The sequence below is a fragment of the Triticum urartu genome, chromosome 2A (genome assembly GCF_056163025.1).
Source record: "Triticum urartu cultivar PI428250 chromosome 2A, HENAU_Tu73, whole genome shotgun sequence".
NCBI classification, from domain to species: domain Eukaryota; kingdom Viridiplantae; phylum Streptophyta; class Magnoliopsida; order Poales; family Poaceae; genus Triticum; species Triticum urartu.
The window spans coordinates 632,242,045-632,314,133 of NC_141874.1; the positions used below are offsets into that span (position 1 = coordinate 632,242,045).

Genomic DNA, 72,089 nt, shown 5'->3' on the forward strand with positions numbered 1-72,089 from the left:
TATCGGGATACCAACGATCGAATCTCGGGCAAGTACTATACCGGTAGACAAAGGGAATTGTATACGGGATTGACTGAATCCTTGACATCGTGGTTCATCCGATGAGATCATCGTGGAACATGCGGGAGCCAACATGGGTATCTAGATCCCGCTGTTGGTTATTGACCAGAGAGATGTCTCGGTCATGTCTGCATTATTCCCGAGCCCGTAGGGTCTACACACTTAAGGTTCGATAACGCTAGGGTTATAGGGAAAGTATGTATGCGGTTACCGAATGTTGTTCGGAGTCCCGGATGAGATCCCGGACATCACGAGGAGTTCCGGAATGGTCCGGAGTTGAAGATTGATATATTGGACGAAGGGTTTTGGAGTCCAGAAATGTTCCGGAGGTACCGGGTGATGGCCAGCATGATCGAAAGGTGTTTCGGGAGCCCCGACAAGTGTTGGGGGGCTTCATGGGCCAAGGAAAGGGGGTAAACCAGCCCACTAAGGGGCTGTGCGCCCCCCTCACCTATTCCCACGTGACCAGGGGGTTTGGGGCACCCCATCTAGGGTTCCCACCTCCTGGCTTGGGGGCCAAGTCACCCAAGGGGGAGATCCCATCTGCCCTGGCCGCCCCCCCTAGGGGAAACCCTAGGGCGCCTCCCCTTGCCCTTGCCCCTATATATAGTGGAGGTTTTGGGGCTGCACAACACACGAGTCTCTCTCTCCCAAGGCGCAGCCCTACCTCTCTCCCTCCTGTCTCTCGTAGTGCTTGGCGAAGCCCTGCTGGAGTACCACGCTCCTCCACCACCACCACGCCGTCGTGCTGCTGCTGGACGGAGTCTTGCCCAACCTCTCTCTCTCTCTCTCCTTGCTGGATCAAGGCATGGGAGACATCACCGGGCTGCACGTGTGTTGAACGCGGAGGCGCCGTTGTTCGGCACTTAGATCGGAATCGATCGCGATCTGAATCGCTACGAGTACGACTGCCTCATCCGCGTTCTAGTAACGCTTCTGCTTAGCGATCTACAAGGGTATGTAGATGCACTCCCCTTCCCCTCGTTGCTAGATTACTCCATAGATAGATCTTGGTGATGCGTAGTAAATTTTAAATTTCTGCTATGATCCCCAACAGATGTTGGCCGAGCGGGCGCGCCGGTCGAGCGGGGTCTCCGTTGCGGGCTTGGCCTTGAGGCCGAACACCGCCGGAGAGCCGAAGGAGTGGGAAGAGGAGCGGGACGAGGACGACGAGCCGGCGACAAACCTCCTGGGTATCCATTGCCCGGTGCCGCGGCGGGGGGCCGGGGCGGCGGCCGGTATGTGAGCAGCGGGTTGTTGCCACCCTCAAGGTACGCGAGAACCTCGTGAAGCGTCCAGCCGGGGGCGTCCCACCATAGGCGCCGCCCCTTGCTGTTCCCCCAGCCCCCACCGCCAGCGCCCCGTTGGTGGAGGCGAGGCACTGCTCCTGACGGCACTGAAAGTACGCTGCCCACGCCTCGTGGTTGTCGGCGGCGTACTGCGGGAAGGCGCGCTGCTCCTCGGCCAGCGATGACCGAACGCGGTCGACCTCGCCGGCGAATTAGTCGGGGCGCGCGACGACGTCCGACAGTGGGGGAACGGGGATGCCTCTGGCGCTGCGCCTCCATCCCGTCGGCCCAACACGCATGTCTGGAGGCGCCGGGATGTGGGCTTTCGTAAAGCAGGTGTGCCGGGATGTTGGCTTTCGTAAAGCAGGTGCGCCGGGATGTTGGCTTTCGTAAAGCAGGTGTGCCTCCCCCGCGTGCAGCGAGCGGCGGCCGAAGCCGTTGGCCGCCGCTCTTTCACCGAGGAACCGCTCGCACATCGTCGCGACTGGGCTGGGGAGAGATGAGAGGTTCGTCGGCAGCGGAGAGAGAGAGAGGCAGAGAGCACGACGTCTGTGGCCAGCGGGGGGGGGCTTTTTATAGCCGCCGGGGAGACGTGTGTACGCGTGGCGGGGAGTGAGGCATCGCCGCGCCGCCCGTGAGGGGTCGTCCCGTGGTGAGGAATCAATGGAAGGCTGACCGACGGTAGCCTTGGCATTGATTCACCGCGGGAAGCCAAGGCGTTCTGAGGACGCCGAGGTGAGTGTCGCTGACTCGACGGGCCCGCGGCTCTTTCGCGCCAAAACCGTTTTGCCCGGCACCCCCGAGTGCCCCCTAGCGCGCCAGTTTCGGCTTGGGTGCGCCGGCGCCAAATTCGGCCCAAGCCGGCGAAAATTGGGCTTCTGGGGTGCGGCTGGGCTGATTTTTATGCGCCGGCACGAAAAAATCGTCTGGGGAGGGCGTGTTGGGGCGTGGCTGGAGATGCTCTTATGTTCAGTTTTTCTCTCAGAAAACGGAAGGTTATATTACGCGGGCCCTCGGTATCATAATATGGATATGGCCAAAGATTAAACTCCTTTGAGGGACCAATAGCCACTTCCTCATCTAGAAATGTGATTTTGTAGATTAGTGTCAGCACCATTCACGCAGAGGCCTCACCTGGCAATAGGATCTACGTTAGGGCCAACACGTGCTCTGGCCCGCCCAGCGCAGTAGGATTTTCTTCATTGTACACTTAGTTTCGGATGTGCAACGACAATCAAAGGGTAATCTCTATAGATTAGCCAGCTTGGCCCGCCCAACCTTTTGCCTCAAGCTCCGCCACTGCCTGGCAACAAGGTCAAACCTCGCGGTGCACGGCTGCACCGTGCACCAGCGCGTACCGGGTGCTACCACGAGCCAGAATGGTTGAACCAAGCCAGCTAGATGCGGAGGATAATTAACCTGCATGGTCCGGGGGACGGGGGCATCCAGAGGATCACGGCAAGCCTTACGGCTACTACTCTCTCCTTCCTCCTTTTTTTTCCTTCGCAAGAACAACTACCAGTTCTTGTAATTTGTCTATAATAAGCTAACTACTTCTCAGAGATAGATGAAGAACTACTTCTTCTTCTTCCAACACTACTCTATTTGGTATCATAGACCACTCCAGCCCTCCTTCCCTCGCATCGATTTCGCGCAGTTCATCGAGACCAGGAGCTTGCGTCACGCGCACGCTCATCTCATGGCCTTGGTTCCAGCCATCGAGACCTTCCTCGAGAAGCTGGATACCATCCTTGTGGCCAACACCGCGGCGATCCAAGCTTCCTTTGCCAAAATCGTCGATCTCCTCGCCCGGCGACCAAATTTGGAGCGGCGCATCGCAGAACTCGGTGATGCGGTGGCGGCGCTCCAACTTGAGCAGCCCCCGCCCACGTCTTCGAGGGGTGAGGACGGCAAGGCGAGCGCATCATCAGGCCCGCAGCCAGTGACATACAGTGCCCATCTCGGCGTTGTGGCCGGCATGGCAAGCCTACCTCAGGGGTCTACGGACCATGACGTCTTCAACTTATCACGAGGGTCACCGGCGGACGTCACCGCCGCTCCCAGCAATCGGTCGGTCTAATGCCATGTTCTCTCCTCCTGCATCGTCGTCTTTTGCACACACCAGCCAACTCCTCACAGGTCTAGGGCAGGCGAACCCATACATCTTGTTTCCCCAGTTTTCGAGTGAGTGTTGGGAAACATAGCATGCAATTTCAACAAATTTTCCTACGCTCACGCAAGATCTATCTAGGAGATGCATAGCAACGAGAGGGAGAGATCATCTTCATACCCTTGAAGATAGCAAAGCGGAAGTGTTTATCAACGCGGTTGATGTAGTCGTACACCTTCACGATCCATCCCGATCAAGTACCAAACGTATGCCAGCTCCGCTTTCAGCACACGTTCAGCTCGATGACGTCCTCTCCTTCTTGATCCAGCAAGACATGCAAAGTAGTAGATGAGTTTCGACAGAACGACGGTGTGGTGATGGTTGGTGATGAAGAACAATCTCCGCATGCCTTCGCCAAGCACAACAGAAACTAGATAGAGGATAAACTAGAGGGGACGGGGTTGCCGGCACATGGCTTCGTGAATCTTGATGTGTCTTGGGTGCTAGCCCTGCCCCTCTATTTATATGTTGAGCCTTGGGGTCGAAACTTGGAGTAAAAGCCTCCTCAAAGTTGGTTTTGCCCGAAAGGTAAGAGTCCTTCTTGGACTCCAGGGCTAGACGCCAGGGTTCCTGGCGTCTACCCCCTAGACGCCAGGGTTCCTGGCGTCTAGCCTCTGGTCTCCGCAAAATTCCCTTTTGCACTTTACAAAAGCCTCGTGGGCTTTCCCCTTTGGCCCAAATAAAGTGTTCTCGTACCCAAACATTCCAGGAAACATCCAGAACCCCTTCCGGAGACCAACCACTATTATCCTATTTATCAATCTTTACCTTCGGAGCATTCCAGAGCTCCTCGTCATGTCTGTGATCTCATCCGGGACTCCGAACAACATTCGGTCACCAACATACATAACTCATATAAAACTATATCGTTAACGAGCGTTAAGCGTGCGGACTCTACGGTTTCAAGAACTATGTAGACATGACCGAGACACCTCTCCGGTCAATAACCAATAGCGGAACCTGGATGTCCATTTTGGCTCTTACATATTCTATGAAGATCTTTATCGGTCGAACCTTATGACAACATACGTAATTTCCTTTGTCCATGGGTATGTTACTTGCTCGAGATTCGGTCGTCGGTATCTTCGTACCTAGTTCAATCTCGTCACTGGCAAGTCTCTTTACTCATTCTGTAATACATCACCTTCTGACTAACTCATTAGTCACTTTGCTTGCAAGGCTTCTTATGATGTGCATTACCGAGAGGGCCCAGAGATACCTCTCCGATACTCGAAGTGACAAATCCTAATCTCGATCTATACCAACTCAACAAACACCTTCGGAGATACCTATAGAGCATCTTTATAATCACCCAGTTATGTTGTGACGTTTGATAGCACACAAGGTAGGCCTCTGGTATCCGGGAGTTGCATAATCTCATAGTCGAAGGAATATGTATTTGACATGAAGAAAGCAATAGCAATAAAACTAAACGATCACAATGCTATGCGAACTGATGGGTCTTCTCCATCACATCATTCTTCTAATGATGTGATCCCGTTCATCAAATGACAACATATGTCTATGGTTAGGAAACTTAACCATCTTTGATTAACGAGCTAGTCTAGTAGAGGCTTAATAGGGACACGGTGTTTTGCCTATGTATCCACACATGTATCAAATTTCCGGTTAATAAAATTCTAGCATGAATAATAAACATTTACCATGATATAAGTAAATATAAAATAACAACTTTATGATTGCCTCTAGGAGAGGCGGTTGTGTCAGTACATGAAGAGAATCCACACCCGCGCAAAGAACGACCCATCGGCACAGATTTTGCCTGCTGGGAGGATGCTCAAAATGCGAATGCACTAAACAAATTAATTCCGCCCTGCATAGTACCGTACAAAACATATGCCATCACGAAATACGTACAAAAGGTCTAGTAGACAGTACAACAAAACGAGACGCAGCACACGACCATCTTCACTTGCAGACTGCAACCAACGTCAGTGTATAGTAACCTCACGCTGCGCTCGCGCCACCCACTGGTGCCTAGTCTACAGGAATCTATCGGCGATCATCATTGCAAGTACTGCCACAGCCATCATGGTCGCACGCAGGAAAAACTCATACTTCTCAACCTTATTCTTGAGAGCTACTTTCTCTTGAGCCACGGCAAACATTTCCTGCTCGCTCCGTGCAATGATCTGACGTTTCTCCTCATCCATGGCGCTCCGTGCAAGTGGATCAGTAGCGAGTCGTCGCCGACGACCATTGTTGTGGTTATTTATAGCTAGCAGCTGGCTAGGGAATTGGAGATTTTACAATTCACCCTGTAAAGTGCGGGAAGCCTTCCCTAGAGCATGTGAAGACTAAGAGAAGCACGCAACCCGACAACCGTATGCGGTGTCACGCGTTATCACACACGTGTTAACATAAAGAAACGTATGTGTAACTTACTAATCATTGCACACTAGTACTCGCACCACTCATCGTGTGCGATACTCCTAGGCATCACAAACAACTTTTTTGCATTTTTCAAAGTTTTTTCTACACACATAACCGCACATGAATGAACTGTAGTAACCATTTGTGTTATATTTTCTCATCGCAAACAGTTCATCCGAGTGGCCTGTTTGTCGCGTATCACACACATCTTGTTTACACGGATCATTTGTGTTTTTTTGGCTCATCGCAAACAATTCATCTATGTGAACTGTATGCCGCATATCACACATATCTTCTTAAATTGAATCATTTATATTGTGTTGTCTAATCAAAAACAGTTCATCCGAGTGAACTGTATGCCCTATATCGCACACATCTTAATCTGGTTGACCGTTTCTGTTGCGTTCCCTAATCGCAAATAGTTTATCCGAGTGAATTGTATGTCGTATATCGCACACACCTTGATATGGCTGCCGTTTCTATTGTTCTGACTCATCGCAAACAGTTCTTATGGATTAACCGTATGCCATGCATCGCACACGCAACTATAATATGAATCGTGTTTGATATCTCCGCCATCACAAACGTTTCGTATCATTTTTGACGGGTTTTTTACATCACCATTTGTGATTAATGCATCACACACAGTTTCGTCGAAGGGTCTCTGATTATAGTGTCGCGTTAGCAGCAGTTTGTAGTAGTGATAGTAGTAGTAGTATATGCAGTTGGATTATACAGTCGACTTGTCACGGACGTAATGCCTATATTTGATCATGCCACGAAGAATCATCGTAACTTTGCGTTATTCTATCAATTGCCCAATAGTAATTTGTTTACCCATCGCTACTATGCTCATGAGAGAGATGCCTCTAGTGAACTTATGGCTCCCGGGTCCATTTTTCATATTTACTAAAACCCTAAATTTACTCGTTGTTTTTATTTTATGTTATGAACTTTCCCTTATTGAACCATATGACTCTTAAATTTGCACTCTATTTGTTAATAGTTAGGATGAACTGACATTTGTTTCCTAGTTAAGATTGAGACGATATAGAAATTATGTGTGATAGGGTTACCACTGGTTTTTTAAAAGGAGAATCACCCCGGCCTCTGCATTAGGTCTGTGGTATGGTACAAGCTCACAAGGGGAGCCGAAGTAAATTAAAGACAAAAGTTGCCACAACCGGCGAAAAGCAAACCAAGATGACTAAACACCTAGCCTATTATTGGACCGTCATCCAAACCAGTTGTAGGTATCCCGTGCTACCATCTCCCAACGGTTGCACCCAATAGCCATATGGTGCTTGGCTACCGCGTGACTGAGTGATGACCACATACGGATCCAAATAGTAGCTGTGTATATGACTTGCAAGAAATATATAAGAGTTTTTTTTGAAAGATCATGTCATTTCTATTGTTCCATATAGCTCAAAGTAATGCACATACTCCTATTCGAATATGTCCCGCAATATTTGACTCCACTCCATTTAGTCACGTCCCAAATAACGTGTTAATACTATTTGAAGGGTTGATGTTAAAGGCTACATCTACCGTATAGCATAATAGCTTGGCAAGAGGATATTTGCGAAAGTGATGTTGTCTTGATCACAAAAACAACATCATTTACTACCCTCCTATCTTCGCTTTGCCAAGTTATCCTTAGTCAGAATCACTTCCTTACGTACAAACTACATGAAGATTCTGATTCTTAAAGGTACTTTGATATTCCTAATATGAATTGATTTCAGGATTGGACCAGAGCCTACCAAATCTACATACATAGATTTCACGGAGAATACCTCATTCACGAATAGTTTCCAGTGAATCGTATCAGAGTCATCGGAGAGGTTAACGTCCATCAACCTCCACACGAGATGCAGCCAGCTAGTCCCCAGTGAGAAGTGATGATCGTATCTTATGCCGTTCGCAACCAAACAACGTGTAGTTCATCTATCCAGTGTGACGCAGACAACCAAACAGCATGGTAAAAATTGCTTCTCTGATGCAGCCAGCCAAACAATATGCAGATGATGGTTTTTGGCGTGTTTGGTCTCAACCATGCTTAACTAAGATGCAAAACGACAAAAAAGATGCAAGTAACCAAACGCGTCCCTAGAGTTGCTCTTACACAATGGGATGTACCACAAGGAATTTATGTGACCATGCAAGATGCTTTTTCTGAAAGCTCCCCCACACCTGCCGGCGCCTTCAAATCGCTCACGAGCATCGTTGCCATCGTATCCCACTCGTAGACGTACGCTACGCGGGCAGCTGGCCCTCTGGCCTAAACAGAATACAGCTCAGTACGTGCTGGTATCTCGCGGAAAAGACGAGGCGTCTACCGTCACGTGGTGCGTCACCGGCGAGCTCGCGGCCGGCCGGCCGCGACGACAGCTGAGTTTCTGGCCGAGGGGTAGCACAGCATGCGGTCCGCAGTGTCCGGTGCATGATGGCGCCAAGACGGCCCTCTGATCACTTTCTGCAAAGCAAACGACGACGACCCCTGCGTGCCCGCACTTTTATGGCGCAGAGCCCTCCAGGCCTGCATGCCGCTGCCGGGCACCAGGGGTTCAGGCATCAGAGGTCGCCAGCGGCGTACTACCCAGTATTCTACGGGTACGCACGTGTCGACCCCCCATTGCCACTGGGATACACGGCGCCATACGTGGCCGGGGGGACGAGGACCTGCCTCGTGGAAGTCCTGTCGCCCTTGCTTCTGAGAATGTAAAAAAAGCAAGAGAGAAAAGATCCGCACTGTTATCAGGGAATCTTAGGACGCCGGCCGGCCCCTACATTGTAAGTAGTACGTACTTCACATTACAGTGCTGTACTTTGTACCCCAAGTAGAAGATCGATGTGGATATATATACTTCCTCCGTCCGGAAATAAGTGAGCAGATATATATAGAGAATATATATATAGTGTTGTCTTGGTCGTATGGAGCAAACTTAATCCTGCTTGTCTGATCACCATCACAAGTCAAATGTTATTCTAACTTGTTGCCCCGAAAAAGGGGCCCCCTATCGGCACTTGGCACAAGCAGGGGCTGTATTCAGTGAATCCCAGATTAGCCGTCCTCGTCTCAACTGCTGGGACATGTTCTTTTTCGTTTCTAGAAGTTCTTGGCAACACGTTGACAGCGATGGTGCTTCGTTTTCTGCTTTTAACCGCTTGCATGTGGAGACGCTTGTTTTTCACGTGAAAACAAGCTAGCAGGTATGCAAGACCAATAAATGTGTTCAATCACTGGTCATCTCTGCCCTCTCAATTTCTGTGGACACGTTCCAACATTTATGTGGACTCACCATTTCACTATGCATGAAAAAAATAATATTTATGCGCCATCCGTGCAACTCACATGCAATAAATATCTTACAACTACATAATAATTAGATATTGTACTCCCTTTGTTTTTATTTACTTCACATATTAGCTTTGTCTCAAGTCAAACTTTCTAAACTTTAACCAAGCTTATACAAAAAAATTATTAACCCTTCTTATATACATATTTATTATGGATTTGCTAATCCTCATCTAGATGATAAATAACAAAGTATCATCTAACCCTCACACTATCTGATTAATCAGATAAAAAAAGAAAGAAAGAAATCCACACAAAACTTTGCGTAAAATCAAAGGTGTAAGAGTTAGATGTGACTTAATTAACTCTCGATTCTTTTTAATAAACTTGGTCAAACTTTAAAAAGTTTGACTTACGTCAAAGCTAATAAGCGAACTAAATAAAAACAAAGGGAGTAAATTGTATGTAATTTAACTTCAATTCTCATGTTGCTAACCCAAGTACTAAACTTTCATACGGCCAACTCTCATAGAAATAACTGCATCTAATTTCCGCAGCAATGCGCGGGGTGTCATCTCTAGTTATAGTAAGTACTTATGGCAGTACCAATTTAGATAGCCCAGTTGTCCACCACCTTCTTGCAAGGGCCAAAGTTTTGTCAAATCCGAACAAACAACATTCAAATTAAATGGCAAACATAGCTAAACTAGAACATAGTCTAAAGATAATTAGACATACACATCATCGTAGTACGAGAATAAATATACATAGGACATGATTAATCTATAAAGTAAAACATGCCCACCGAATGAGTTTCGAGTTTGACTTGGACGACGATGCCACCACTTACATCGTTGGAGGAGGAGATGCTCCAGTTATCATCATCGTCGTTTTCTGTGGTCGTGGCGACGACATTAGCATTGATATGGTAGCAGCGGGCATTCGACTGGATGGTGGTCATATATACAATGGACCACCACGAGGACCCGCCTCTCCTTCATCGACGTGAGTTCCTCGATGAACCATACCTCCGCAACCACCATATCTCATTATACATTGTTGGAATACATGACACCGAGCTCCATGCACTATGGTTGTGGTGGGACAGGGCACGACCGTTGGATCGATGCCGTGGTAGTGGCGATAGGGCACAAGTGTTGGATCCGTGTTGTGGTTGCCCTGTCAAGGGCACGACAGTTGGATCTGCGATGTGGTGGCGACAACAGGAGTGGTGATGCATGTCCATCAACCATGTGCAATTGCAGTTGCACGCCCGCACATTAGCATGCTATTGCAGTTACATGCCGCCAGTTGTCCACAATTACAGCCGGTCGTGCACAACTGCGTCCATGTAGTTTTTTGAAGAAAAAAATGTATAGAAACTAGACAAACAAAAAATTAAAGAAAAAGGGGGAAAAAAGGAAGGAAACAACAATAAAATCGTAAGATGATGTGGTGTGTTTTCTGATAGGGAGGGGGTGTTGGCTCAAAATAAAATATCAAGGGATAGAAGCACAATGAACACACATACGGTCTCTGCATGACTACAATGCACACAACCAACGCTAACACGTACACACAAAGAATCACGCCTTCAAAGAGCAAAGCCATTCAAGACGAAATATATTCCTACATCGAGTGAAAAAACTCTAAAGCGATAAAAATATCATTCTACGAATGATGCAAAGCTACAAACAAAGACCAGGGCGGGCCAATATGAAGAATATCACCGAAAAAATTCTAAGATGGCGTTCTGAGCTGGGCGAGCTATGGCACGGTTTTGCCCCTAGGTAGCTCCACCAATGTCGACGAAATACAACAACGACCATCCACACCAATGATATTTTGATATCACAAGGACAACAAGAGAAAAGGAAGAACATGGAGGTAGGAGGCGGAGGCTATGGGGAGGGAGGAGTGGGTTTGTCGATATTGTGTATAGTAAAATCTAATTAAATCTCATCCAGATGAGAGCTAAAGAAACTCGAAAAAAGATATAAGCGTGCAACAAGGAAGAAAAAACAAAAAAGAAGATCCAAAATATATGTTAAAAATTGACGATTTAGAAGTTGATTAAGAACTCATAACATCTAATACTATTATGGAGCGGAATGAGTAGTTCTCAATCGATTGAAAAACAGCAATTGGGAGTATATGCGTTGGGCGTCTTCTTCTTGTCTAGACTCCCTCCGATCCAAAAAAAGTATCACAACTTTAAACTAAAGTTGAACTAATCTTAGTTCAAAGCTACGACATCTTTTTCTGATCAGAGAGAGTATATCTATACCAATATAAAAAGACCTAAATGGGCAGATCTAAACCATCTCGACCGTCAAATCATGTTATCTAGCGGTTCAAATCGCTTCAATGTTGAGCACCAAACACGTTTAACGCTCTAATTATCCACCACTGCCATTGGTTATAAACATGTTTTGACTCAACGCTATCTTTTGAAATCTGCCATGTAATTAATATCCTACCATTCCAGCGAAAAAATAATTTATCAAATACCAACGTGCAACGGATATATCTTACCTAATATAACATGTAATTAATATCCTATCTAATATAAACATGCATTGCACGTACATTATTACTAGTAGTATAAGAAAGAAAAGAAGAAAAATAACTAAGCCGAGCGAAGCTCATGCGGTCGCAAGCAAGACTTTGAAACGGTATTCCGGGCGTCCCACGCTTAAAACGACCCGAGCAAGCGAGGGACGTGACATGAGATGACATGACACGCCGACGTCGTCGCCTCGTTGCCACTTGGTACTACTCGAGTGCAGTACTAGCTCGGAACGGTTCAATGCGTGGGTCGCTCGACGGGAGCCGCGCGCGGCGGTGGTGGACTGGTGCCCTGCGGCCAACCGAGCACGTCGCGTGATGGCGGTGGCGCGGTACGTGCGTGGGCTGCTTCGGAGTCGCCGGAGTGGACGTCGCATGCCCCGCCGCGACCGTCGTAGCCGTGGCCGTGGCCGTGCCTCCCACGGAGCACACACTCCACGCCCAGTCAGTCCGATCTTTCCACACACACACACACACACAAAAACAGTCAGTCTCAGAGGCCATAAAGACCGTCTGCCTTCCTCTCGCACGCCACTCACCTAGCTCCCACCTAAACCTTGACGAACAGGCGAGCTCCACTGTCGGGTTGCGGTTCCCTGTTACGTCTCAACTTCGTAGTTCCAGGACGGGCGGTGGCCGTACAGTTAGTTTCGACGTCCGTGTCTGCATGAGCGGTGATGGGCAGCGCCAGAGCGGAGAGCAATGCTGCGTGCGTGCGTGGTCACGCCCCGCGATCCTCCGGCAGTGTTTTAGATTGTGTTGCGTTGTGGAGCGGCTTGACTCGGGCGTATGAATGCGCGGAGCATGGCAGCCGATGTACCGACACGTCCCGGAGAGCGAGAGCGAGAGAGGGAGAAGCTTGCACACTTGTTTCGTGATCTGCACAGCGCTCGCCGAGCCCTGGCACGTAGCTATCCACCTCTCTTCTTTTTGAAGAGTAGCCATCTGCGTTTTCACTTCAAACAGCTGACCGGCCCTTTTCGGAGGAGAAAAAAAGGTGAGCTTCGCTGTGCACCCTCGCCAATTTTCAGTGTCAAACAGCACTAACTCTGTTCACATGAACGAAAGATCCGGAGTATTGACTTGTACGTTTATTCCCCTTTACTATTGAAATTTATTTAGTTGCAAGCAGATGTCGTCAATTCCAAATCTGTTTGCTTTCCCTGGATGCTGTTCCCGCCCACCATTAAATACCATCCATGGTTTTCAAAGACTATGGAACCATGCAAGGACAACATAATCAATTTCCTCCCTTCCCTCGGATTGAAGCGAGTTCAGTTACCTGAAGCCATCAAGCAATTAACCTAAGGAAGCAATATTTATTTCAGATGGTTTTCGGGCCAAGTTTCATGACTCCCCATAAGAAAGCCCAAACCTCCATGGAAAACAATAAGTTTATTTATTTAGAGCATAAAGGAGGGAACACGGTGAACTACCAGCAAACATATTGAACCTTTATTCCAGAAATTCATGGTGATCTAAGAATCTAAGAATATCTTTTCCATCTCCAGAAAGGCCTTCCGAGTTCAGACTACCGCTGCCGTGTTGATTCCTTGGGAGGTGATAAATGTGTTTGCTTTCGGCGGCAATTTTTTTACTACTGCGTTATCCCTGCTTAGATCAAACGCAGACAATTAATTAATTGATCGAATGGTATTGGATTCCAGTTTTTACCTCCACCCATTGTTTGCCAAATGCCTGGATCATCAGCAGGATAAAAGGTTCTGAGCATCGGCTTGTGTGGTGTCCCTTGTCTTGCGTCCACATTTGGAGACAGGCGTGTCTAATTTCTGTGATTCCCGGGCAACGCTAACTCCTTCCGTCAATCTGAGCAACAAGTGTTCGTCTATTTTTAAGGCAACATGATGTGTCTACAAGACACAGCGACAACGGCACATGCCTGCTGCATCGCCCAAATCATTGCATCTCTTTCCTGCAAACGGTTCATTCCATATCTGAAAAAAGAGGGTGTTTTCCCGTTCAGCTATTTCTCGGGAACAGTACGATCCACATCTGAAAAAGATAAAGGCATTGACTTTGCCACACCATTGCATCCACCCAATCCCAGCCAGCCTTTATATTAAGAAAAAAGAAACTTAGTGACCCCTCAAACGCCCACGGACGTGCAGTGATCGATCGGTTATTAAATTTGCACAACTGTATCCGAACACCTCATACTGAAATTATTATATCCATGAAAAAACATGCAAAGATAAAAACCTATGTACTACCTAGATCACTAAGCTACTCCTCGACGGAGATGTTGACTATCTCCGTGACCAGCTCTGGGTACATGGGCGGCAGCTGTAGCTCCGGCTCCTCCGGCTGTGATAACCCATAAGTATAGGGAATCGCAACCGTTTTTTATGGTAGAATATTCGACCCAAATTTATTGATTCAACACAAGAGAGTCAAAGAATATTCACAAGTATTAACACTTGAGTTGTCAATTCAATCACACCTGGAAAACTAAATATCTACAGCAGAGTGATCAGTAGCACAGTAATATGATAGTTTGATAGCAGTGATAATAATAACAACAGTAATAGTGTCAGTTCTATAGCAATTATAACAGTAGCAGCAATAGTAATAACTTAGCAAAGATCAATACCTGAAAAGCTCATAACCATTGGATCGGGGATGGATAATTATGTTGGATGACATTCATCGTGTAACAGTTATAAACTAGGGCAACACAGAACTAGCTCAAATCTATCAATGTAATGTAAGCATGTATTTTATATATAATCATACGTGCTTGCGATAAGAACTTGCATGATATCTTTTGTCCTACCATCCCGTGGCAACGGGGTCCATAAAGAAACAAGGGTTATTAAGGCCTCTTTTTAATATAGAACCAGAACAAAGCATTAACACTTAGTGAATACATGAACTCCTCAAACTATGGTAATCACCGGAAAGAATCTCAATTATTGTCACCTTGGGTATGCGGATCATAACACGGGTGCGTATAACTTGCAAGATAGGATTAAGAACGCAAATATATTCATGAAAACATAAACGGTTCAGATCTGAAATCATGTCACTCAGACCCTAGTGACAAACATTAAGCATTGCAAAGTCATAGCAACATCAATCTCAGAATATAGTGGATACTAGGGAACAAACCCTAACAAAACTAACTCAATTACATGATAAATCCCCTCCAACCCATCACCGTCCAGCAAGCCCACTCCCGACGGTGAGCATCATGAAATTGGTGATGGAAGATGGTTGATGATGACGGTGGAGACGAATCCCCCTCTCCGGGGCCCCGAACGAACTCTAGATCTGGCCTCCTGATGAAGAACAGGAGGTGCTGGCGGCTCCTATCATAAAACGCGATGAAACTTCTCTCTTATTTTTTTCTCGGGAAATGGGAATTTATATTGCTGAGAATAGGGTAAGCGGAGCCTCGTGGGCCCCACAAGCCATCAGGGCGCGCCCAGGGGGCCTGGTGCCTCGTGGGCAGCAGGTGGTCCCGTCCAGTGGGTCTTTGCTCCAGTATTTTTTATATATTCCGTAAAAAATCTTCAAAAAGTTTTGTCCAATTTTAAGAACTTTTATTTCTGCACAAAAAAACATCATGGTAGTTCTGTTGAAAACAACGTCATTCCGGGTTAGTTTCATTCAAATCATGCAAATTAGAGTCCAAAACAAGAGCAACAGTGTTTGAAAATAGATACGACGGAGACGAATCAGGCTGCTCCACTTCAGCCTCCTCCTTTATCTCTGCGTCGATTTCGGCGAAGAGCACATCGATCGTCGTTCGCTCTTGCCGGAGGAACTTCTAGTTGGCCTCTACATAGGCCTCATTTTGGATGGACTCCATGATGGCCTACCTCCATCTCTGTGGCTTGGGTGACGGCGAACTCCATCTCCGCGTCCTCCATGTTGAAGGCCGGAGCAGGCTGATCTGCCTCGTCCTCCTCCGGATCCGCCACCTCCATCGATTACGTCAGCTGCTCTCCCTCCTCCTCCTCCTCCTTCTCCTCTTGCTGCTGCTCCTACTCCTCCTTCGGCTCCAGCGAGTCTGGAGGCAGCCCAACAATGATGTGGGCGGCGCGCCTCGCCCGGATATCCTCCGCAATCTAGTAGCACGGCGTGAGCATGGCGTACGTGGTGATCTTCTGCTGGACCATGGCAATGCCGGAGAGCGTGGGGTGAGCGGGAGAGAGGAGGCGGGTGGGCTCGGGTTGCAGCGCAGAGAGGAAGGAAGTGGATGGGCTGGGGTTGGGGGACGCCAGCCGGATTTGGCCTTGGGAGGTGAGCCGGAGCAGTGCCACGTGATGTTCACACCGTGGTGATGGAGGAGACATCCGTCAGGCCGCCGTGTTTCCGGAAGATTCCGCGTGGGACCCCATCGTCAGTCCTATGTGCCGGGGGCGCCTGAGCGCCCCCCATATCCGCCCCGTTTTTGGACTGGATATGAGGGGTGCCGATAAGCCCGGGCATTTATGGCCAGTTTGAGGCACCCGTCTGGGTCACATTTTTGTGACCGGTTAGTGACCGGGAAGGCCGCCCGGGCCTTTGAGGTCGGTTTGAGGTGCCCGGCTATAGATGCTCTTACTCCAGGCGACTACAGAATTTGCAAAAGCGTAAACTGTAAGCCACAGTATATATATACTCAACAAAAAAAATGAGGTATTATGAGATCACACCTACAAAAATGTACATCTGATTTATTTTCTATATGAAACGCAAACGAACGCCTGTGGTGCTCTCCTCCTCCTCCCGCTGCCACAGGAGGACGTAGCCAACGGCGGGGTTACCTCCTCAAACCAGAAGCGCCCCAATAGTACGATATGATGGAGTTTGGACACAGAGTGTGACCTTGCTATGATGTTGCGTGAGGCGACTGGTGTGGGTGGCCTACAGTGCCTAGATCTACCCATCGGTCGTTGGCGATGACTTGAAGGCGGGTCGGCGACCTACTTTGCAGTGGCACCATTGATGTGGCAGCAACGGTGGCAACAAGAGATGGTGTAGTGGTGGGATGTGGGTGGTGCGACTACAGCTTGCAGCGGCCACATAGTTGATGTCGAATGAGGAACCTCTTCCACGGTGGCTTTGGAGCACATGCTCGTGAGTTTGAATATGTTGATGATATTAGGCTCTCCGTGTTTTGCGACGGTTATGTGTTCGCAAGCATGGAATTAAGTGCATGATGATGTCCACGACATGGACATGCAAGTGAGCGGCTGCCTCCGGGCATGTATGTCCGGGAACGGTTAAGATTTCAATTTCCCGCAACCATGGTGTGTGTGCTTGTCCATTACAACATTTTCTTTTTTGGATAAGGGTGTGACAACACACAATGACTTCGACTTGGTGGTGATATTCGAGCTCCGAGTCTCAAGCTCTGGGGTAAGAACACATTATGTCCTTTCATCCAGGTCCAGTCTTCATGTTGCGGAACGTTGCATGGAAAAACAAAAAATTCTACGCACACGCAAGATCTATTCATGGAGATGCATAGCTACGAGATGGGAGAGTCTGTCTACGTACCCTCGTAAATCATAAGTGGAAGCGTTTATTAACGTGGTTGATGTATTCGAACTTCTTCGCGATCCAACCGATCAAGTACCGAACGTACGACACCTCAGCGTTCAGAACACGTTCAGCTCGGTGACGTCCTCGCCTTCTTGATCCAAGAAGACGGGCGAATTAGTGGATGAGTTTCGGCAGCACGGCGACGTCGTGACGGTGGTGCTGAAGCTATCTCCGCAGGGCTTCGCCTAAGCACTCCGAAAATATGACCGAGGGACCAAACTGTGGAGAGGGGCACCGCATGATACGTCTCCAACGTATCTACTTTTCCCAACGCTTTTCCTCTTGTTTTGGACTCTAATTTGCATGATTTGAATGAAACTAACCCCGGACTGACGTTGTTTTCAGCAAAACTACATGGTGTTGTTTTTGTGCAGAAATAAAAGTTCTCAGAATGGAATGAAACTTTGCAAGGAATTTTTTATATAAATAAAGAGGATTTCTTGAGCCAAGATCCACCGGAGGGGGGCACCTGGGTGGGCACAACCCACCAGGGCGCCCCCTCCTGGCGCACCCAGGTGGGTTGTCCCCACCTGGTGGCCCCGCAGACCCTTATTCCAACTCCATAAATACCTATTTTTCCAGAAAAAAATCAAAGAGAAAGAATTATCGCAATCCACGAGATGGAGCTGCCGTCACCTCCTGTTCTTCATCGGGAGGCCAGATCTGGAGTTCGTTTGGGGCTCCAGAGAGGGGGATCTTCATTCTTCGTCATCACCAACGCTTATCAATCGCCAATTCCATCATGCTCCCCACCGGGAGTGAGTAATTCCTTCGTAGGCTCGCTGGTCGGTGAGGAGTTGGATGAGATTCATCATGTAATCGAGTTAGTTTTGTTAGGTCCTGATCCCTAGTATCCACTATGTTCTAAGATTGATATTGCTATGACTTTGCCATGCTTAATGCTTGTCACTTTGGGCCCGGGTGCCATGATTTCAGATCTGAACCGTTTATGTTATCACCATTATATCCATGTTCTAGATCCGATCTTGCAAGTTATAGTCACCTACTACGTGTTATGATCCGGCAACCCCGGAGTGACAATAGTCGGGACCTCTCCCGATGATGACCGTAGTTTCAGGAGTTCATGTATTCACTATGTGTTAATGCTTTGTTCCGGTTCTCTATTAAAAGGAGGCCTTAATATCCCTCAGTTTCCAATTGGACCCCGCTGCCATGGGAGGGTAGGACAAAAGATGGCAAGCAAGTTCTTTCCATAAGTATGTATGACTATTTACGGAATATATGCCTACAGTATACTGATGAACTGGAGCTAGTGCCGTATTGCCCTAGGTTATAACTGTCTCATGATGAATATCATCCAACAAGTCACCGATCCAATGCCTACGAATTTATCTTATATTGTTCTTGCTAAGTCACTACTGCTATCGTCACTATTGCACTTGCTACAAAACTACTTCTATCACTGTTACTGTTACTGCTTTCACTATTATCAAAACTATCATATTACTTTGCTACTGATCATGTTGCTGCAGATAATTAATCTAGAGGTGTGATTGAATTGACAACTCAGCTGTTAATACCTTCAAATATTCTTTGGCTCCCCTTGTGTCTAATCTATAAATTTGGGTTGAATACTCTACCCTCGAAAATTGTTGTGATCCCCTATACTTGTGGGTTATCAAGAACTTTTTCTGGCGATGTTGCCGGGGAGTATAGCTATATTTGTTGAGTCACTTGGGATTATTATCAATTTATAACTATGAAGAATCTGAAGGATGCTAAGACTAAGATTTATCCCTCTAAGACGAGGGGAGGTAAGGAAGTGCCATCCAGTTCTGCTTTAGATTCACCTTCTGTTATAAGTAAACTTGCAACACCACCTGTTGGGGAACGTAGTAATTTCCAAAAAATTCCTACGCACACGCAAGATCATGGTGATGCATAGCAACGAGAGGGAAGAGTATCGTCCACGTACCCTCATAGACCGTAAGCGGAAGCGTTATGAGAACGCGGTTGATGTAGTCAAACGTCTTCATGATCCGACCGATCCAAGTACCGAACGCACGACACCTCCGATTTCAGCACACGTTCAGCTCGATGACGTCCCACGAACTCCGATCCAGCAGAGCTTCATGGGACAGTTCCGTCAGCACGACGGCGTGATGACGGTGATGATATTGCTACCGACGCAGGGCTTCACCTAAGCACCGCTACGATATGATCGAGGTGGATTATGGTGGAGGGGGGCACCACACACGGCTAAGGGATCAATGGTCAACTTGTGTGTTCTAGGGTGCCCCCTGCTCCCGTATATAAAGGAGCAAGGGGGAGGCCGGCCGGCCCCTGTAGGGCACACCAGGAGGAGGAGTCCTCCTCCTAGTAGGAGTAGGACTCCCCTTTCCTACTCCTACTAGGAGGAGGAAAGGAAGGAGGAGAGGGGGATGGAAGGAGAGGGGGGAAAGGAGGAAAGGGGGGCCGACCCCCTAGTCCAATTCGGTTTGGGCTAGGGGGGCCGCGCGCCCTGCCTCCTCTCTTCCACCACTTGGCCCATGAGGCCCAATACTTCTTCCCAGTATTCCCGTAACTCCCCGGTACTCCGAAAAATACCCGAATCACTCGAAACCTTTCCGATGTCCGAATATAGTCGTCCAATATATCGATCTTTATGTCTTGACCATTTCAAGGCTCCTCGTCATGTCCCCGATCTCATCGGGGACTCCGAACTACCTTCGGTACATCAAATCACATAAACTCATAATACCGATCATCACCGAACGTTAAGCGTGCGGACCCTACGGGTTCGAGAACTATGTAGACATGACCGAGACACGTCTCCGGTCAATAACCAATAGAAGAACCTGGATGTTCATATTGGCTTCAACATATTCTACGAAGATCTTTATCGGTCAAACCGCATAACAACATACGTTGTTCCCTTTGTCATCGGTATGTTACTTGCCCGAGATTCGATCGTCGGTATCTCAATACCTAGTTCAATCTCGTTACCGGCAAGTCTCTTTACTCGTTCCGTAATGCACTATCCCACAACTAACTCATTAGTTGCATTGCTTGCAAGGCTTATAGTGATGTGCATTACCAAGAGGGCCCAGAGATACCTCTCCGACAATCGGAGTGACAAATCCTAATCTCGATCTATGCCAACTCAACAAGTACCATCAGAGACACCTATAGAGCACCTTTATAATCACCCAGTTACGTTGTGATATTTGGTAGCACACAAAGTGTTCCTCCGGTAATCGGGAGTTGCATAATCTCATAGCCATAGGAACATGTATAAGTCATGAAGAAAGCAATAGCAGTAAACTAAAATGATCAAGTGCTAAGCTAACGGAATGGGTCAATTCAATCACATCATTCTCCTAATGATATGATCCCGTTTACCAAATGACAACTCATCTCCATGGTTAGGAAACATAACCATCTTTGATCAACAAGCTAGTCAAGTAGAGGCATACTAGTGACACTTTGTTTGTCTATGTATTCGCACATGTATTATGTTTCCGGTTAATACAATTGTAGCATGAATAGTAAACATTTATCATTAAATTAAGAAATAAACAATAACTTTATTATTGCCTTCAGGGCATATTTCCTTCAGTCTCTCACTTGCACTAGAGTCAATAATCTAGATTACACAATGATGATTCTAACACCTGTGGAGCCTTGGTGCATATCATGTTTTGCTCGTGAGAGAGGCTTAGTCAACGGGTCTGCAACATTCAGATCCGTATGTATCTTGCAAATCTCTATGTCTCCCACCTGGACTTGATCACGGATGGAATTGAAGCGTCTCTTGATGTGTTTGGTTCTCTTGTGAAATCTGGATTCCTTTGCCAAGGCAATTGCACTAGTATTGTCACAAAAGATTATCATTGGACCCGATGCACTAAGTATGACACCTAGATCGGATATGAACTCCTTCATCCAGAGTCCTTCATTTGCTGCTTCCGAAGCATCTATCTACTCCGCTTCACGCATAGATCTGCCCAGCCGGAGCCTCTTCCCCGACGATGCCCTAACCTCTCCGCTCCAGCTCGACGTACCTCGTCCACCTCCCCGGATGAGGATCCGTCGTCCATCTCGCCGTCCTGCCGGTTCAGCCGCCCCGTCCTCCACTTCCAAGGAGTTGCTTCGACGATCGCCTCGTCTATCGCGGCTGCTCCATCCCCACAGCGCCACCTTAACCTGCTCCACCGGAACCGCAACATCCTCACCGACTCCTCGGATGAAGCCTAGGCCTACTCGGCGCCACCAAAGAGGTTGTACACTCATCGCATCGCACCTTCTCCTTAACTCGACCTCCCGGCGCCGACGGTGCTCCATCCCGCACCCCCAAGGAGCCGCTACCTTGAAGCCGGCGTCGCGGGCGACATCTCCATGGTGGCTCTCCCCCAGTGCGAGGCCCCTTTGGCGGCGGCGGCCATACCAGCCGGATCTGCTGCTGCTGCTCCGGCTCTCGCTCGATCGCTCGCTTGCCCAGCTGCTGCTGCTGCTCTCCCCCTCGCTCGTGCTGCTGCTCTGCTCTGATTAAGCCACACTTCAGTCGACTGAATCAACTTTTGGGTCAGTCGATTTTCAGGGGTTGGGGGGGCTCGCCGGAGTTAAGGAAGAACCACCCGCAGCGGGGACGGGGGCTCGCAGGGGAGGTACCCCACTATCTATCTTAGGGTTCAGGGTGAAGGGGCAGGGGGCCTAGAGGGCTGGCCGGGGCGGCGGTGGCGAGTTGTTTCGGGGCGGCGAGGCGGTGCTAGGGCCGGCGGTTCGGCCGGTGGTGGCTGGCGGCTCAGGGGGGTGCAGGTTGAAGATGAACTGCAGGCCCTCCCTAAACTACATGTCAAGTGCCTCTCTGCTACCATTGCGTTCAGTTTCGACAGTAGCATTCAGATTCCACAGTAAATTTTAGTTTCGACAGTTAAGTTCAGAGTCAACAGCTTTTACCTCATCTGTTGTAGTTAGGTGGTTTTTGGTGATGTTAATTTTACATCCATTTTACATCATCTATTGGATATGCTATTAGAATCCCACTTGAGATTGACGATGTCTGTCTTGTGCTGCTTCAGCCTTGACGTCTTACGGCTCACCGGAGCTGCTCCAACGACAGAACGATCCATCACAATAGAGCAGTGCCCTGGACGCCGTCTACAGATTCCTCAGATCTTCCTCCACACCTCCGACAGCCACCCCTGCCTCAAGTACTTCAGCGACCAACCCAATGATGCTGAGGTCAACACGGCTACGGCAAAGAGGTTGTACACTTGTTGCATCACTTATTACTATACATTCACGTCGATCCATTAGGGCTATTTTGGTTCAACGGAAAAACATCGATCCACTGGTTGTTACCATCACTCTAAATTTCTGCATGCTCTCCTTACATAATCTCACCATATTTTTTTCGTATGCATGTTAGATATTGTACACAGTCATGTTGTACATGTAGAGAAAAAGAGAAGAGTTTTGCGTGGCAATACAATGTCATGCAGACATCGCTCCATGGTGGGTTCAATGGCAAACCCTCCCCACCCCTCTCCAGATTGTAATCCAGAGGAAGATATCTGTTCTGAGGCGGATTCGGACACCGCTGACCACTCCTATTTACTCCCCAAGGTGTTTGCTCTACCTTGGCATGATGATGTTAGTCATATCATGCATATGTTGCCTTGTAGTGCCTACTTTTGACATCATATATGTCATCTGCTTAGTTTAGACATGTTCTGTAATGCCACCTGTTTAGTTTCTATATCATATATGGGAATTATGCAGTCTCATGTCTTTTAGCCAGCCATAATATATGTGAAATGTGCAATGCCATCCTTTTTAACCAGGAATCATATATTTGAATGATATCTTGCCCATCCTTTTCTTCATTACATTTCCATTTGTCGATAATGTTTGTACATTAAACTACTCTTCCTGTGAATCAGCCATTTGGGTGGGAGATGGAAAAATCTGGAGTGAAAACAAGGCCTTCAGAGTAGACAGTGCTACCTGTCGAAGCAGATCTCTTGTTGGGTCCCGATAGCTCCTCGGAGATGGATTCAGAGACAGATGACCAGTCCTACTCCCCCACTGAGGTGTATGCTCTAACTTGGCACGGTTATACTGCTCATATCATGCATACAGTGTCTTGCATTGCATAGTTTAGACATCATATACACAATATTCAACACCATGTTCTTAGTTCAGACATCATATCGAATGCCCTCTGTTTAGCATATAAATCACATATGTGAATTAAATGATGCGATCCTGATTACTAAGATAACATGTAGGTGAATTATGTCATGCGATCCTGTTTAGTTATTCATCATATCTTTGAATTATGTTATGCTATGCTATCCAGTTTAGATAGACATCATATATGTGAAATTATGTCATGCTATCCGTTTTAGTTAAACAATATACATGTCAACTATTTCATGCCCTCTTTTTTCCACACTATCTATTGCATCTGTCTCTCATACAATGTCTGTACATTCAACTATGTTTCCTGTTTATCAGCCATTTGAATTGGAGCGGGTGATGCCAGTATCTAGCGGACTAAAAACACGGTCTTCAAATAAAACAGTGCTACCTCTTGGTGGATATAGCACTCCGGTTGTACATGCACAAGAACCAGCCCTACCATACATAACCCAAACTCTCGCAGATTGTACCCCTACTACGATGGACAGAGAACCAGCTTCACCCAATCTAACCCAAACCCCAGCCGATAGTAACCCAGTTCTAGTTGACACAGCACCATCTCCACCACAGAGCTCCCAAACAAGAGCAGTTAGTAAGGCAGCTCCAGTGCCCAAAGGGCCAGTACTATGACGGCGAACCCCAACTCCACCAGTTAGTACGCCTATTCTTGTGGAAGAAGCACAGCCAGCTAGTCGTAGTTTAGCATCTATCGCATTTGATGTTGTTAAATCGTATGTGCGTATCTTCCCATCTTGGAAATATTATACTGAAGATGAAGGAAAATGCCAGTTGCAGGTGTTTGTCCAGGAGTTATGTGTAAGTAATGTTATTCATGGCAATTACTTTGCTTCGTCCCATACATCCTACCTCCATGATGGTTATAATACAGCAAATTTTCCCATTTTTCTCTATAGAGAAGGTCCGATTTGGAAACTCAGGATGAGGTAACCTTTGCTAATACCTCTGGTATCTTCAAGAATGCTTGGTGGCAGTATCGGAATTACCTGAAGAAAACGTACTTCACCGGCAAAGAAACTCATCAAATTCCCTTACGTTCTCCTGAGACACATTTACTGGACGATGACTGGGAATGCCTTGTTCTGTACTGGTCCCGAACCAAGAATGTGGTAAGGTCTATGAGCTCATTTTATATTTTTAAGTATTATATTCTTGCGTCTTACTGTACTCTGTTCATGTAGAACAAGTGCCTAAACCTGAAGAACAACTGTTCTAATTTAAGATTTTCCATTGCTACCATAGGACATAGATATATGTTTGTTTGATGCTTTTATTATGTACTAGTACTTGGCAATAGAAGACTTGGTAGTTTAATCATGTCCACCTTACTAATGAACTGGTTCACCAAAATGAGTTTCATATACTAGTACATGCTAAACTTGTTATGTGTCTGCTTGTTTCTTCTTTTAGAATGCGGACATAATATTGGGGAAGAGTGCCTTATTAAGCAAAGGTAAAGGAAGTAATGCAGATAAGGTTCAGGATAGTGACACATCCTGTCTTGGTTTAGTGTTGGAGTTACTGGCCACTACCGCTTGCACAAGCTATTCAAACTCACTGTCTGAATCAGTTCAGTTTCTTGAGTCTCAATACAAGCTGAAAGACATCATTCAGCTGTGCTGCGACAAGAAGTGGAAGGACTGCGGAAGTCCCTGGAGCATTCAGATGCATACTTTCTGGTGCAACAGCAAGCGTTGGAGGATTTTAGCGCCAAACAGGACAAAGCTAATCAGGTTGCTAAGCTTATTGCCAGCACGGTGGATACCCAGGATAATGTTTCTTGAGCTCTTCTAAAGTTGTTTCAGTTATGCTCTTGTTTTGCTGCCGCGTTTATTTGCACTCGTGGCTAATTTTGACGGCCAATGTATATGATATGCTGCTTTGTTCCCTATATTTGCACTAGTGGCGAACTTTGATGCCTAGTGGATGTAATATGTGTAATAGCCGTGATAGCCTAGCGTTAGTTGCTTGCTTATTTATTTTCTTGTTGTCTTGTTTATTTGTTTGCTTGTAGTCATTGCAGTTCTTTTTCCACGGTTAACTAGTGGCTGCAATAACCTATTTTTTAAAACTAGGCCACAATAACCATGGGCTAATATTTACTGTAGTGACACTGGGCCTCCTACGGGCTGTAGAAACAGTGGGCCTTCTACGGGTCGTAGAAACAGTAGGCCTTCTACGGGCCGTAGAAACAATGGGCCTTCTACGGACCGTATCATCAATGGGCCTTATACGGGCCGTATGATCGATTGGCCAAACATGGGCCAATAACAGGCCGCATTATGGCCGTAAATGGGCTAGAGTTGGAATCATCCGTTCATGGGCCGACCGTAACGGGCCATCGTTAATAGGTCGTATTTGATGACGCTATGAAAATGGCCCAACATATTAACGGACCACAAACGGGCCGACTGTAACCACGAGCTGAATTTGGCCCACTAGTAGAAAATGACAGTAACGGGCCGTAAGTAAACGAATGCTGGAAATGAACCCAAGAATAAATGGGCTCTGAGAAGGCCGAAAGATAACGTGGGTTGGAAACGGCCCAACGGAATAACGGGCCGTTAATGGGTATAAAGTGATACACTGTTCATTACGGGCCAGTTTCACCACGGGTCGTTAATAGGCCAAGAGTTACATAGGGCCTCATATGGGCCGAAAGACGTCATGGGCCATACATGGGCCAGAAGTGAAAACGGGCTGGAATCATATTGGATGGCCCAGATGACGCTACTGGGCCTAATTCGGATAGGGCGTAACGGGCCTTGGGTTAGCGGCCTGTAAATGGGCTATATGCGAACAGGCCGTTAACAGGCTTTCCATGGGCTGGCCTGCCACCTTTTGACCAAGTCAAACGGGTCGGCCTTTTCATAGGAATGGGCCTCTGTTGGGCCGTGCCACATGTCGATGTATCATAGGTGCCTTCTGTCCAATGAGTGGATGACATCTGTCCCAACGATGAGCCGACACATGTTTCCTCCAGCCAATGATGATTTTACACGTGGAAAATCCCCATTGGTCGGGGCTGTTAACGGGTTATCGGATCCAAAACCCGACCCGATAGCTTAACGGCGTTCCATTATGGTGGATGCCACATGTCGGTCACCCTTGACGAAAGCACTTCTGTGACGCGTGATTTATCGTCATGGAAGTGGACACTTCCGTGATGATAATTTTGGTAGTGTCATGGAACACTTCTACGACAGCACAGGTATGACTATCTTGATTGTGTCATAAATTTGTCATGGATGTACATGCATGACAAAAAACGCGACCTACTGTGACAAACACGTATCATCACGGAAGTGTATTTTTTTGTAGTGTATGTTACATTAAGTAGATATACCCATATGTGCTCAAATCATCTGTGAAGGTGAGAAAATAATGATATCCGCCGCGAGCCTCAATGTTCATTGGACCACATACATCAATATGTATAATTTCCAGTAACTTTGCTGCTTGCTCCATTGTTCCAGAGAACGGAGTTTTAGTCATCTTGCCCATGAGGCATGGTTCGCAAGTACCAAGTGATTCATAATCAAGTGATTCCAAAAGTCCATCAGAATTGAGTTTCTTCATGCGCTTTACACCAATATGACCCAAACGGTAGTGCCACAAATAAGTTGCACTATCATTATCAACTTTGCATCTTTTGGCTTCAATACTATGAACATGTGTATCACTACTATCAAGATTTAGTAAAAATAGACCACTCATCAAGGGTGCATGACCATTGATACGTCTCCAACGTATCTATAATTTTTTATTGTTCCATGCTATTATATATTCTGTTTTGGATGTTTAATGGGCTTTATTATACACTTTTATATTATTTTGGGACTAACCTATTAACCCAAGGCCCAGTGCAAATTGCTGTTTTTTGCCTATTTCAGTGTTTCGCAGAAAAGGAATATCAAACGGAGTCCAAACGGAATGAAACCTTCGGGAGTGTGATTTTTGGAACAAACGTGATACAGAGGACTTGGAGTGGACGTCAAGAAACCAACGAGGAGGCCACGAGGCAGGGGGCGCGCCCTCCTCCCTCGTGGCTCAATCGACCCACTTCTTCCTCCTATATATTTGCATATACCCCGAAAAGATCCAGGAGCACCACGAAACCCTATTTCCACCGCCGCAACCTTCTGTACCCAAGAGATCCCATCTTGGGGCCTTTTTCGGAGCTCTGCCGGAGGGGTATCGATCACGGAGGGCCTCTACATCAACTCCATGGCCCCTTCGATGATGTGTGAGTAGTTTACTTCAGACCTTCGGGTCCATAGTTATTAGCTAGATGGCTTCTTCTCTCTCTTTGGATCTCAATACAATGTTCTCCTCGATCTTCTTGGAGATCTATTTGATGTAACTCTTTTTGCGGTGTGTTTGTCGAGATCCGATGAATTGTGGGTTTATGATCAAGTCTATCTATGAAAAATATTTGATTCATCTCTGAAATCTTTTATGTATGATTGGTTATCTTTGCAAGTCTCTTTGAATTATCAGTTTGGTTTGGCCTACTAGATTGATCTTTCTTGCAATGGCAGAAGTGCTTAGCTTTGGGTTCAATCTTGCGGTGCTCGATCACAGTGACAGAAAGGGAAACGATATGTATTGTATTGTTGCCATCGAGGATAAAAAGATGGGGTTTATATCATATTGCTTGAGTTTATCCCTCTACATCATGTCATCTTACCTAATGCATTACTCTGTTCTTATCAACTTAATACTCTAGATGCATGCTGGATAGCGATCGGTGTGTGGAGTAATAGTAGTATATGCAGGCAGGAGTCAGTCTACTTGTCACGGACGTGATGCCTATATACATGATCATGCCTAGATATTTTAATAATTATTCGCTTTTCTATCAATTGCTCGACAGTAATTTGTTCACCCACCGTAATACTTATGCTATCTTGAGAGAAGCCACTAGTGAAACCTATGGACCCCGGGTCTATTCTCCATTATATTAATCTCCCGTCAACAAGTTATTTCTATTACCATTTATTTTGAAATCTTTACTTTTAATCTTTATCATAAAAATACCAAAAAAATTATCTTATCATCTCTATCAGATCTCACTCTCGTAAGTGACCGTGAAGCGACTGACAACCCCTTTATCGCGTTGGTTGTGAGGTTCTTATTTGTTTGTGTAGGTACGAGGGACTTGTGTGTGGCCTCCTACTGGATTGATACCTTGGTTCTCAAAAACTGAGGGATATACTTACGCTACTTTGCTGCATCACCCTTTCTTCTTCAAGGGAAAACCAATGCAGTGCTCAAGAGGTATCAAGAAGGATTTCTGGCGCCGTTGCCGGGGAGTCTACGCACAAGTCAAGACATACCAAGTACCCATCACAAACTCTTATCCCTCGCGTTACATTATTTGCCATTTGCCTCTTGTTTTCCTCTCCCCCACTTCACCCTTTCCGTTTTATTCGCCTTTTTCCGTCTATTTTTCTTGTGCCATGGCCAATTAAAAAAGGGCTAACGGTCCTCTCCCGAGTTTTACTCTGGATAGTCCCTCTATCCTCTCTAAGCTCATAAATAATGATGATATGGAAAGACCTACCGGGATTATCAATGAAAGTTTGAATAATTTCGATGAAGATGATCCCGGAAGTTTTCATTATTTACTTGATGATTCTTTGAAAGATACTTGGGATAGGCTATTAAGGATCCGAGCTAGCTATGTGCCCCAACATCAAATTGAGATATACCTGAAAAGCTTTTATATTGGTTTACCCTCTTCGTTCAAACAAGTTCTAGATTCTATTTTTGAAGAAGGTTTCTTGAGGGGGATCCCATAGATACTTATGAAAAGATGAAAACTATATTTGGGCACCCCATGACTGAGAAGGTGGAATCCACCTCTCTTTTGTACTTTTACCAAAATGAAAGTATCAAAGAAATGAGGGCTAGTTTAGACGCAAATTTCCGTAACATGCTTAATCTTTCTTCCACCATTAATGGCTACGTGCTCTCTCAAAATAGAAAGATAAATGCTATATAAAAGAAATTTTCTCTTTTCTTTCCCAGTACCAAAGATGGCAATACCTAGATCTATCCTTGCCTTTATGCCTAGCTAGGGGCGTTAAACGATAGCGCTTGTTGGGAGGCAACCCAATTTTATTTTTGTTTCTTGCTTTTTGATTCTGTTTAGTAATAAATAATTCATCTAGCCTCTGTTTAGATGTGTTTTTATGCTTTTAATTAGTGTTTCTTCCAAGTAGAACCTTTGGGAAGACTTGGGGAAAGTCTTTGAGATCTTGCTTTAAAAAATAGAAACTTTAGCGCTCACGAGATTTGCTGCCATTTTTCACTGGAGAGTTCTATTTAGTTAATTCTTTTTCAGATGATTAATAGATAAATTACTCACGTCCAGAAATTTATTTTAGAATTTTTGGGGTTCCATAAGTATTGGAAACCTATAGATTACTACAGACTGTTCTGTTTTCGACAGATTCTGTTTTTCGTGTGTTGTTTGCTTATTTTGATGAATCTATGGCTAGTAATAGAGTTTATGAACCATAGAAAAGTTGGAATACAGTAGGTTTAACACCAATATAAATAAAGAATAAGTTCATTACAGTACCTTAAGTGGTGGTTTGTATTCTTTTACTAACGGAGCTCATGAGATTTTCTGTTTAAGTTTTGTGTTGTGAAGTTTTCAAGTTTTGGGTAAAGATTTGATGGATTATGGAACAAAGAGTGGCAAGAGCCTAAGCTTGGGGATGCCCAAGGCACCACAAGGTAAAATCGACGGACAACCAAAAGCCTAAGCTTGGGAATGCCCCGGAAGGCATCCCCTCTTTCGTCTTCGCCCGTCGGTAACTTTACTTGGAGCTATATTTTTATTCACCACATGATATGTGTTTTGCTTGGAGCGTCTTGTATGATTTGAGTCTTTGATTTTTAGTTTACCACAATCATACTTGCTGTACACACCTTTCGAGAGAGACACACATGAATCGGAATTTATTAGAATACTCTATGTGCTTCACTTATATCTTTTGAGCTAGATAATTTTGCTATAGTGCTTCGTTTATATCTTTTAGAGCACAGCGGTGGTTCTATTTTATAGAAATAATTGATCTCTCATGCTTCACTTATATTATTTTGAGAGTCCTTTAGAACATCATGGTAATTTGCTTTGGTTATAAATTTTAAATACTAAGAGAAGTTGGATGCTTGATAGTTTTTTTGAGATATAAAGGTGGTAATATTAGAGGTGTGCTAGTTGAGTAATTGTGAAATTGAGAAATACTTGTGTTGAAGTTTACAAGTCCCGTAGCATACACGTATGGTAAACATTGTGTGACAAATTTGAAGCACGAGGTGTTCTTTTATTGCTTTCCTTATGAGTGGCGGTCGGGGACGGGCGATGGTCTTTTCCTACCAATCTATCCCCCTAGGAGCATGCGCGTAGTGCTTGGTTTTGATGACTTGTAGATTTTTGCAATAAGTATGTGAGTTTTATGACTAATGTTGAGTCCATGGATTATACGCACTCTCACCCTTCCATCATTGCTAGCCTCTTCTGTACCGTGCATTGCCCTTTCTCACCTTGAGAGTTGGTGCAAACTTCGCCGGTGCATCCAAACCCCGTGATATGATACACTCTATCACACATAAGCCTCCTTATATCTTCTTCAAAACAGCCACCATACATACCTATTATGGCATTTCCATAGCCATTCAGAGATATATTGCCATGCAACTTTCAACCGTTCCATTTATTATGACACACATCATCATTGTCATATTGCCTTGCATGATCATGTCGGTTACATTGTATTTGTGGCAAAGCCACCATGCTTAATTTTTCATACATGTCACTCTTGATTCATCACATATCCCGGTACACCGCCGGAGGCATTCACATAGAGTCATATTTTGTTCTAAGTATCGAGTTGTAATTCTTGAGTTGTAAGTAAATAAAAGTGTGACGATCATCATTAGAGCATTGTGCCATGTGAGGAAAGGATGATGGAGACTATGATTCCCCCACAAGTCGGGATGAGACTCCGGACGAAAAAAAGAGGCCATAAAAAGGCCCAAATAAAAAAATAAAAAAATGAGAGAAAAAGAGAGAAGGGACAATGTTACTATCCTTTTTCCACACTTGTGCTTCAAAGTAGCACCATGATCTTCATGATAAAGAGTCTCTTATTTTGTCACTTTCATATACTAGTGGGAATTTTTGTTATAGAACTTGGCTTGTATATTCCAATGACGGGCTTCCTCAAATGCCCTAGGTCTTCGTGAGCAAGCAAGTTGGATGCACACCCACTTAGTTTCTTTGATGAGCTTTCATATATTTATAGCTCTAGTGCATCCGTTGTGTGGCAATCCCTACTCCTTGCATTGACATCAATCGGTGGGCATCTCCGTAGCCCATTGATTAGCCGCATCAATGTGAGACTTTCTACTTTTTTGTCTTCTCACACAACCTCAATCATTATATTCTATTCCACCCATAGTGCTATGTCCATGGATCGCGCTCATATATTACGTAAAAGTTGAAAGAGTTTGAAAAGGCTAAGTATGAAACAATTGCTTGGCTTGTCATCGGGGTGGTGCATGATGAGAGCATTTTGGGTGATGAAAATGAAGCATGGCCAAACTATATGATTTTGTAGGGATAAGCTTTCTTTGGCTATGTTATTTTGATAAGACATAATTGCTTGGTTAGCATGCTTGAAGTATTATTATTTGTCAACATTAAACTTTTATCTTGAATCTTTCAGATCTGAACATTCATGGCACAATAGAGAAAATTACATTGAAGAATATGCAAGAAAGCATTCCACATCAAAAATTGTGTTTTTATCATTTACCTACTCGAGGACGAGCAGGAATTAAGCTTGGGGATGCTTGATACGTCTCCAACGTATCTATAATTTTTTATTGTTCCATGGTATTATATATTCTGTTTTGGATGCTTAATGGGCTTTATTATACACTTTTATATTATTTTGGGGACTAACCTATTAACCCAAGGCCTAGTGCAAATTGCTGTTTTTTTGCCTATTTCGGTGTTTCGCAGAAAAGGAATATCAAACAGAGTCCAAACGGAATGAAACCTTCGGGAGCGTGATTTTTGGAACAAACGTGATCCAGAGGACTTGGAGTGGACATCAAGCAACCAACGAGGAGGCCACCAGGCAGGGGGCGCGCCTACCCCCTGGGCGCGCCCTCCCCCTCGTGGGCCTCTCGTGGCTCAACCGACGTACTTCTTCCTCCTATATATGTTCATATACCCCGAAAACATCCAGGAGCACCACGAAACCCTATTTCCACCGCCGCAACCTTCTGTACCCAAGAGATCCCATCTTGGGGCCTTTTCTGGAGCTCCGCCGGAGGGGGCATCGATCACGGAGGGCCTCTACATCAACTCCATGGCCCCTCCGATGATGTGTGAGTAGTTTACTTCAGACCTTCGGGTCCATAGTTATAGCTAGATGGCTTCTTCTCTCTCTTTGGATCTCAATACAATGTTCTCCTCGATCTTCTTGGAGATCTATTTGATGTAACTCTTTTTGCGGTGTGTTTGTCAAGATCCGATGAAATGTGGGTTTATGATCAAGTCTATCTATGAACAAGATTTGATTCTTCTCTGAAATCTTTTATGTATGATTGGTTATCTTTGCAAGTCTCTTCGAATAATCAGTTTGGTTTGGCCTACTAGATTGATCTTTCTTGCAATGGGAGAAGTGCTTGGCTTTGGGGTCAATCTTGCGGTGCTCGATCCCAGTGACAGAAAGGGAAACGACACGTATTGTATTTTTGCCATCGAGAATAAAAATATGGGGTTTATATCATATTGCTTGAGTTTATCCCTCTACATCATGTCATCTTACCTAATGTGTTACTCTGTTCTTGTGAACTTAATACTCTAGATGCATGCTAGATAGCGGTCGATGTGTGGAGTAATAGTAGTAGATGTAGGCAGGAGTCGGTCTACTTGTCACGGACGTGATGCCTATATAAATGATCATGCCTAGATATTCTCATAATTATTCGCTTTTCTATCAATTGCTCGACAGTAATTTGTTCACCCACCGTAATACTTGTGCTATCTTGAGAGAAGCCACTAGTGAAACCTAAGGCCCCCGGGTCTATTCTCCATTATATTAATCTCCCGTCAACAAGTTATTTCTATTACCGTTTATTTTGCAATCTTTACCTTTAATCTTTATCATAAAAATACCAAAAAAATTATCTTATCATCTCTATCAGATCTCACTCTCATAAGTGACCGTGAAGGGATTGACAACCCCTTTATCGCGTTGGTTGCGAGGTTCTTATTTGTTTGTGTAGGTACGAGGGACGTCCGTATGGTCTCCTACTGGATTGATACCTTGGTTCTCAAAAACTGAGGGAAATACTTACGCTACTTTGCTGCATCACCCTTTTCTCTTCAAGGGAAAACCAACGCAGTGCTCAAGAGGTAGCAACCATAAAAAATATTACTCATATAAATAGAACAACCATTATTCTCTGATTTAAATGAATAACCGTCTCGCATCAAACAGGATCCAGATATAATGTTCATGCTCAACGTTCACACTCAATAATCCCGAGGGTAGGTGTAGAGGTAGCGTGCCGACGGCGATGACATTGACTTTGGAACCATTTACCACGCGCATTGTCACCTCGTCCTTAGCCAATCTTCGCTTAATCCCCAGCCCCTGTATCGCGTCGCAAATATTAGCAACAGAACCAGTATCAAATACCCAGGTGCTACTACGAGCATTAGTAAGGTACACATCAATAACATGTATATCAAATATACCTTTCACTTTGCCATCCTTCTTCCCCGCCAAATACTTGGGGCAGTTCCGCTTCCAGTGACCAGTCCCTTTGCAGTAGAAGCACTCAGTCTCAGGCTTAGGTCCAGACTTAGGTTTCTTCACTTGAGCAGCAACTGGCTTGTAGTTCTTCTTGAAGTTCCCCTTCTTCCCTTTACCCTTTTTCTTGAAACTGGTAGTCTTGTTGACCATCAACACTTGATGCTCCTTCTTGATTTCTACCTCCGCAACATTTAGCATTGCGAAGAGCTCAGGAATCGTCTTATCCATGCCTTGCATATTATAGTTCATCACGAAGCTCTTGTAGCTTGGTGGAAGTGATTGAAGAACTCTGTCAATGACACTATCATCAGGAAGATTAACTCCCAGTTGAGTCAAGTGGTTGTGGTACCCAGACATTCTGAGTATATGTTCACTGACAGAACTATTCGCCTCCATTTTGAGCTGTAGAACTTATTGGAGACTTCATATCTCTCAATCCAAGCATTTGCTTGAAATATTAACTTCAACTCCTGGAACATCTCATATGCTCCATGACGTTCAAAACGTCGTTGAAGTCCCGATTCTAAGCCGTAAAGCATGGCACACTGAACTATCGAGTAGTCATCAGCTTTGCTCTGCCAGGTGTTCACAACATCTGGTGTTGCTCCTACAGCGGGTTTGTCAGCTAGCGGTGCTTCCAGGACACAATTCTTCTGTGCAGCAATGAGGAAATCCTCAAGTTACGGACCCAATCCGTGTAGTTGCTACCATAATCTTCAACTTAGCTTTCTCTAGGAACGCATTAATATTCAACGGAACAACAACACGGGCCATCTATCTACAACAACATAGACACGCAAAATACTATCAGGTACTAAGTTCATGATAAATTAAAGTTAAATTAATCAAATTACTTAATAACTCCCACTTAGATAGACATCTCTCTAATCATCTAAGTAATCACGTGATCCATATCAACTAAACCATGTCCGATCATCACGTGAGATGGAGTACTTTTCAATGGTGAACATCACTATGTTGATCATATCTACCATATGATTCACGCTCGATCTTTCGGTCTCAGTGTTCCGAGGCCATATCTGCATATGCTAGGCTCGTCAAGTTTAACCCGAGTATTCTGCGTGTACAAAACTGGCTTGCACCCGTTGTATGTGAACGTAGAGCTTATCACACCCGATCATCACATGGTGTCTCGGCACGACGAACTGTAGCAATGGTGCATACTCAGGGAGAACACTTATACCTTGAAATTTAGTGAGATATCATCTTATAATGCTACCGCCGAACTAAGCAAAATAAGATGCATAAAGGATAAACAATCAATATAAGTGATATGATATGGCCATCATCATCTTGTGCCTTTGATCTTCATCTCCAAAGCACCGTCATGATCACCATCGTCACCGGCTTGACACCTTGATCTCCATCGAAGCATCGTTGTCGTCTCGCCAACTATTGCTTCTACGACTATCGCTACCGCTTAGTGATAAAGTAAAGCAATTACATGGCGATTGCATTTCATACAATAATGCGACAACCATATGGCTCCTGCCAGTTGCCGATAACTGTGTTGCAAAACATGATCATCTCATATAATAAAATTTAGCATCATGTCTTGAACATATCACATCACAACATGCCCTGAAAAACAACTTTGTTGTTGCAAGTTTTACGTGGCTTCTACGGGCTGAGCAAGAACTGTTCTGACCTACGCATCAAAAACCACAACGTGGTATAGTGATTGCATTTTGATCTTCAAAAAGAACTTTGTTCATTGAATCTGACTCAACTAAAGTTGGAGAAATTGACACCCACCAGCCACCTGTGTGCGAAGCACGTCGGTAGAACCAGTCTCGCGTAAGCGTACGTGTAATGTTGGTCTGAGCCGCTTCATCCAACAATACCGCTGAATCAAGAATCAACTAGTGACGGCAAGCAATATGTATATACCCACGCCACAACTCCTTTGTGTTCTACTCGTGCATATAACATCTACGCATAAACCTGGCTCGGATGCCACTGTTGGGTAACGCAGTAATTTCAAAAAAAATTCCTACACACACGCTAGATATATCATGGTGATGCATAGCAACGGGAGAGGAAGAGTGTTGTCCACATACCCTCATAGACCATAAGCGGAAGCATTATGATAACGCGGTTGATGTAGTCGTACGTCTTCACGATCCGACCGATCCTAGTACCGAAAGTACGGCACCTCCGTCATGTCCACATGTTCGGCTCAGTGACGTCCCACGAACTCTCGATCCAGCTGAGTGACGTGGGAGAGCTTCGTCAGCACGGCGGCGTGATGATGGTGATGATGAAATTTACCGGCGCGGGGCTTAGCCTAAGCACTACGACGATATAACCGACGTGGATTATGCTGGAGGGGGGCACCGCACACGGCTAAGAGATCAATGATCAACTTGTGTGTTCTAGGGTGCCCCCTGCCCCCGTATATAAAGGAGCAAGGGGGAGGCCGGCCGGCCCTTGGGGCGCGCCAAGGAGGGGAGGAGTCCTCCTCCTAGTAGGAATAGGACTCTCCTTTCCTAGTCCTACTAGGAGGGGGAAAGGAAGGAGGAGAAGGGAGAAGGAAAGGAGGGCACCCCCCCTACCCTAGTCCAACTCGGACTACAGGGGGAGGGGCGCGCGGCCTGCCCTGGCCGGCCCTCTCTCTCCACTAAGCCCCATGTGGCCCATTAGTTCCCCGGGGGGTTCTGGTAACCCTCCCGCAATCCGGTTTTCTCCGAAATCACCCGGAACACTTCCGGTGTCCGAATATAGTCGTCCAATATATCAATCTTTATGTCTCGACTATTTCGAGACTCCTCATCATGTCTGTGATCATATCCGGGACTCCGTACTACCTTCGGTACATCAAAACACATAAACTCATAATACCGATCGTCACCGAACGTTAAGCGTGCGGACCCTACGGGTTCGAGAACTACGTAGACATGACCGAGACTCATCTGCGGTCAATAACCAATAGCGGAACTTGGATGCTCATATTGGTTCCTACATATTGTACGAAGATCTTCATCGGTCAAACCGCACAACAACATATGTTGTTCCCTTTGTCATCGGTATGTTACTTGCCCAAGATTCGATCGTCCGTATCTCAATACCTAGTTCAATCTCGTTACCGACAAGTCTCTTTACTCGTTCCGTAATGCATCATCCCATAACTAACTCATTAGTTACATTGCTTGCAAGGCTTATAGTGATGTGCATTACCGATAGGGCCCAGAGATACCTCTCCGATACTCGAAGTGACAAATCCTAATCTCGATCTATGCCAACTCAACAAACACCATCAGAGACACCTGTAGGCATCTTTATAGTCACCCAGTTACGTTGTGACGTTTGACAGCACACTAAGTGTTCCTCCGGTATTCGGGAGTTGCATGATCTCATAGTCATAGGAACATGTATAAGTTATGGAGAAAGCAATAGCAACAAACTAAACGATCATCGTGCTAAGCTAACGGATGGGTCAAGTCAATCACATCATTCTCTAATGATGTGATCCCGTTAATCAAATGACCACTCATGTCTATGGTTAGGAAACATAACCATCATTGATTCAACGAGCTAGTCAAGTAGAGGCATACTAGTGACATTCTGTTTATCTATGTATTCACACATGTACTAAGTTTCCGGTTAATACAATTCTAGCATGAATAATAAACATTTATCATGATATAAGGAAATATAAATAACAACTTTATTATTGTCTCTAGGGCATATTTCCTTCAATATTCATTATGTGTTAATGCTTTGTTCCGGTTCTCTATTAAAAGGAGGCCTTAATATCCCTTAGTTTCCAATTGGACCCCGCTGCCACAGGAGGGTAGGACAAAAGATGTCATGCAAGTTCTTTCCATAAGCACGTATGACTATTTATGGAATACATGCCTACATTATATTGATGAACTAGAGCTAGTGTCATATCACCCTAGGTTATAACTGTCTCATGTTGAATATCATCCAACAAGTCACCGATCCAATGCCTACGAATTTATCTTATATTGTTCTTGCTAAGTTACTACTGCTATCGTCATTATTGCACTTGCTACAAAACTACTGCTATCACTGTTACCGTTACTATTACTGTTGTCACTATTATCAAAACTATCATGTTACTTTGCCACTGATCACGTTGCTGTAGATAATTAATCTCCAGGTGTGGTTGAATTAACAACTCAGCTGCTAATGCCTTCAAATATTCTTTTCTCCCCTTGTGTCGAATATATAAATTTGGGTTGAATACTCTACCCTCGAAAATTGTTGCGATCCCCTATACTTGTGGGTTATCACCGCACACGGCTAAGAGATTGACGTGGTCTTGTGTGGCGCCCCCTCCAACATATATATAGGTGGGTAGAGGGGTGGCTGCCAGGGGGCGCCCCAAGGGAGGCTGAATCCCCCTTGGGCTCCTACCTTGGCGGCGCCCCCCCCTTCCTTATTGGTGCACGGAGGAAGTTAGGGGGAGGTGCCCCCCCCCTTTCCTTTCACTCATGAGGAGGGAAAGGCAGGGGCCCAAACCTCCCCCTTTCCTTTGGCCAGGGAGAGGGCGCGCCAGCCCCCTTGTGGGCTGGTGTGTGCCTCCCCCTGGCCCATTAGGCCCATAGACCTCCCGGGGCCTCCCGGAACCCCTTCTAGTGATCCGATGGTTACCCGGTACAACCCGAAACCTTTTCGGTGTCCAAATAGCATCGTCCTATATATCAATATTTACCTCCGGACCATTTCGGAGCTCCTCGTCATGTCCGTGATCTTATCTGGGACTCCAAACAACTTTCGGTCACCAAATCACATAACTCATAGAATACTATATCATCAACGAACGTTAAGCGTGCGGACCCTACGGGTTTGAGAAGTATGTAGACATGACTGAGACACCTCTCCAGTCAATAACCAATAGCAGAACCTGGATGCCCATATTGGTTCCTACATATTCTATGAAGATCTTTATCGGTCGAACCTTATGACAACATACGTAATTCCCTTTGTCTGTCGGTATGTTACTTGCCCGAGATTCGATCGCCGGTATCTTCATACCTAGTTCAATCTTGTTACCAGCAAGTTTCTTTACTCGCTTCTTAATAGATCATCTCGTAACTAACTCCTTAGTCATTTTTCTTGCAAGCTTCTTGTGATGTGTATTACCGAGAGAGCCCAGAGATACCTCTCCGATACTCGGAGTGACAAATCTTAATCTTGATCCATGCCAACTCAACAGACACCTTCGGAGATACCTGTAGAGCATCTTTATGATCATATAGTTACGTTGTGATTTGATAGCACACAAGGTATTCCTCCGGTATCCGGAAGTTGCATGATCTCATAGTCGAAGGAATATGTATTTGACATTGAGAAAGCAATAGCAATAAACTGAACGATCATATGCTAAGCTAACAGATGGGTCTTGTCCATGACATCATTCTCTTAATGACGCGATCCCGTTATCAAGTGACAAAACATTTCTATGGTTAGGAAACCTTAACCATCTTTGATCAACAAGCTAGTCTAGTAGAGGCTTACGAGGGACACGGTATTTGTTTATGTATCCACACACATATTTAAGTTTCCGATCAATACAATTTTAGCATGAATAATAAACCATTATCATGAATAAGGAAAATATAATAATAACAACTTTATTATTGCCTCTATGGCACATTTCCATCACTTCGATGGTTGCCACTGCCAATGACGTTGTTTACACACTATGTCCTTGTTGAAGACATTGCTTTGGACTCTACTCGAGCGTGCTCTCCTGGATGACATATCAAGAAACCCTCACTGGTCCGATCAGGCGATGGCGGCACCTGCGCGACGATTCCTTCCCGGAGGCATGGATTTCAAAGAACCTTTGTTGTAGTTCGTGTGCTTTCAAGGACGATGTATGTTGTTGTTGCTTATCTGTTGTAAGTCATTGCTTGTGTCAGCTCTCTTTGCTTTTCCTTTTTCTTTTTGGCCTTTTTTGTTGTTATGTGCATTCTCAATATTGACTTGATCTTAATATTGTGTTATTGCAGAGGTTGAGTAAGAGGCATCGTCTCAAAATTAATATTTTACCCGTAGTCCAAAAAGGATAATATGGGGTCTAGGGCAATGTGCCTATGTCTCATACAAATGTCTTCCGTTTCTTTATGATTTTATTATTCTTTGTTGCGCTACAATGTTAGTTTGGAACAAGTAGTGGATTTAGCGTTTACGTTCATACACGATGGATTTCCTCTTGGTGCTTGAACTCACTCTCTTCCTTTTCTGCCTCATTTCGTTATAAAAGACTCATTATTTGAAAGAAAGTAATGGAAATGGGATTGCCGGTTAAAAAAGCTTATTAAGTTTCAACTAAGTTCCATCGGCGAAACTTTTGTTTAGTGACCATGGGTTGAGTTTGATGAAAGTGTAGTACTTGTGCAATATCATGGCTAGATTTCATAGATTACACTCAGGTATGCTATTTTAGTTGAGGAAAAGGGGAGCAAGCAAGAGATGCAACCTGAATGGCCTAGATTTTAAAACCCTCTATCCATGTTCAAGTCATTTTCACATGTATTTTAAACAACGCTCGTCTGATACAATCCTCCCATGACTTTCCTTATAATTATCGACCAAACGACATACATAGACATTGACAACATCCCTAGTGGACTTTGTTCAAGGTCAAGGCTCTCGAGAATCCGCCTCTGCATTAACAAAAAACAAAGAAAAGGACAAATCTAATTACGCAACTCCCGTAATAACATAGTCCAACTTTGCTCCAAGATGGATAGATGGATATAACAAAAGGCTGGCTGTCGCGGCTGCACGCCTGGCATCGGCAAATGGCGATATCTATCCAGCACCAATTTCTCAAAGGAAAGAAAAAAAAGTCTATCCAGCACCAGCAGTGGGCCCCTTTGTCAGCACCTGGACCAGACAGAATCCCTGACGGGTGAAGTGCCCCATGTGGACGGCGCAGCTCTTGAATACGAAGCATTTTTGTCATGGACGCCGAGGACGAGCCCGCCCTGATTAGGCGCTTGGTAAGCTTCAAAACCAAACCCGCCCGGCCGGGGGAGGATATCCTATGCTTTCCCCCCTTCCCTGATAATAATAATAATAAATAAAAAGAAAGGAAGAAAAACGCCGTGGCGCACTCCCGCCTGTCACATACAGTATTTTTGGCGCCTGCACACACGGCGACAAGGAGCGGCGTCCACGGTTCCACCGGTGGCGCGGACGCTTCCGCCAAAAAGAGGCGGAACGCGATCGACGACGCCCCGTCTCCACTGCCGCGTAGGCATCGACAAAACATATGCGGAAATAGCACACGCGCCCACGGGTTTGGCTCGCCTCGCCTCGCCTCGCCTTAGCCTTAACCCACAAACCAAAGAAGACGATAGACAAAACCCAAGCGAGATGAACGAAGGAAGAGAGAGAGAGAGAAAAAAGGAACGCCTCGACTGCCGCTCCATGGATGATATACTGGCTTCGGCCAGGAGCAAAGCAACAAAAAAGGGGCACCGTGCCTGCCTCTCCACGACAAACGGGGAGCCGGGCGGGCGGGCAGGCGGATACATATGTGCTCGCTCGCTTGTCTACGCTCGAGCACGAGCGGGCCAATGGTGCCTTGACGCCGGCTAAAAATACACTCAACAAGGCACGTAGGCAGACGGTATAGGGCGTGGACCATCGCCGCCCGACACATGCAACCACTACATCGATTCACCGAGGCGGGCAGGCCAACAATGCAAGCAAAGATTTGATGACTCGATCTCTTGTCCAGCGTCGTCTCGGCCGTGGTGGCAGCAGGGCGTCCGAGTCCAAAACGACGGACGCACGCAGAGAGAGACCTGACGTACCACGGAGCTGCATGGCCGCATCTGCATCGCCCAATCCCGGCCGTGCGTCCTGGACCATGCACCCACTGCTGCCCGCCCGGTTGGTCCTCTCCTCGGCCAAGACAAGGACGACGCTGTTGCTGCTACTAGTCCTCATGGACCCCGATAAATTTCCGTCATACTGTATGTAGGTTATATATACTAAGTACGCCCACTTGGTCTTTGCAAATTAGTGTGGTGCCCTAAGGTGCATGCACTAATCGAGTTCCCCAATCCCCATGTATGCGCAGGTATTAAGCAAAGCCGCACATACTACAGTACTGCGCATGCATGCATGCATGCATGTTGGCTTGGACCGGACCTCACACAATGCAAGTTGCAGGGCAGAGAGGCCTAGATTTGCTCACGCGTAACATGGCATGTTGCACGGCGCACCTCTCCAAGATAATGATGATGCATGAAATCCCTATACGCAGGCCCATATTACTACTATTCTTAGTGTGCATCTGCTCCAAGACCGAAAGAAGCGAGTGGGTTGGGTGAGAGAGGCTACTTGATATGGGTAGCATCGCGGCACAAATGATTAGGTCGTCGCTGGATTGGGCAAGTGAAAACCACATGTACACTTGCATCTCCATCATCACCAACTCACCGAGAGAGAAAGAGAGAGGGAGGGAGGGAGAACCTGCCCATTGTTTCCCAATCACCTGGTTTTAAGCAAGCTTCTTGCCGCTTCTCACGGCCCAACTACAAGTTCCTGCCTCTTCTTTTATGGGCAAGATGCACCAAGGGCGGCAAGATGCAGAGCACCTTGGCTTAGCTTAGCTTAGTTATCAGACCCTCAAATCGCTACCACTAGTAGCTAACAACAAGCCGTAAAGATTCCAACTAGTGCCATAATTTTACCACTAGCCAACTACGGTGGTAGGTCTGGTTCAATGGCTTTTCTCACGTATGGCCGACCCTATTATGACTTATTGCGGCCTTTACCGACCGATCATAAACATCTTGGGCATACGAAATTCTCTTGATCGTACTAGTCGTTAGCATGAAGAACAATATCCAAGTACGCTAGCTGTAGGTGTGTCTCTCTTCCTCTTCCGAGGAGAAAAAAAGGAGAGAGAAAAAACACACACACTCTGTCTGCCATCCAAATTCAAGCATTGGTCCAAGGGGCATCAATCTCTCAACTAAGCCACAGCAAGGTTGTACTTCTCTTTTTCAAACAGTTTTTTACAATATCGGTTTGCAGCATTGGAGCTGTATTTTGTGACTAGAAAAGTACAAGATGACAGACACAATAGATGACGGGTATACACATACATATAAAAACGAAGACGGCATTTGTCTATGGAACCCATTATCTCATGCTCAACTTCGTAGTTTAGTTATTCCCGGCCGTCTATTAGCTGCAGGCCGGCGAGGTACGGCGTGATGCCGCCGATTCAGAGACTTTTCTTAGTAGAAAACACGCTGAATCAGTAGGGTCTAGTTTGACTTTCAATACACCAGCCTGCCTGCAGTGGACTTTGTGTTTTGTTTTCTCATCCCAAGCCTGCAATTGTCGTTGTCAACGCATAAAAGAAACCATTACAGCTCCAAAGAGATAAGTTGGTTGCGTCTCGCAACGTGGCCATGTATGAGCTCAAAGCAAAACTTTAGACAATGCCATTGTCCCTCCAGGTCTAGTAAAATAACACGCATTCGTACATGTATTCGCTTGCCTACATTTCCTGATAGTTTTGTATGTTGAAAGAATCGTTTTTTAAAAAGCTTCAGTACAACGAAGGAATGCGGGTCAAACATAAAGAAAATGGACAACCAAAATCTCGCCCGTGCCTGCATACATTCTAATGCACGGCGCTACTACTCTAGCCATACCTGTGAACCCTCTAGTATCTAGATCTTTTGTCATGGACACGATCGACAAAATGCATCCGATCAAGAATCCTTCCCAATCCTCTTAAAATTTGGTTAACCGACAACAGCAAAGGTTTTAATGAAATTAATAGTCCTGTCAACTAGCAGTGACTTATGATTTAGGGCCTGTTTGGTTTCAATAAGTCACTCAACTTATAAGTCAGGTGACTTAAAACTAGTGACTTATAAGTCACGCCTGTTTGGTTGTCACCTGACTTATAAGTCACCTGACACACCTTTTCACACCAATCAACATCATGCAGGTCGTGGAACCCACGCAAAAGGGGGTGACTTATAAGTTTTAAGTTGGGGTGGAGCAACTTATGACTTATAAGTTGGGATGACTTATAAGTCGGGTCTGTTTGGTGAAATAAGTCACTTTTTTCACTTTTCGACTTATAAGTTGGTGACTTATTTGGAATCAAACAGGCCCTTATTACCTTAGACCAGTGCGACTAGCCTTTGCAGACAATGCTACTTAATTACTAGTGACTGTTACCGAGTTAGTTAAGGCAAAATCCGCAAAAAAGAAAAAGAAAAGCTAACGCGAAGGTGTGTAACTGAAGGGGGAAAAAAGAGCAAGTTGATGCTGTTGCTCAACACGGAGGTAGGAGTAGAAAGTATCCACGGGACGGAAGAAACGGACGGTAATTAACACGGGCGGCTCGCTGATGGACACAGCAGCAACGACAAAACCATCCCGAGAAAGAAGTGTGAATTGTAATTGTAAACGGCACCCCTCCCTCCCTCCCTCCCCCCTCCGGCGCCTATATAAGCGGCGCCGCGGAGCCTCCCATTTCCCCGCGCGGCGCAGAGCTCCACCTACCAAGCACCACCCGCCTCCGAAGAGGAGACAAGAGAAAAAAACGCTCCCCTTTCTTTCTCTCTCTCCCCCGTCCAAAACTAAACTGCGTCGTACTTGAGTAGGCGGTAAATTGCCCGGGAGTTACACCGCCCGGCGCCGTAAAAGCTCTGCGGAACCGCACGAGCGGCAGGGCGACGAGCAGAGCGCTCCTCTGTTTCCCTCCATGACGTCCTGCGGAGGCGCCACCGCGGCATGCCCGGACGGCCGCGTCATCACCGCCCCCCTGCTCGCCAAGCCGGGGGAGGTCGTCGTCCAGGTCTGCGGTGACGAGGCGGCCGCGCCGGTGCTCACGTGCAAGCCGCCCGGCCGGCTTGCCAGGGCGGTGAAGGAAGCCTGGTCCGTTTCTTTGGGCATCGCGCTCCCGATGATGCCGCCCGTGTCGGCCACCGCGGCCCGCGACGAGGCGCGCTCCATTCTCGGCCTCGCATTCCCGATGATCCTCACCGGGCTGCTGCTCTACCTCCGCTCCATGATCTCGATGCTCTTCCTCGGCCGTCTCGGCGGCCTGGCGCTCGCCGGCGGCTCCCTCGCCATCGGCTTCGCCAACATCACCGGATACTCTGTGCTCTCCGGCCTCGCCATGGGCATGGAGCCGATATGCGGCCAGGCATTCGGCGCGGGTAACTACTCGCTCATTGGTGTCACCGTGCAGCGGACGGTGCTCCTCCTCATCGCGGCCGCCGTCCCTATCGGTGGCCTGTGGATGCACATGCGGCCTCTGCTCCTCCTCTGCGGACAGGACGCCGGCATCGCCGCCGTCGCCGAGACCTACATTCTTGCCTCGCTGCCTGACCTCCTCCTCCAGGCATTCCTCCATCCCGTGAGGATATATCTCCGGATGCAGTCCATAAACCTGCCACTCACCGTGTGCGCCACGCTCGCCATTGCCATCCACCTGCCCATCAACTACGTGCTGGTGACCGTGCTCGGGCTCGGCGTCAAGGGAGTGGCAATGGCGTCCGTGCTGGCCAACCTGAACCTGCTCCTCTTGCTTCTCGCCTACATCTTCTTCAAAGGCGTCCACAAGCGCACCGGCGGCTTCGCGCTCTCCGCCGAGAGCTTCCGTGGGTGGGGCGAGCTCATCAGCCTGGCTCTGCCGAGCTGCGTGAGCGTGTGCCTCGAGTGGTGGTGGTACGAGATCATGATCCTGCTGTGCGGCCTGCTCCTGAACCCGCAGGCCACGGTGGCGTCCATGGGCATCCTGATCCAGACCACGTCGCTCATATACATCTTCCCTTCGTCGCTCAGCTTCGGCGTGTCGACGCGCGTCAGCAACGAGCTGGGCGCCGGGCAGCCGGAGCAGGCGAGCCGCGCGGCGACGGCGGGGATCATGCTCGGCTTCGCGTTCGGCGCCTTCGCCTCGGCGTTCGCATTCCTCGTCCGGAACGTGTGGGCGAGCATGTTCACGGCCGACCCGGCGATCATCGCGCTGACCGCGTCGGTGCTGCCGATCCTGGGCCTGTGCGAGCTGGGCAACTGCCCGCAGACGACGGGGTGCGGCGTGCTGCGCGGCAGCGCGCGGCCAAAGGACGCCGCCAACATCAACCTCCGGTCCTTCTACCTGGTGGGGACGCCGGTGGCGCTGGTGCTGGCCTTCTGGTTCCACTACGACTTCGAGGGCCTGTGGCTGGGGCTGCTGGCGGCGCAGGCCACCTGCATGGTGCGCATGCTCCTGGTGATCGGGCGCACGGACTGGGCGGCCGAGGCCAAGCGGTCGAAGCAGCTCACCGGCTCCGACGCCCAGGGCAAAGTTGGCGCGGCCGACGGAGACGAGAAGTCGCGGCTGCTTATGGACGACGCGGACATCGAGCGGCCGAACGATCGGTGTTGATAGCTACCACGACACAGCTTGAGCCGGGGGGCGTGTGCATTGTAATCTACTCCCTCTTCTGCTGCTTCTTATTTTTACCATTTTTATTCCCTCCCCCGTTGGCCATATTTTGGGCGGTGGGGGAGGAGCTAGGGGCTGACAAATTTTGCTCACATTTGCTAATGTAGCCATGTAAAGATTTTGCTGATTGTTATTAGAGAAGATGGGGAAAAATATCTACTCCTCCTAGTACGTAGTAGTAGACCTTTTTTTTTTGAAAACAGTAGTAGTAGTACTTGTTGGAAGGAAGGAAGGAAGTAAGTTTTGAGACAGAGGAACAATCCGTCCCCTGCTTCCCTTTCGCTTGCTCCGGGTCGGTGTCTGGTCCAGGGAGGCCGGCCGGCCGCGTGACGACCCGGTCACCGGGCCACCCAGTAAAACCGCACGCACCATCAGGTCTAAAGTCGCGTGGCTTCCTTGGCTGCAGGGACCCGCCACTTTGCGCATCGCAGCCGTCGGCCATCGCTCGCGGCTTACTTTGCGCCGGCGGGACCCCCCCGCAAAGGAATCCAGTTACAGTACCACGTGATCTGTGTGGTAAGCTATAGACTGCTGCCTGACATGCAGTATGGCAAGTTTTTTTTAATTGTTTAGATTGATAAAAGAAGGGCTTCGCACCTCTTCCGATTTTCATTAATGCAAACCATGATGTTCAAAGCTACAAGGAAAAAGAAAAAAAGTACGATGAACTGCTCCCAGCTCCAGCAAATCCTCGGGAGGGAAATGTTTTCAAAACTGGGTAAGACGATGAACCAAAACGACTACTACAATAGACTTTGTTATTAAGTTCATACATTCATCCAGGCTAAGGGCCTCAAATTTCAAAAGACAAAGACCACTGGAAAACAAGTAGACAAAAGCGAGCAATCAGCCACCACAGGGAAAAGCTTTGTTCATTTTTCCAACCGCGCCACATTGATTCTCCGCCCTTGAGAGGTTGCATAAACCTCACTTGCTACTCGTTCTAGCAGTCTTGCCCCCAGCTTCAGCACTTTTTCTATTGCTTCTTTATCTGCAAAATAGACCATTCCACCATCCACTGGCTCATCAGTTTGATCAAAGTCATAGGATCAGAAATTCCTCTTTTTTAATAATCCCATTTCTAGATTTCCACAAAGCCTAAAATACTGTAGCAATCCCCACTAAAACCATTTTCTTACCATTCACCCTAAATGTGTCTAGCCATTCTCCAAAACATTTTTGGACTGATGATGGAGTTTTTCTCAGCCCAAATGAACATTTGATTAAACTCCACACCATAGAAGCAGCCGAACATGTGAAAAAATAGGTGATCAACTAATTCATCTTTTCCACAAAACACACAGTTACTTTCCCGTTTCCACCCCCTCTTCAACAAGGAATCTCTAGTGACTATACTTTTTTTTGTTAACTAACCACATAAAAAAATTAATCTTAGCTGGATCTTGATCTTCCACAATTTTTTTTGTGGGAATCTAAGATCAGAAGCCACCAGCCGTCTGTACAGAGATTTAACTGGGAATTTTCCATCAGCCCTTAGAGACCATATTATCTTATCCTTCCCACCTTTCATTTCAATTTCCCCACATCTACTTTTTAAAGTATTCCACAATCCCAAAGTGTCTCCATAAAGAGTCCTTCTAAACCTAAATCCTTGCCATCCTTTTTGGATGGCTTCGGCCATAGTTATGTTATGATCAAAGCATAGGTCATAAAGTCTAGGATAAGCTTCCTTAAGAGTTTTATCATCCACCCGAGTATCTTCCCAGAATCTGGTGTTTGTCCCATCCCCCAGTTTTTTCTTCACAAATCTATAGAAAAATTCTTTGATCTTTATTAAACTGGACCAAAATGGGAATCCCCAGGTGTTTTTGTGACCCTGGAGAGACATCCATGTCCTCCATATTTCCTGTTAATGATATCTTGCCACATCCCCTCCTCTGTTTCCATTTTCTAGAACCATTTAGCCAATAAAGAAATATTCATCGGTTTCAAATTTATGATCCGTAAGCCACCCACCTTCTTAGGTAAACAGCAAGTTTCCCAATTAACTAAGTGATATTTCTTAATATCCTCATTTTCTTGTCACACTAATCTTGTCATGTGGTGCATGTATAGCAAGATTAAAGAGTGATTTGTTATCCTAAACATAACCGTCGGGATAGAGTTAAGAAAAGTATGGTTTTATTACAGGATTGCTCCGACATTTGCTCCTACTATGATTTTCGAAAAAAATGTGATATTATCGGGCCAGCTAATGAAATTCAGTCGATTCTCTGCGAACAAATACATTTTTGCACCAAATAAATATATAAATATAACACAATGAATATTCTTTTAGACGAGTAGGAACAACTTTGCAAAATCAATTTGGGAAATAAAGTTTTCTCTCTAATAAAATTATAGCTTTGGACGCCACTAACGTGCGAGTGACGGTTCCCATGGGGCAACGAGCTAATGTTCGCTCCAGCTAGTTTATCGATATGACGTGATTTAGCGGCCAGAATGTCCCCGCCCCCAGTTGGTTTTCTGTGCTAGGGGCAGCTGATAGAAGTGGGGTGCATACACCTCAACGGAAGTATACATGTTGTTTGAGAGGCCAAGGGAGATTAGGGTTTCTTGCCTCCTGCTGGCGGCCGCAGGTCTACCTCGTCTTCTATGGCCTTAGGCCATAGTGGCGCGGTGGATCTCGATACTTGCCGGCGGGAGGGATCCTTCTTTATTTTTAGATGTCTTTGTGTCCGTTTAGGGCTTGTTTCTTGCTCAAGAAGGCGAGGCGGCGGCGACTCCTTGAAGATGGAATAAAGTTCTCCCTGCCTAGCTCCCATTCCGGCGGTTCGGCTAGTGTCGCCGGAGGGCGCGTGGAGGTGTTTCGGTGGATCTCACTAGATTTGGTCAATGGTTGTCTTTGGTGGATCCGCTCGAATGCAATTTTTGTTTGTCTATATTCGTGTGTCTTCAGTTTTGGTCCTTTCGATCTACGCTTATCTTCATCGGCAGCGGTTGTTGTTCTGGTCCGCTGGTCCTATGGGGCCTTAGCACGACACTTCCCGACTGTCGACTAGAACAAGTTTTGCCTGGCTCCAGCGAGGGAGAGGCCATGACGGCGGCATGGCTTCGGCTCGCTTTAGTGCTTGTAGTCGTTGCTAGATGGTCTACGGATCCAGATGTAATTTTTTATTGTTTCTGGTGTTCGTTGTACTACTGTCAAGGGATGACCCTCGAGTAGGTTTGGGAGTACAAGACGCATTTTTGAAACATCGGGGCAGCCAACGCCCCTCAGTCCGGCTGGCCCTCCAGCCGGCTGGGCATGGTGCCACGCCCGAGCCGGCTGGCTGTAGTCGGCAGGGTCAACGTTTGTACCATCTCGCCGTACGACAAGACCTCTCCCACGTCAGGGAGACCGTGGCTACAGTGCCAACAGCTGTGCCGACTGTGGCGACCGACGTCAGCGCGGCGCGACTGTGGGTGCACAGTGCCAACCGCTTCGTGACACGGAGATTGACAGGCTAAAGTGACGTGCGGCCAGCGGGCCCCACTGACGGCCAGAGACGCTGGTCGTAGGGCCCCGCCCTCCCTTCTTTATCATTTGTAACCTGGGAGGTCCGGCTATAAGACCTCCTAGGAGCCCCCCAAAAGGGGGTCAGCTCATTCCACACGCACACATATATGAGAGACAAGGAGGAGAGGTAGCTCCTTCTTCCTCCTTCACCCAAACAACTCCAGGAGCACCATTCTAACCCTTGTGATCCTCATAGTTGATCCGACGGGACTAGGTGTTTTACCTCCCTCGGAGGGGCCCCAACCCCGGTACGTCATTTTGTCTTGCACCGCTCGTGCCCACTCTCGCCTCCAGAACCCAAAGACGCTCTCTGGCCCCAACCACCTTCAATAAACCATCCCATGGCATCCGCCGTGAGAACACCACGACAGTTGGTGCACACCGTGGGGCTGCATGCGGCGTCGGCAGGAGTCATGTTCCGGACGAGACCCTTCACCCCCTCTGTCGGTGTCAAAACCGGCGGATCTCGGGTAGGGGGTCCCGAACTGTGCGTCTAGGCCGGATGGTAACAGGAGACAAGGGAAACGAAGTTTTACCCAGGTTCGGGCCCTCTCGATGGAGGTAAAACCCTAAGTCCTACTTGATTAATATTGATGATATGGGTAGTACAAGAGTAGATCTACCACGAGATCGAGGAGGCTAAACCCTAGAAGCTAGCCTATGGTATGATTGTCGATGTATATGTTGTCCTACGGACTAAAACCCTCCGGTTTATATAGACACCGGATAGGGTTAGGGTTACATAGAGTCGGTTACAATGGTAGGAGATCTTCATATCCGTATCGCCAAGCTTGCCTTCCACGTCAAGGAAAGTCCCTCCCGGACACGGGACGAAGTCTTCAATCTTGTATCTTCATAGCCGAGGAGTCCGGCTGAAGGTATAGTCCGGCTATCCGAACACCCCCTAATCCAGGACTCCCTCACCCTCCGATGAGTGCATCGCATAAGGCTTGGTCAGCATGTCTGGTGTGCTTGGCTGCGCCGGCAATGACGCAGTTTGCGACACGGACGTCGCCTGCCCTGCAGGAGCCTCCGTCGTACCCTGGCGAGGTGCTCGCCTTCTCTAACCTGCCTTTGTCTTGCGACTGCGGCATCTCCAATGATGTCCCTGACCTCTACATTCACATGGAGGAGTTGACCACCGGCACCAGCCACGTCTCCGGCCGCAGCCAGGATCCGGCTGCTGCCGCTGCGGCACACGCTGGCCAGTCCAACCCCGTCCATGCTATGGTGCAAAACATGCGCACCCCCATTGCGCCTGGGGCCGACCCGACTGCTGTTGCAGCCAAGCTCGAGGAGACCTGCAAGCGCTTGCTTGCCGAGGCCACCGAGCTCGCCGCTGCGTAGCGCCAGATGGAGTCCGTGCAGCGTGAGTACAACACCTTCCATGGCTTCATCCTGGCTGATGAGGGGCCCAGCCGGCTCGAGGGGTGTGGCGTCGCTGCCGACCTCTCGGCGAGCTGCTTGGCGCGAACCGGCCTACTTACAACACTACCGTCTAGAACATGACGGCTGCGTAGGAGGCCGCAGCCGAATTGAATCACGTGGAGGGTGAGGAGCTGCTGCAGCAGCAGCGACGCGTCCGCGATCTCATCACCTTCACCAACCAGCTGCAGACGCAGTGGAACCCGCCCGAGCTAGATGCGGCCAGCTCAAAGTCTCCCCCTCTTCATATGGACAACCGGCAGCCATATAGAAAAGGCAAAAAATACATAAATTTTGACAAGTGCAAAAAATGCATAAAATTGCCATATAAAAACCATAACCAAAAATGAAAAAACACTCATACATGTTGCAGGGACCACTAAAATTGCCATCGAAAACAATCTTAAAGAAACAAAAAAAAGCATGGCAAATATTTGTGTCGCGGGATAGCAGTTCTTGGACACATGAAACATTCTTGCAGCATGACAATTCTCTATGGTGGCAGCATTGTAATATTATTATGGCAATTTTTGTTTCAATTACTCAAAAATCATGGCAACCTTACTTCTCCACCCTTTCTGCCCTACAATGGACAAAAAAAATTGGCATGGGAATATTTCTAAAAATGTGAGATTTCTAAAAAACCAAAATCTTCCAAAGATAACATGGCAAAAACTTTAGAATTTCCTCTAAAATTATGGAAAGTTTAGAAAATTATTTAACTTGACTAACGACAACTATCTATATTTACATGAAAGATAATGACACTCACTGCAAATTTGGGAAATTTGTTCTCTAACTCATGGAAAATTTATACAATCACATGGCAAATTTAGACGAATTTGTGTCTTAAATCTTGACAAATTTAAAGAAACGTTGTATTGGTTACCTGATCAAATTTAGGGTTTTGTCCTCTAAAAGCATAGCAAATTTTGGAAATGTTTTAGCTTGGTCACATGAAACTATTAGAAAAAATAAATCGATAAATCAAAAGCAAGGTTAGAAAAAATTGTAAGAAAGTCACATGATAAATTTAGACGATATTATTTCCTAAAATTGTGTCAAAAAAATAAAATTTGTAATGGTGACATGGCGATTTTTTTCTGAAAATATGTAATGGTCACATAGCAAATTTAATTTTATATCATGGCAACTATATTGTTTGTACATAAAGTTTGGAAAAAATCATGGAAACATGGAAATTTTGGGAAAAAATATGTTGTACGCATGATGACAATTTTGAAAAATAAAAATTCCGTAACACATGGCAATTTTAGAAAAATGTTTTGCACTGATCACATGGCGATTTTCTAAAATGTTTTCGTACCTAATGGCAAGTTTAGAAAGTTGGTAGTGTTGACATGGCAAGTTTAAGATTTTTGTTGAACAAAACATGGCAAGTTTTAGGAAACTATGTGAGGGTCACATGTCAAATTTAATTGTATATCATGCGAACAATATTATTTGTTCATAATTCTGATACATAATGGAAACCTTGCAAATTTTGAAATAAAATATTCTACACAACATGGCAACTTTGCAAACAAGAATGTTTTGTAACACATGGCAATTTTAGAATATAATTTTTTTCATTAGTTGCATGGCAAAAAAAATTACATGATGGGAAATTCAGAAAATGCTGTGATATTTCACATGGAAAATTTAAAGTTTTTCTCTTCGACCATGAGGACAAATTCAGAAATTGTGTGTGATGTTCACATGGCAAATTCAGACAAAAATGCTATCTAGATCATGGCAAATGAGTGGGCAACTCATCCCCGTGCATGATGGCAAATGATCTGTTTTTTTAGGGATGATGGCAAATGATTTTTTTTTTCTTGCGGGGTAACGGCAAGTGCTTCGGTACACCAAGATTGCTTTGGACGTCCCGATCTGTACTGCACGGTATCCAGCATTAGTTTATGCGTGTTGAGATCTAGATATTATTTTATGTTATTTGTGGTCACAAGTTTTACTATAAAGTAGTGTGCGTGCATTTGTTATTTTCTGGTTAAGTAATTTTTTGTATTCTACCACTCTTCTAAATCTGGGAACTAGGACCACCAATATTTTTAGTTTAAGAAATATTATAGCTCATCGGACAAAGGGATTCACGGGCTGAGATGTCAACCACTTTAAAATCAATCGTCCGGACTGAAGTCCTCAAATTGAAAACGAGCATCTCCGCAGCAACAAACGCAAAAATAAAATGGAAGCGAGCAGCCGGGGAAGATTCCTCTGCTCCCGTCATTTGGTTCCAGGGCCGGTCAGTAGCCGCCGCGCACGGCGAGCGGCGATGCGCCGGGGCCACGTGGATGCGCCCGTCCGCCGGCCGGCCGGAAGCGTACAAGGATGCCTGCGGTTTAGACCGGTTCAGCTGAGCACGCGCGTGCGACGGATGGCATGGCACCAGCATCCGCATCTGCACCGATCGACCGGCATTCACCGGCGCCGGCGCCGGCACGGCCGGATTAAAAAGGACTCGCACTCGCCCGCTCACCATCTCCGCTCCTTGGAGCACCGAGAAGATGGGGCACTGCTTCGGGGCCCCAAAGGCCACGGCCGTAGCTTGGCTACTACGTATAGGCGGCACTGACCATGCTAAAAGACAAAGAAAATTACGCAGCTCCCGTTAGTAACATGCCGAGGAGTAATGTATTTGCATTTTGTTCCATTTGCACGCATCTGATTTGAGCTCCCGTCGTGTGCACCAGGAAATGCCGTGCTGCTGCCAATGTGGTTGGTGTTATGCTCGTTGTGCTGCTCCCGCCCAACCACGCCGGCATGCATGCATGCTGCTGCCGTGGAAGGAATCCTCCCTCGTGGCCAGTAGCCAACTGTTTAGCTTGGCATCGTGGATCAAAGTTCAAAGGGGCTAAAATCTGCAGGCGCGCTAAGAGCAACTCCAACGGGCTGACCCATACGGACGGCGATTTCGTCCGTTTTTTGTCTGTTTGGATCGGCCAGACGGACACGAATGCCCGCTTTCACATTTGGGTCGGCACCTGCGCTCAACGCTGGCCTGTGACCCATTTAGACGGCGTCAAAAATAAACAAACACATGCATATTTAAAAAAAGAGAAACTGCATTAATTAAACATTAAAGCCGGCCACGAAGGCCGGCAAGAGTCCACGCGTCCACATTTGCATAAAAAACCAGCCTAAACTACGAGGAGGCGCACTGCCCTAGGCGTCGTCGTCGTCGTCCTCGGGGTCCGTGAGGTCGATGAGCGTCGGCGCCGGCCTGGCCCAGGCGAACGCCATGTTCCAGAGCGCTGCCATGTCGGGCTGTGTCGGCGCAGGCAGTGCCGGAGCGGGGGGCTGTCCGGCCGCCTGTGCAGCCACGGCCTGGCGCGCCTCCTCCTCGGCCTCGCGCGCCTCCTCCTCGAGGTCGCGCTCGAGTATCTCCTCGTACTCGCCATGCCGGCGCTCCTCTGCCAGCCGGCGCTGGAGCCACATCTCGAGGTAGGCCTGCTCCTGCGCCGGCGTCGCCGCCAGCCAGGCCGGTGGCGCGGACACCCACTTGCGCACCACTCCATTCCAGGAGAAGCGCGCGATGGGCTCGGGCTCGGGCTGCGGCTGCGGCTTGATGGGGGACGGCGGGGCCACCGGCAGCACCACGCTGTCGCCCGCCGCGGAGAGGGAAAGGGCCTGCGCCATTGCCGCCTCGTAGCGGGCCTCCTCTTCCGCCTCCGCTCTGCGCCGTTCGTCCTCTTCGCTCTCACGGTAGACGGCCGCAAGGGCCGCCTGGTAGGCGTCCTCCGCCGCCTGGTCCTCCTCGCGGACGACCAGCGGCGTTGGCCTCCGGTCAACCTCGCGCACGCCCCGGTGCCTCGCCTCCTCGTGCTCGAAGGCGAACCACCTCGCCCAGTTGGGCGAGTCGGTTGCGTAGGCGGAGTCGCGGCGCTGCTCCGCCGTCAGCAGCGCCCGCCGGCGCCGCACCTCCTCCGCGTGAGCACGAGCCTACCGCGGCGCCACCGGCACTGGGATCCTATCTGGATCCAGATGCCAGTCGTGCAGCAGCGTCACGTCGGGATACGGCAGCGGCTGGCGGTTCTGCCAGTGCCACTCCGCCTGGTGCACTGGCACGTTGACGCGGTGCCTTTGCCGGCGAGGCGCCGGTGGGGGTGGGAGAAATTCGGAGGGGAAAGGGGTGGCGGGGGACTTGCCCTTGGCCTTGCTGCCGCTGGCGCCGGAGAAGAGGCCCATCGTTGTTGTGGCTGCGGTGGCTAGGGTTTGCCGGCGACGAGGGAGCAAGGGTGGGCAGCTGGGGACGACGAGTTTGGATGAGGACGGCCCCGCCGCACGGTCGGTTTAAAAAAGGACGAGCGCCGTCGCTGACGCATGGGCCCGTCGTCATAAATTAAGCTGACCGCGTGGGCAGCGAGTAGTTGGACGGCCGCCATGTGGGGACGCGGCGGATAGCGAGAAGGCGCGTGAAGCGTCCATTCGGCGTCCGCTCCGACGCATTTGGGGCGCAAATTCAGGCCACAAATGCATCGGCGCGGACGCGACGCGGACGTGATTTGGGTTTGGGTCGGCGTGTTGGGCCGCCACTTTTGTCCGCGCCGACCCAAACGAACGCAGGCGAACGAAATGGGTCGGCCCTTTGGAGTTGCTCTAATCGCCCAGTTGGCGGATAAGGCTTTGTATAATGGAAGGTGTTTAGGGAAATGCTTGGTAAAGTAAACCGAGTTCTTCTTAAACGTCGGTGTTTATTTTTACAAAACAGACGCTTAATTAAGCGTCTATCCTTTATAAATAAACATCAGTGCTTAGAGAAAAACTGGTTTATTTCTTTGAGTCATCTACTCCAAGCACCTTGCATCATACGGGGCCTAATACATCTGAGAGATTGGTGCCGGTGATTCGTTCCCGGCCGGCTTTATTCCGTTTCTCCAAGGTCATGTCCCCTGCTTCTTGGCCAAGCCCGGGAGGTGTCTCCAGCAGATGGAAATGTGTTTATGTATAGGCGAATCATGGCTCTTCCGTGCCCTCAATGTATGCATGGATCATGACGCCTACATCCCATTGGGGGGAGAAGTTGATTACACTTCCCACTTTGTACTGTCTGCGCGTAGGCTCAATACTTAATCGTGCATCCGTACATTGTCCCAGGCCTACTTGATCTAGGTCAAAATTAAGGAACTGCTACACGACGACCTAAGTTAAATACTCCAATGGTATTACTCTCTCCTTCGTTTCAAATTAGTTGTCTTAGATTCGTCTATATACGGATGTGCCTAGCACTAAAAGGTATTTAAGACAATTAATTTGGGATGAAGGGAGTAGTAGGCAAAGAAAAGGAGAAGAGTATCACCTATACATATGTAATGAATCATGCTATTTGAAATGTATAGCTTTCACATATCTAACGATCTGTGGACAAAATAGGCTAGCAACGGTCAAAAGTTTTGGGGCATATTTGATCTCCCGAGCACTAAACTTCAAAGATCTTTTTACTAGTCAATTTTGTTTTTATTTTAACACCAGACATCTATGGCATAATTAGACTATAGCAAAGATGTGTCGTTGTGTCGATAAACTAAAAGGGTGTTTTACTTCTAAGTATTCCAAGTAAGGTAAGCTCCACAATGTAAAGATTGAAGTATATATTCTAAATGAACTCATATCTATATATTAAATAAATAAATACATCAGATGGAGGAAACTTCTCGCTTCTTTCTATTCAGATGAAAAGGGAGAAAAAGTGGATTCCTAGTCACATGCTATAAAATTCAGGACGAATTGGAACCGTTAACTAAAATTCTCTTTTTTATGAATAGAACAAGGAAGGACTTGAAACATAACTGATGCACTAAAACATACATGAAAGTTCTTCGAAGTCGATTCCTCTGGCTCCGTCTTTTGAGTTTTGAGCTAACAGTGGAAAAACTACAGAGGAACTGCAAAAGCTAGATTGACCCATAGGTTTTGAAAGGTTGCATGCGTCGCCCACCCCAATATAGGTAAGAACATAATATCGTTGAACGTACTATGATGGAAGGAGACACCCACCGCAAGACAGGATCCTGAATTGTTGTTTCATTACCGTATTTCGGGAAGAAAGATTGTGAACACAAAAACGTGAAACTAGAGAACCACATTGTGCGAACAAACTTGGCCTCACTGTCGCCTTAACATGTCGAATCGTCGGACAATAATCTTCCCAATGTGTGTCATCTCGGCTATGATTACCATTAGGACGATGGTTGGGCAAGGTGACTCTTAATTGTGTATGATACAACATTGCCTACATTGTCAAGACCTCATACCATAGATACACAACATACATCATGAAGAAATACTTAGACTGTGTTCCGACACTTCTCCATCGTCCCCATGCCCCGTCCCTCCTTGTTGTCGAAGTGGGCACCGAAGACTAGAAAAACCAGCACAACATTGCTTGATATTTTATCACACACACAAATTTTTCTTTGACAAAAACCGTAAATTATACCGTGTCGCCGTTCAGCTTATTCCTCATATGCATCATTCATATGTCCTCTATCACGTCTTGGCCAGCCTATGGACCTTCTCTCATGATAATAATATATATACAGTGAGAAGATTATCGATCGTAAGATACTAGAGGACACAGACGAATCACCGCGTTTCACACTTGGTGTTTATCTCTCTCTTAACGAAATTAGCCTTTTGCTTCTTCTAGTTCACCGCCGCCACCTTCGAGTTGCGGCGTCCATGCATGCATATCTTCACCCATGGGCGATGGAGCCAATCGAGCAGGTCGACATCTCGTCCGGATCACGTCAAGGGGAAAACAAATACTAGAAAAACCTGCCTCGCCCGTACGTTACCATCGTCGCGTAGCTGTATGCATGTACGCGTCTCCAAGACTACTCGACGTTGTTAACAGCTGCACGACCTGTGATAGATTCGATATTTTGTTGTTCTTCCAAGGCAATCTAGGAGTATTTTTACTTGCATGATGGCACGCACCACGTCGGCACGTACGCACGGCCCCTATCTTGTGCCGTCAGGCCACGTCCTTCCCTTGCGATTTCCATTGTTTCGCTCGTACGTACTCGCGTTGCGTGGGTTGGATTGTCAGCGGTGCAAGTACGGCGGCCGGACCGGCGACCGGCCGCGCAAATCCTGTCAAACTCACGGGACCCAGTATCCACCGACTCGTACAGCGACGCCGATAGATCGCACCTGGCCGTGCATGCATCTTCGATCGGCCCGGCGCACGGCCGGCCGGCGGCGGCAGCTGAATACTAATCGCATCGCATCGCATCGCATGCATGCATGGCATTGGCGACTTGGTTTCAACGGGAGAACACTCGAAGAAACAAACAGCTTCCTAGTGGAGTTATGAGACCCTCGTCCTCGGTGGTTCGGTGGCGTTCGTGGCCAGTAGGATCCGTCGCTTCCGACGACCGGTTTCAGCTTCCGGGACGCATCCGGAGACTACGACACCACCGCGACGCACGCACGCCATTTTCGTGCGGCAGCGGAAGGAGCGAAAAGCGGCCGAGTCGATGACCCGTGCAGATTAAGATGGATGGACTGATGCCTAAAACACGAACTGTAAACTAGTGTGGTCAATTCAATTCCGCCACGGCAAACCCGCCGCGAAAAGAACGAACGTGTCTATCTTGCCGCGGCCGCAACACCGCCGCGCTTTGAACAGCGGCCAGCCGAGCTAGGCTAGGCCGGGGGGAAGAGAAACCACGCACGTCGCCGGGAGATATGGCTGAGGGCGACGGCCGGCCCTCGTGACCCGTGAGCTGGTTTCGCCTTTTCTGCACCGGCCGGGGGCAGCGGCGGGCGAGGGGCTCGTGACGGCCGTGTCTGGTGGCGGGGAGCACGGGGCGATCCGGGGGGAAATCCAGTCGGGTGACGGTGGATCCATCCGTCCCGTCCCCGTGCGTCGCTGCTGGCCAGTTGTGGAAGCGGGTGGCGATGGGGCGGGCCGCGTTGCACCTGCACCGGTGGAAAGTCGTGACAGCGAGCGGTTGGTTGGTTGGTGCGTCGGGGCGGTCATTAGACGGCCGCCGACGACGCGGCGGCGGTCGCACTCGGGGCGCCCAAGCTGGACCGCTGAATTGGTTGCTTCCGAGGAAACATTCAGCGCCGTCGCTCGTCGGCACCGGTCTTTTCCGGTTTCGACCCAACCTTGAGGAAAATGATGGAACAACCTGGGGAAACTTACTACTAATACGATCCAGCCAGGTGATTCCCCGGTACGTACGTACGTATGAGTTATGACCTAGTCCAAGCACAAGGTTGGCAATGCATGTCTGACCGTACCATGTCGTGTTGCCATCCGTTTCGGCCCGAGACACGTAAAATCTTCCCGCTCTTCAGTCTCGGTCATCTGCTCTCGCTCTCCCCCTGATTTGGTCCTTCCAGATGCAGAGATGCTGGGTTTGATTTTCTTCCGTTCCTACATGTACGCACGCACGCACGGTCGCACGAGGACTTGTACTGCTGTCAAAATCAGGCTGCAGCACAGCAGCAGGTTGCTACCTTGCATTACTGTACTATTTAGGCCCATAATTTAAGGCCTGATTGCATCCGGGTTCCGTTAACTGCATGAGGCACGCCTCGTCAACCGGCGACGGGTGCAGCGCGGGAGAAGAGGCGGGGAGATATCGTTTTCTTCTCCCGGATTCCTCGTCCCTCTTCAAGGTGCACGTTCGCTCGGCTGGGGAATGTCAAGCTCGACGACCAAAAATACAGAAAGTTAGATAGATAACCCGCAAAGATAAGGTTTCATATGGCTACGCTGTACTGATAGTATTAGGTACTGTAGCCACTACTGTACTAAGTCTGTAATGTATATGGGGTCTCATGGGTAAGCTTTTTCTTAGCTCAGATTGCTTTGTTTAGCATATCAATCAGCTGGGATAAGCTAGTAAAACAACGTCGTCTGAGGGATCACATTATCTAGGGCTTCACTCGTCCTAGGACAGAACTGGGCAGAGCAGCCATGAGGGCGAGGGAGCAACGAGCGCGGAATCAGAATCTCGGAACGGAAGACGATAATAAAGCAAGGAAAAGGAGCGCTCATGCATATGCATGGAGATGATAGGAGGTGGTGTGTTGACTGTTGGCTATGCGTCTCAATAGTTTAGCAGTTTCAAAATGATTGGAGCTCGCACCGGTTCCGGTCCAGGGGGGTGCCCTCCGAATCTCCGATGGAGGTTCTGTTGGTTGTGGTGAGTGGCTTAGTGCTATGGCCGATATACATGCATCTTTGTCAGTGCTCTTGTCAATGCACACTGCTCCGTATTATGTGGTGTACTTTGCTACGTGCTGTCATGTGTCAACCGTCCTTGAAGAATCTGTTTGAAGTGAAGGAACTGTGCCAGGATGGACAGAGGTAAAGTGCTTATCTAGTTATCTGTCAATAGATTAACACTTGCAGTGTTCAGAGCGGAAGTGGCACACCGCACTTGCCGAATAACCGAACATATCCAAAGTACTACTAGTTCGGTAAAGGATCTCCTTTTGATAGAAAGAAGCTCACTTTGGTAAAGCTCATAGCGTGCATATTTCCTAGAACTTTTTCAATACCCGCAGAAGCAGAATCGTATAAAACAAAAACTTTATAACCGAAAGGAAATTCAGATGTTCAAAATTTTCTTATAAATTCGACAGCTGGTTCTACTCTTGATGCAGGGACGAAGGTATTGGAAGACAAGTCACAAATGGGAAACCACATGGTAAAACTGAAGAAGCTGCTAGATGAACAGTTATAATCCTACCGATACAGGTTTAATTGCGGGAATGTGGATACAGTTAACTGAAGAACCATAAACTAAAGGTACATGTTTGATGAAAATCGCCCCCAAGGTTGTGTTTCACATTGCGGTAGATTATAATAATCCCGTTTGCCCAACCCATTTTGTCTACTTTAGAGTTTATTATTTGACCCATTTCCGCTTACATTTGCGTCTAATCCGTACAGCAGATTAAAAAGTAAACGCAGCTAGTACAACCGAGTACTTGCTGAATTCATTTTTCGAATTCTTTAGAATCTGACTTTGCTGCATGGTGTACTATTACGAACTGTCTCATGATGTTCTGCTGTTGAAACATCAGTTATAATATAAAAAAGGCTTTCGTCCCGCTTTATAAATAAAGTAATAAAGTTATAATACACAAACAAAGTCAATGCATAGCCAAATCGTTGCAGCCAATCTGGTGTGCATTTCACGCCGTTGACGAACAATGAACTGTTGGATACAGTACATAATGCGTGCAAAGTAACATAAAAGGTCTTTTTTGCTATACACCACAAGCATTATCAGGCCAGGGGTTATCTTCCTTTTTGAAAAAAAACCACAAAGCACTATCTACCATCTCAAGTATATATGTACTAATAATAGCCATTAGTTCTGAGATAGATGTATCCATATATCATATGAAGATGTCCTTAAACAAAAATCAATAGAAGGCCATGCCATACTAAGCGCTCATATACACGCGCATACACTCATCCCTATGAATAATAAAAAAAGCTTTTGTCCCGCTTTATAAATAAAGCAATGAAGTTATAATACACAAACAAAGTCAATGCATAGCCAAATCATCGCAGCCAATCTGGTGTGCATTTCACGCCGTTGACGAATAATGAACTGTTGGATACAGTACATAATGCATGCAAAGTAACATAAAAGGTCTTTTTTGCTATACACCACAAGCATTATCAGGCCAGGGGTTATCCTCCTTTTCAAAGAAAAAAAACCACAAAGCACTATGTACCATCTCAAGTATATATGTACTAATAATAGCCATTAGTTCTGAGATAGATGTATCCATATATCATATGGAGATGTCCTTAAACAAAAATCAATAGAAGGCCATGCCATACTTTAGCCCCAAAACGAACTTCCAGACCAGACATGCAAGACCAATCTTTAATCTTTAGATTGTAGAGTATACAATTTTTCAGGATAGATTGTAGAGTATTTTTTTTCTTGAGCATCAGGCACCTCGTCGTCGACGGGAACGTCTCCTCCCACTGAAAGCATATCGCCGGAAATCCTGAAATAAATCCAGGAATAATGCGAGCACCAGGATTTGAACCCTGGTGGGTTGAGGATACCACTGTCCACCTAACCAACTCAATCACAGGTTGATTCGCAATAGATTGTAGAGTATACACACTCTAGATTATAGAGACAAGTAGAAGGCCGTACAATAACTTTAGCTCAGCAGCAAATCCAGCCCAGCTCTGCAAGAACTTGATGTAGACAGCGCAACCCATATAAGTTATTCCAGAAAGGTCGATTGACTTTGCTTTTCTATTTGAAAGTAAAATCAGCTTGTACTCTATTTGAAAACTAGATAATTCAGTTATATACACGTTGATAAGTAGAACATTTATAGCAGAACAATAGATGACAAATCGGTTAGATACACATTGATAAACCGGATATTTTTCTGTTTCAAACATTTTCAGTATACAAATCAAATTTTTTAGATACACGTGATCATTTTTTAATAAATGTTGAACATTTATCTGAATACGTTTTGAACATTTGTAAAACGCACATTCCACATTATTTTGAATACACAATGAAAAAAAATAAACGTTATACATTTTTCAAAAATATAACAAACCATGTTTTAAACGTGCAAACATTCCTTACATGTGAGAACATATATTTCTTAAATCGCACAAACATTTTTTTATACATTCTGAACATTTTTCCAACATTGCACGAACAATTATTTACATTTCATGGACATTTTTTCTAAAATGTCATGATAGTTTTAAAATTTGTGACCATATTATAATACCATGGACATTTTTCTGAATGGTACGAACAAAATTTTCATATTTTAATAAATATTCATGAAAAAAAAATAGATGTGTGAAAAACTTTAATTGGCATAGAAATGTTTTTGATAAGTACAATGTTTCTAAAAATTGTGCGAATAATTTTTTACACTACATGACATGATTTAAATGAGTGGTCAACGTTTTTATTACGCAATAATTGAAGTGAATAAATAAATATATACATATGGAATATTTTATAATATAAACAAAAATATAAAAATAAACAAAAATAAAAAATGTAATAAACTTTTTTTGAGGGGAACAAAACAAACTGACAAATGAAGAAATGAAGGAGCGTCGTACTGGGCCAACACACTAACGGGTCGCTTCAGACAAGACTTGGATATAGGATCTCCAGTCTCCAAACTCCGAGGGCCGCTTAGATTCGAAAAATGCCTTTTTTTAGCATCAGTACCGACACAAGCGCTCATATACACGCGCATACACTCACCTCTATGAACGCACACACGCACACCTTACCCCTATGAGCACTTTCGAGAGACTGGGCCGGCATATCATCTTGAGATTTACGAAGTCACCGTAGGCGCCTCGTCGTCGACGGGAACGTCTCCTCCCACTGAAAGCGCATCGCCGGAAATCCTGAAATAAATCCAGGAATAATGCGAGCACCAGGATTTGAACCATGGTGGGTTGGGAATACCACTGTCCACCTAACCATCTCAACCACAGGTTGGTTCGCTTCGAAAAATGGCTTTGCACTGTAGATGATTGTGTTTGTATCTCGCCTATTGCTTTTTTTAGGGATCCCAAAGTTTATTAAAATTGAACAATATTCAACAAGATCCAAAGAGGGTCATGAGGGGGTAGAAGCCACACGTGGTGACCCTGAGGAAGCGATACAACAAATTTTACAATATTATGTGCCTCCTGATTCGAAGTTCGACCTTCGAATATAAAATCACAGCTGGCAAAACATACTCTTCTCCTATTTATTCTTTCACAATAGTGATATGGGGCCCCAACCCCTTCTTGATGTTGTCCACAATTGGTCTGCAGTCGTAGGCAATTACCAAACAATCCAAAGAAAGATCAACCGCAAGCGCCTAGGCCTCGCGGCATGCTATGGCTTCTAGAGCTGTTGGGTTATTAACACCAGGTAAAACAATAGCTGAAGACCCGAGGTACTGATCTTGTTCGTTTCTACAATTGCAGCAACATCTCCAACAGTCCCATCATGAGATAGTCCACCGTCTACATGGATTATAACGTGGCCAATCGGAGGCGGTTTCCAAGCTCTTTGCATATTGACCACATGTGTGTGTCTTGCCGGATTGGCCGCAATTCAAGGCATCCAACTCAGCGATGAATAGGTGAGTTGACATTGGGCTTTGAAAAAGTTGACTCATGAATAGCTTTTCTACGTGCGGTCCAAACTGCCCAAAGTGTGATGGCCATTTTCACGAAGTCCACATGTGATAATGCATCCATCATGTTAAAAAGCGAGTTTTTCACATTAGGTTCGTGAGTCTCTACAATAAGGCCAATTAACTCTTCATCACCTAGAACCCAAACACACCTCAAAACCGTACAGTCAATCAGTGAGTGCCTCCAGGAATCAACAGCTCCACACAACTGGAAAAATATGTGTCACACATTTGTCGTTGATGTTTTACATCCTCTAATGGCAAAGAATGCCTTGCCAATCTCCAAAGAAAAGTACTGATCTTGCCAGGAACTTTAGTGTTCCATAGGGATGTCCAACACCTCTGTCCCGACACACCATTGGAAGTAGCCCCTCTCTGACCTAGCAAATCACCTCTGGTGTTTCTTAAGTTGAGAAGCAAGTGGTATGCAGACCTAACATGGAATTCTCCTTTTTTTTCAAATAGCCATGCCCAGAAGTCTCTCATCGGAGTCGTACAAAGTGTTTTTTTTCTTTATTGCTTGACATTAGAGGGAATAAAAAACTGTTGCAACTTGTCATCTCTCCATGCTGCCAAGGTACTATCAATCAACTCACTAACAAGACTTGGAGGATTGCTGGCCAAACAAGCTACTGACCTCATCGCCGAGTCTCTCGGTATCCAGTTGTCAGCCCAAACTCGTGTATTTGTGCCGTCCCCAAGGCACCTTATGATGCCATGTGAGAGTGTGTCTCTTCCACTCAAGATAGATCTCCATACTTGAGACGGATGTGATCCTAGCTCGGCATTGAGAAATATCTCGCCTATTGCTAGATATATATACACCGCGCTCGCCCCCTTGCACTCCAAAATGGGCCTAGGCCAGCAACGGGACGCAAAGACGTGGTTTCATGAAACTATTTTTCTTAATTTGGATTTTTATGTTTTTGGCTCTGGTTTTTTAGCTTGCTTGGGACATTTTTGCTTTATTTTTTCTCTTTATCTTTAATTATTTATATTATTATTATTATCCTTTTGTGTTTCTTTTTCCTATTTTACTACCTTTTTTGTTTGAAAAATACAAGGATATTTTTTTAAAATAGTGCAAACTCTTTTTCATAATACACAAGGTTTTATTTAAAAGCAGCGAGCACTTCTCAAAATTAAATAACCAATTTTGTATACGTTATTTTAAAAATGTGAACATATTTTATATATACAAAAAATAAACAATAAACATATACCTATTAATTTCACTATCAATATTTTTTAATTACATGGTAAATTTTTTCTAAAACATGGCGAACACTTATTTATTACACGATGATCATTTTCTAAAACATGGTGAAATATTTTTCTGAAATTGACTTTGAACATTTTTAAAATACCTGATAAATAATGAATACATGATATACATCTATATAATATTAGATAAGAGAATCCTATTTTTGGAACATTTTAATACACATTATCAAGAGAAAATTTAAAACAAACAGAAAACAAAACAACAAAACATACGTGTGTGCTCCTGTAAGCGGTAACGATGACTCCACGAGGTGTGCTTCGTGGTCCAGGGGATGAAATACTACCCCAAAAATGTTCGTGTATTTGAAAATATTAATGAAATAGAACAAAACATTAACCAATTCAAACAATGTCCATGAATTTTCAAAAATATTCTATCGATTCACAAATTGTTCCTGAATTACAAAATAGTTCATCAATTCTTAAAATGTTTTCTGATTCAAAGCATGTTCATGCTTTCCGAAAATGTTCATTAAAACAAAAAATGTCTGTGAATGTAAAAAATTGTTCCACCAATTTCAGAAAGAATGTGCGTCTATTAAGAAACAAATGTTTTAAGAAAACATCCCCAATTAAAAAAATGTTTGCAAATTTATGTTAATATTTCAGGAATAAAGAAAATGTACGCCAATTTGAAATGAACTAAAAATGCTCACGAGTTTAAAACAAATTTTCATGATTTGCATAAATTGTTTATGATTTCAAAAAAAATTGAAAATTTGAAAAAATGTTCAAAAAGTAAAAACGAAGGAAAAATGAAAGAAGAAAAATGAAAAAAGAAAAAACAGAAAAGAAAAAAGAATAAAGAAGAAAAACCCGGTCAAGCGAAGTTCTACAACCTTCCCAAAACCAACAGGGAAGAAATTCGAAAATGGGCTAGCGCAGAAGAGGACTAAAGGCGGAAAATAAAATAGGAAAAAAAGAAAAAGAAAGAAAAAACACGGTCAAGCGAAGGGGGAGCTCCTAATTGGTGCTTTAAGCGCCGCTGAGTAAAACTGGCGCTCACGCGCGTTGCCTAGTGGGCTGGCCCACCAAGAAGATGGAAAATAAACATGAAGAGAAAATTCTATGAGAAGGATAACGACTATATCGGCCACGACTTGTTGTCTAATACGAGGAAACTGTACCGTTTAACCCATTCAATACTGCACATAACAAATATTATTTACCCATTATAAATTATTTAGAAAAGAGAACATACATTTCGAAAAGAATTCAAAAAAATATAGGAAAATCTCCAATTTAAAAAAGTTCATCGCGTCAGGAGCTCCTATAAGCGCCACTTGGATGAACGGGCGCCCATGCGGCCCTGTCACGGGCCCAGGTAAGGCAAGCGTTCGATCGATTCACCCGTTCCCACCCCCGGCAGCTCAAGCACTGTTTGACCACTCATGGTTCTGGTCAACCGATGACTTTTTTAAAAACGAAAAACCGCAAAAAGGAGGGAAAAATCAGGAATTCGAAATTGTTTACGGACTTTGTTAAAATGTTCACAAACTTTAGAAAAACTTCATGAATTTGTAAAAAAAACTCACCGAGTTTCAAAAAAAGTTCTTCAAATTTGAAAAAAGTTCATCAAATTAAAAAAAACCATCAAATTGAAAAAAAACATCAAATTAAAAAAAAAATCATTGAATTAAATGGGCGCAACAGGCGCTATTTAGGATTTGCCAGTCGCGCCCTAGCGACGTAGTGTGTGCCCCCTCTTGCATCCTCTTTTGTGCCAGCCCGTTTTCAAATTTCTTCCCGTCGGTTTTGCGAAGGTTCTTGAACCGCTTGGCAAATCCTAAACGGCATGACGGGGAATCAAAACCACGTCATCGGGATCTGTATAGCACACGCTAACCAACACAGCCAACAAACCTTCCGCGTTTACTTAAATCTTCTTTCCTCTTTTGTTCTTGCGTTTTTTTTCTGTTGTTCTTCCTTTTTCTTTTGTCTTTTTTATTATTATTTCTTTCTTTTTCAAACTCACAAGTTGTTTTTCAAAATTGACGTAGTATTTTTTTTCAAGTTTATGAACTTTCTTTCAAATTCGATGAAGTTTTCTTTAGAATCGATGAACTTTTTTTCAAATTCGGTGAACTTTTTACAAAATGGATGAAGTTTTTTTTCCCAAATTCCATGAACTTTTTCAAACTAGATAAACCTTTTCCAAAATCGATGAACGTTTTTCAAAATCAATGAACTTTTTGAAATTCGATGAACTTTTTTCCAATTTGATGAACTTTTTTCAATTTGATGAACTTTTTTCCAATTTGATAAACTTTTTGAAATTTGATGAACTTGTTTTACAAATCATGAGCTTTTTCTAAAGTTTATGAGCATTTTCACAAAGTCCGTGAACAATTTTGAATTCCTATTTTGTTTCCTTTTTTTTTTAAAGTCAGTGGTCAATTGGTCAACCTCCTCGAGCTACCGGGGGTGGGAACTGTTGAATCGATCGAAGGCTTGCCTTACCTGGGTCTGCCCATGAATAGGGCCGCATGGGCGCCCGTTTATCCAAGTGGCGCTTAAGGCGCCACTTAGTAGCGCCCGGCGCGACCTACTCGCAAATAGGAAACCCCGGCTTCACTATAGTCCCATGCACAGGGAAACCTATTCTAGGCTCGCTGCGAGACGTATTAGGTCTCCCCTACGACACGACAACATTGGGTCGGTCCAATAGGTGTGCGAGTATATTTTTTCTTTGTTTGTACCAGGTTTTTCGGTGTTTTGCATCAATTGACATTGGGTTTTGTTCGGGTTTTCTCTTTTATTTGTTTTTTCCATCATTTTTCTTTAGGTTTCACCGGTTTTACTCGCTTTTCATCAAATACATGATTAACATTTTTCAAACATATATTGTGATGTCTACTTTATTTCATACACATCATACATTTTTCTTATACATCTAAAAAAATATACATTTAACATTGGTCACATGATTAATATATCTTTTAATACTTGTTAAGCATTTTTCAAATACACATAAATTCTTGTAAATGAAACAAAACAATTTTTAAAATGTGACAAACATAGTTTTGAAATGTGTGGACAATTTGTAAAATGTATTGACATTTTTTGAATGGAACAAAATACCTTTTTAATTACACAGACATTTTTTACGTTTGATAAAAAAAATTGAAAATCTGTTTTTTGAATCGCATGATTATTTTTAAATGTCACATAAAATTGTTTTGAGTGGTACAAACATTTTCTAAAAGTTAAGCAAACATTGCTTTACGCTCCATGAACATTTATTAAATGTGTGATGAACTCTTCTAAGAAAATTAACTCTTTTCATAATATATCTATTGAGTTTGACTTGAAATATAAACAAAGAGTAAAAAATGAAAAGAAAAAACTGAAACATGATGTCAGCATGACAAAACCATGTGGCAACTAGGCCGGCCCACCATTGGGGTGCTTGTAGGCGAGCTCAACTTCTGTCTCTAAAGGCGAGACATAGGGGCGTCCTAAACAGCGCCGGTTTAGGCTCATGGCGCCTGAAACAACCCGAGAGGGCCGGCCAATGAAATCAAAGGGTGCAACGAGCGGACGCTAGGGTTGGTTCACTCGTAGCGAGGACTATCTCACGTCTGGTAACGCCTAAAAAAACCGGTTGACGGTTGACAGTTGAAAGTTCAACTGTTGATTTAATATAGATTTGAAAAAATTAAAAAATTAAAAAATATTTGTGAATTCAAAAAGTTCATGAATTTTGAAAAAAGTTTATCCAATTTGTAAAAAGTTTATCAATATTGTAAACACTTCACAAATTTGAAAAAATTCAGCCATTTTGAAAAAAAGTTATTAAATTTTGAAAAAAGTTCACCAACTTTTTAGAATTTCATCGATTAAAAAATTTCACACAAAATGAAAATTTTCATCAAATATTAAAATTTCACAAATTTCATGAATTTTGAGAAAATTTTATCGTTTTTTCAAAAAATCATGCATGTAAAAAATAAAAATAAAGAAATTGTACAGAAATGAAAAACAAACAAAAACTGGTCCAAAAAACCAAAAAAAGGCTTCCGGAAACTAAAGAAAGGATAATAACAAGAAAACGAAGCAAGGCGTCACAAATGTTGGAGTCGTACTGGTTACGGTGTTGATCAACGAAGGAGTAGGTCACGAGGTCGAATCCATCCCTTGCACTCTTTTTGGAATTTAACAGAAAAAGAAAAAGAAAAAAGTTAATAGGCCGGCCCATCCAGCATCGATGGAAAAGGAAGAAGGTGTGCGCCCGTTTGTACCAATGCGTGTAACGGGCGTCGAATAGGAATTGCCCGAAATCACTAATTAAGAAGTACTCGTTGCAAAGAACACTCCACTTTCCCATGTCGCGACAAGTGACGCATATACAGCGCGCCACTTGTCGCAACCTGGAAGTTTCCATTTTTTCGTAGATCGTTTATTCAAAACGTTTTATCTTTTAAACCGTGCGTCCAAATCTTGAACCGTTTTCACCATTGGATTCCTCGCGTCGAGATCTTCAAAACTAGATCCCCTGTTGATAGGTTTTAACGATCTTTTTAAAAAAAAAACTAAACGGAAAAAACTGGTCGAAAAAACCGAATCAGGAGCACGGTTTTTTCCTTTTCCGAAAGAGGCACACCTGTGCCTCTCGCGAAATCACACCCGTGCCTCTCGTGGAAGGAAAAAAAAACAGAAAACACGTTTTTTTCGTTTCTGAGAGGCATGGCCATGACTCTCGCGAAAGCACAACCGTACCTCTCGCAGAAGCAAAATCGTGACTCTCGCGAAAGAAAAAAAAATAGAAAACGCGTATTTTTTTCCCTTTCTGAGAGGCACGGTCGTGACTCTCGCGAAAGTACAATCATGCCTCTCGCGGAAGCAAAACCGTGACTCTCGCGAAAGAAAAAGAAACAAAAAACTCATTTTGTTTTTTCCTTTCTGAAAGGCACGGTCGTGACTCTCGCGAAAGCACAACCGTGCCTCTCGCGGAAGCAAAACCGTGACTCTCGTGAAAGAAAAAAAAACAGAAAACTCGTTTTGATTTTCCCTTTCCGAGAGGCACGGCCGTGACTCTCGCGAAAGCATAACCGTGCCTTTCGCGGAAGCAAAACCGTGACTCTCGCGAAAGAAAAGAAAAAAAAATAGAAAACGCGTTTTCTTTCCCGCTTCCGAAAGGCACGGCCATGACTCTCGCTAAAGCACAACCGTGCCTCTCGCAGAAAAAACCGTGACTTTCGCGAAAGAAAGAAAAAAGAAAATGCGTTTTTTCTCGCAATTTTTTTTCGATTCCTTTTTGATCAAAAAGCTAAGGAAGATCGGGGGAAAGCCAAAACGTCAAAAAAAACCCCAAAAAAACCCATTTAAAAAGCCGAAAACGTATGCAGGAAAATAAAAAAAATCCGGAGGGAACGTTCAGAGCGCGACATGTGGCGAATGACTGAGAGCGTGTCAAGTGGCACTCATCGTTGCAAGGCTCCCGAAGGAGCGCTCGTTAACTAGTTGCTCCCATTAGGTGATTGCTTCAAGCTTTCTGTTGGGGATATTACTACTGGGCATAAACCGGCCTACCGGGGCCGGATTAACTCCATCAGTAGTTCAAAGGTGTTAAAGCCCAAGGAGGCAGATAAAGGCCCAGGGCCCGTAGTCGGTTTACAACCTGTAGCCGTACATCAGCTTTGTGCATATACTTGTAATATATGTTAGGAACAAGGAGAGACCAACCCGGATACGAGTATGAACCGGTGTTGGGACTCTCTGAACCGGCAGGCGTCACCCATGTATATAAGGGGACGACCCGACGGCGGTTCAAGGATAACAGACAACAACTCGAGACATAGGCGAAGCTTG

The 72,089-nt window shown here is 45.7% G+C and overlaps 1 protein-coding gene across 1 annotated transcript; it reads left to right on the forward strand.

Moving 5' to 3' along the window:
- Nucleotides 1–44,878: 44,878 nt before the first annotated feature.
- Nucleotides 44,879–47,005, forward strand: LOC125539292 (MATE efflux family protein). The gene has a single exon (XM_048702717.2). It carries the CDS (start codon nt 45,119–45,121, stop codon nt 46,784–46,786), a length of 1,668 nt encoding a protein of 555 aa, XP_048558674.1. The 5' UTR covers nt 44,879–45,118; the 3' UTR covers nt 46,787–47,005.
- Nucleotides 47,006–72,089: the final 25,084 nt, after the last annotated feature.

What these genes read in the sequence shown, in the direction of transcription:
- LOC125539292 (XM_048702717.2), top strand. Translation starts at nt 45,119, where the DNA reads ATGACGTCCTGCGGAGGCGCCACCGCGGCATGCCCGGACGGCCGCGTC.